The 72,089-nt window shown below is 35.9% G+C and overlaps 1 protein-coding gene across 1 annotated transcript; it reads right to left on the bottom strand.

Annotated features, from left to right (window-relative positions):
- Positions 1–23,965: 23,965 nt before the first annotated feature.
- Positions 23,966–42,012, bottom strand: LOC149263208 (bifunctional levopimaradiene synthase, chloroplastic-like). The gene is made up of 17 exons (XM_089386896.1): positions 41,836–42,012; positions 41,619–41,651; positions 41,151–41,233; positions 40,859–41,057; positions 35,402–35,512; positions 35,093–35,276; positions 34,776–34,993; positions 33,913–34,033; positions 33,562–33,677; positions 33,224–33,453; positions 32,866–32,978; positions 32,536–32,634; positions 32,230–32,448; positions 31,214–31,276; positions 25,490–25,628; positions 25,154–25,402; positions 23,966–24,235 (listed from the first exon to the last, which is right to left on the bottom strand). The coding sequence occupies exons 1-17, from the start codon at positions 41,987–41,989 to the stop codon at positions 23,966–23,968; spliced, it is 2,601 nt and encodes an 866-aa protein (XP_089243022.1). The 5' UTR covers positions 41,990–42,012.
- Between the last annotated feature and the right edge of the window lie 30,077 nt (positions 42,013–72,089).

Genomic DNA, 72,089 nt, shown 5'->3' with positions numbered 1-72,089 from the left:
CAATTGTCTCGGATTCCTGTCGGCAAAGGACGCACCAGGTAGGACCATGGAATGAAAGCCTATTTAAATTTTCCCACATAGGGGATTTATATCGGAGGATAGTCCACATGAAAAGCCTAGTATGCAACGAGGCCTTCAGCTTCCACAATACACTCCACCACCAGTCAATAGTAGGGGGCTTATGAGCATCATAAATGATAGTATACCCATCATTTGGAGTATAAGTACCATGCTTGGCATGAACCCATATGAGTTCATCCTCCCCATCAGTAATCCTAACATGTGATTCAGTAAGAGAATTAATGTAGTTGAGCCAATCTAGATGCCCGATGTCAGGAATGTGTAATTTTAAAGCCAATTTCCAATCCTGTGAAAAAATGTTAGTGTTCTTTGGATCTATTATTTGAGAAAGATATGATATACTAGCATTAGATAAGAAATGTATGAGATCAAGTGGAAGCCTATATGCATTACCGTAGTTGGACCATGGATCCATACCAATGCGAACTATAGAGCCAGACCTTATTCTCCATGTTAGACCATCACGGATGAACTATATGGAATTTTAAACAGCTTGCCAAATGGATGAGATACTTGAGCGATTCCAAGAAGGGAATCTGATTCATTCAAGGATGTGAAGGGGCCAAATATATTTATGATAAACCACCTCTGTCCATAAAATTTTAACAGTGAGTACTTTCCAACCCATCTTGGTAGCAAGGGCTTTAGAGAAAGAGTCGAGATTCTTCAGACCCCAACCTCCCCATTTCTTGGGTAATGCAATCAGATCCCATCTAACCCACGCATAGATGTGGCCTTCCTATTTCCCTTTCCATAGAAATTTGCAACACATCTGTTGAATTCTCAACAAAATACCCTTAGGTATCCAAGCCATGGACATCCAATACACCGAAGTGGCTTCCAATACTGATTTGATTAGGAAAAGATGCCTTGCCTTGGAAAGATATATGTGATGCCAAATGTCCAATCTCCTTTCAATCTTAGCCATAGACTAGGTCCAATCAACAATTTTATAATGGAGTGGTTTGAGTCGAAAACCAAGATACTTGAGTACATTGTCAAAAGGTAGAAGTGTATAGGGAAATCTCTCATGAGTATAATGAATCTCATGAGGCAAACATTTAGCAGATGAAATAGTAGATTTCCTATGATTACACTCCATACCAGTGGCTTGGTTGAATAATTGCAATATAGTAAGAAATGTTAATGAATCACGAATACCCCCATTAAGAAAAATTAATACATCGTCGATGAATAGGAGATGTGTAATAATGCAATTATTGGTGATCTTAATCCCTTGCAGACAACCAAGCCTTCATTCTTCAGATATGAGTCGGCTCAGACCTTCCATAACAAGAAGAAAAAGTAGGGGGGATAGGGGAAAACCCTATCTGAGGCCACGCTCAGCATGAAAGAAAGGAGAGGCTGGTCCATTTATAAGAACATTGTATGAAACGTTGGTAATGCAACACATAATCCAGTTGATGAAGTTGAGGGCGAATCCCAGATGAGTAAGGAGCATTCTCAGATATAACCAACTGGTACGATCAAAGGCCTTAGATAAGTCAATCTTGAGGATCATTCCTTTTAGTCTCTTAATCTTGATGGAGTGTAGGACCTCCTGTGAAGTGCCAATAACATCATGAATTTGACGGTGATTTAGAAAGGCAAACTGTTCAGATGAAATATGAGCAGATAGAATAGGATTGAGGTGATTAGCATTGATCTTGGCAATAATATTGTCAATGCAGTTACAGAGGGAGATGGATTGGAAGTCAATGAAGGTCTAAGGGGAGTCAGTTTTAGGTATAAGAGCAATGAAAGTCGAGTTGAATGCATCATACATTCGACCACTGATTCGACATTCCTTAATAACCTGTAACAGATCTTTCCCAAGTAATTCAAAAAATTCCAAGTAGAATTCTACTGGCCAACCATCTGGCCCAGGAATCTTATCCTTTTTAAACCATTTTAAAGTGCCCTCCAGCTCCCCCATAGAAACAGGTTTGTTGAGATCCTCAACTGTGTCATGATCAATGAAATGAGGAAAGAGACCAACCACCCTAATAATTTCAACAAGAGAGACTTCCTATGGGGCCTTGTAAAGCTAACTGAAATGTGATGAGTTGAGTGATGCAAGTTGATTGAAGGTTTGAACTCTCTGCCCTTCCTCATTAGTCATCTGCCATATGGTGTTAATCGCATGACGCTCATTAGAAAATTGATGATAGAACTTCGTATTAGCATCCCCTGCTTGTAACCAATTGGCTCGACTCCAGAGACACCATGTTTCTTCTCTGTCATTTATAATCCTATTCCTTTCAGCCTCGAGCTCATTGAGATCGGATATAGCTTCAATATATGAGTATCCTCTCCCATCATCGTCTTCTAGACTAGAAAGCTCAAGTTCAATGTTGAGTAAATTAAGGTTGTCCTTCTTTCTCTTGTCTTTGGGCCAATCAATGGTTGATCTCTTAAGTCTAAGAAGGTTGTTGGAAAATCCTTCAGAGATAGATCGACCTGAATCAGAGGGGTGAGCCTTCCAAAATTCCGAGACCAATTTGATGTAGTCCAAGTCTTTTAACCTAGTAGCATTAAACTTAAAGGGGGCTTTAGGCTTGCAAGCATGACCAACGATCTCAAGATAAATGTGGGAGTGGTCAGATAGACCACCCAATCCCACCCATTGTCTATAGATAGAAAGACACCCAATAAGTGGTTATTTGATGAGAAAATGATCCAGTCTTTGAGCCAGCATGGCCTCTCCAGTCCTTTTGTTCCTCCAAGTAGGCTGAGGTCAAGCCATAGGGATGCCTATGAGTCGATGATTTTCTAATAGTTGTTCAATAGAATCTAATAAGGGATCAATATGAGCATTGTGCCCCTAGGACTCAGCGTGGACAATAGAAAAATTGAGTTCACCTCCCAAAATGATATTGTCTTCTTACAGAAGAGATAATTTGAGAAAGTGGTCCCAAAAAGTAGCCCTGTTGTGACAGGGGCCATACAAATTGAACAATCTGAGTTCCTTCCCCAATTCTAATGAGAAAATGTTTGCGCCAATGAAGCCAACACCTCCCCAGATATTTAAAAGCCTGGTAGTTCTAGGATTGTAACCAAAGGCTCACATTTGAAACAAAATTCCTCCCATCCTGCTCATTGGAATTGCTCCTAAAATTATGGGATGGCTTCAAGGACTTCAAGACAGTCAATCTCTCCCTTGTGCACTTGACTGCTCTTTCCCATAACTACTAACAACCAACAACAAAAATTCAGGAAGGAAAATTGGGATTTGTTGACACCGATGCAGGAAACTTAACTGATATGTTACCACGAAAGGAAACAATGACACTGTTATACGATAATCCTGTAATGATTCCCTTCAAGTGAAATCTCGGGTTTAGAAAAGATGGGTGAAAATAAAAACAGTATAATCGCAATCATTCTTTCCTACCTCGATCATACCATCAACTTTAATAATGATTATCGCATTTGGCAATGGTAAATTTAATAAATTTTCATTTCGAGAAAATTTAATAACATGCCACACCAACTAATTTATCAGCGCCATATGTCAAATGATGATAAGCTAAGTGGAAATTTGATTGGCCAATACTCTCATTTTAATTTTTTTAAACCGGTACTAATAAATTAATTATCAACACGCTTGAAACCTTATAAAAAAACTTTAAACCATTTTTTCAATTCATTACCTCTGAACCCTTTATCCTCAAACTAAACTAAAATGTGATAGCATATCAAATACCAATTATAGCATGAAAACCCTTTATCCTCAAACTAAACTAAAATGTGATAGCATATTGAATACCAATTATAATAGGAAATATGTGTTACAGACCATTTAATTCCAAACATAATGTTAATTTAGCAAAAAGTGAGATAAAAATTTGAATTGTATTTTACAAACAAAACACGATACTATTTCCATGTTATTATTGTAATATCCCTCATTATAACTTATAATCCATGGAAAAAAAAATTGGGTATAAACTCCAACTCTAGAAAATTTACACAATATTAAAATTTCACAAGCTTACCATGTATTGGTTGACACCTACTAATCTCAATTTTTCATTTTCACTTATATGCTTTCTTTTATTCACCTAAATATAAACATTTACCAACGGTCTATATGAGATCAACTTTATAACCTTTATTTGAGGGAGGTTTATTCCTCTTGCACGTATGGAATGTGGGTATTAATGCTAACTACTCCGACCATGGCTCAAGTCACTGTGGTATTGCCATTTTCTTAAAATGTTTTTAATTGTTTGCACCTTTAATCTATCTCCCATAGCGAAATGAGGTAACGTTTGTGGATATTTTTGGGAAGTGAATTATTTTTTATTTAATTTTTTTTAATAAATTTATTTTTTCAATTCAAATCATAACCGAATTAGGAACTTAAATTGTTTAATAAAATTTAAAAATATATATTTTTAAAATATATGGCCACAGTTCTAGGAACCTAAAAAAAATTTAAATAACAATAACATGATCTCCAAAAACTGAACTAAAAACACTGACAAACTTTTTCCGGCTAGGTTAAAAGTAATTCCATAATTTTTCAAATGCTCATGCTTTTTAAAACACAGTTTGGTATCCAACCTAAAAACTAGCTTGACAGTATGACTCATACATAGATGCTTGTAGCTAAAAGCAACAACAGGGATCCAAAACCCAAGAAAACTGATGCCAAACCACTAGCGGCAAACTCCCTTGTAAGAGTAGTTTAGAAGTGGTAACTTCATAAATGAAAAAACTCGTGGTGACAATGACCCCCATGAGGAGATGCAAGGAAATAGAAACTTGGGTAAGCCAAAATTTGGTTAAGTATTGGCGTGGCTTGTCTAGGTAGCAGTGAAATAGATAAAGATAATGTAGAGGTTTCTCGAGCTTGAGGAAAATATTGTAATCTTCTCATATTTTCTGACTAATGAAATATGCAGATAACATGGGTTTTTAGTTGTGACTTTCCCTAGGAAATCATTGTGTAATGTGTTAATTGAATTCTTTCTCTTGTATGCTTCGTGATTTTGCGATCGTTTAATTGTTTCCACTGATGAGTAAAGTAGATTCAATTCTATTGTTTTAGTAAATTACAATCAGCAGTTTGAATCTATAAGGAATTTCTACAAAATCGCCTCTATAACATTGTTTCTCTCTGCTCATCAATACGCAGATGCTCTACTAGAATTTCTCCATCTGGTTTGACCTATTCAAAACCAATACTTTGTCATTAGTTTTCATTCTTGGTGAATGAGAAATATGTATAGGTGTACATTCATATGTATATATGTTCCAAATACTAATACTAAACTTGCACATTTTTCCAGTTAATAATATGTCGGGGGTCTTATACATACTTCTTTAATAACGAGATGTGAAACACATTATGTACTCAAATGTGACTAGGTAGAGAAAGTTGATATGCTACAGGTTCAACCCTTACCAATATTTGGAAAGGACCACAATAATGTGGTTCCAATTTTTCATAACCACACAACCGTAAGGTACTCTTCCAAGGCTTAACTCGCACATAAATGAGGTCCCCGACTCGAAAATATTGATAGGTCCTATTTTTATCACATACGTTTTTGGCCTATCTTAAGTAGCCTTTAAATTCTGGTTCACTTTCTTCATAATCTGCTCCATCTCTGCTAACATGTCAGTTCCTAAAATTAGTCTGCCTTTAGGGTTACTCCAACTGGTAGGGGTTCTGCACCTCCTTCCATATAACACTTCAAAGGGACTCATTCTTAATGATTCATGATAATTGTTGTTATATGTGAATTCAACTAGGTGAAGGTACTCTTCCCACTTAGCTGGTTGTTGCATAACATACATCCTTAACATGTTTTCTAGGACCTAGTTCACTCTTTCAGTCTGCCCATCTGTCTGACGATGGTAGGAGGTGCTAAACTGAACTTGGGTGCCTAAACCCACAAAAAGAGCTTTGCAAAACGCTGAGGTGAACTTCACATATCTATCTCAGATTACCACCTTAGGTATGCCATGCATCATGAATATCTCCCTCATAAAAATATTAGTAATTTGTATCGTCTTATATGTGGATTGTACTATAATAAAATGAGTTGTTTTACTTAGCTTTTCCACCACTGCCATAATGGATTCATTATGACTTTTATTTATATGTAAACCTATTATGAAATCTAATGTAACAACATCCCATTTCTAGTCTGGAACACGTAAGGGATGGAGCAGTTTTATTGGGTGTTGGTGTTCAGCTTTAACCTACTGACAATCCAAACACTTTGACAGGTAATATGCAATATCTCTTCTCATTCCAAGCCAAAATAATTTTTCTTCATTGTAGAGAACAATTATTGATACCTGGGATGGGCAGTGTATAAAATTATATAAAATTCATCTAATATTAACTCTTTGACAACCATCTGATTAGGAACATAAAATCTCCCTTTAAAGGTTAATAACTTTTCTTTATTTCTTCATAATTACACTGATTTTCAGATTTGATTGCCAGCTTTTCTTGCTGCCGTAAAAATTCATACTCAGGATCCTTCAAAGAATCCTCTTTAATCTAATTAGAAAAACTACTTTTAGCTTGACTATAAGAGACTTCATATACACAATATATTTTTCTACTTAAAGCATCAACTACTCAGTTCTCTTTCCCTTTTAGATTCTTTATATCAAAGTCGAACTCACTTAAGAAAACAGTGCATCTATCGTGACGTGCATTAAGATTGGGTTGTTTTAAGAAATTGGTTAGGCTACTATGATCTGTCATTAAAATAAATTTATTGCCTAGCATATAGTGTCACCATATTTTTAAGGTGTGAACTACCGCAACCAATTCTATATCGTAGGTGGAATACCTCTACTCACGTTCCTTCAATTTTTGTGATTCATAAGCTACCACCATGCCCTCTTGTATCAAGACCCCACCTATGTCTTCTTGGTATGCATCAGTACAAAATACAAATTCTTTTTTAGGGTTTGCAATTTTTCATACAGGGGCAATAGGTAATAACTTATTCAACTGATCAAATCTATGCTAACAGTCTATTGTCCACTTAAAAAAATTCCCCTTCTTCTGCAAGGAAGTTATGGGGTAGGTTATTCTAGATAATCCTTCAATAAATCAATGATAATACCTTGCCAAATACATAAACGACTAGATATCGACCACATTTTTAGGAACAGGCCACTACATGATGGTCTTTAGTTTTTTAGGATCTAAAGCTATTCCCTCGGATGAGATTATATGTCCTAAATATTGTATCTGGTCCTTATAAAAATCACATTTGTTGTATTTAGAGTCGAGATAATGCTCCCACAAAGTTTGAAGCACTATATCGTCAATAAAAATTAGAACAAATTTATCCAATTAGGGATGGAAAATACCATTCATTAGACTCATAAAGGTTGCGAGTGGTTTGGTAAGCCTAAACGGAATGACCACAAATTTGTAATGGCCATATCAAGTCATGAATGTTTTTTTGTAGATATATTCCTCTTTGATTCTTATATGATGGTATTGTGATCACAAATTGATCTTAGAGAACATGGTGGAACCTTTAACTTGATCAAATAAATCATCGATTCTTGGAAATGGGTATTTATTTTTTATAGTTAATTTATTTAGTTTCCTATAGTAAATGCATAATCGTAAGGTGCCATCCTTATTCGTCACAAACAACACAAGTCCCCCCCCATGGCGACACACTCGAGTAGATGTACCCTTTTTCCAATAATTCTTACAACTGCATTTTAAGTTTTGTTAACTTAGGTAGCTCATGCAATAAGGAGTTCTGGATACTGGGGTTTCTCCCGTAACTAATTCTATCGTAAAATCAATATTTCTCTTAGGTGGCAGCTCCAAAATCTCTTCTGGGAAGACATCCCCAAAATATTAGATGACTAGTATGCTCTCTAAAGTGATTATTTTATCCTTAGTATTAGAGTACCCAAATTGTACAACATAGATATGAAAACCCTTCTGCAAGAATTTTCCTAGCTGGGTAGCTATAATAGGTCGTAGCTTAACATGCCTTTTAATGCCCTGAAGCTCTTGCCTACAACCTTCCTCTATAAGGAAGCTTATTGTATTTTCTTTGCAATTCACTAAGGACCAGTGTCCTTCTAACCAATCCATCCTCATTAGCACATCATAAGATCCTAAAGGCAATACATTCAATTTCACCCGAATTAATTGTTCTGCTAGTTTAATGGAGCAATCCTCCACCTTAGTGGTTACTATTCTTTTGGCTCTAGTGGGCAATTTAACTAACCAGGGATTTTTAAAATTGCTAGTTTGTAACTGGGAGGTCTCAACTACATTTGGATTGATATAGCTCAGATTAGCCCCAGGGTCTATCAGAATAAAAACAATATAGTTAGTTATTTTACCTTCCAGTTCTATCATGGTAGGCTGGTACTTGTCCTGATGATCCTCCAAAGTAGCGTTAATCCTTCGTATATTCTTCGACACATCTCCAATCGTAGAAGCTTCTTGTATGTTTGTCGTTGGTTCTGTTTTGGTGCGATGTTGGTAGTTCTTATAATAGTGGGGTTCTATGCAACCCCAAAACTGTAAGGGAGGTTTATGTGTTTGACTCGATTCCAGTTTTATGGAAAATTCAACTTGCTTATATTCATTCTGTGGCCTAAACCTCTGCTGGTTTCTGTCTACTTTGTTGTCCCTTATGCATATTTTTAGTATTGACAATTTTTTCATTTCTGGCACTATGAAAGTTCTTATGCCCCTTCTTATTCGATCAACTTTTCCCACCTTCCCCCTTCTGCTTCATTTGCTGATAAAAAATTCTGGCTTTACGAATTTCCTCATCCATCATCTTGGGATTGTCGAATTCCATTCTTTCCTTCATAAACACTAGTAAACCACTAATAAAACTCTCAACTTTTGCCTTCTCCTCCCTGATATAGGGAACATACACAATAAGGAGGTAAATTTAGTTACAAACTCATCCATGGTCAGTTGTCCCCACCTTAAATATGAAACTCCTTAGCTTTTTCATCATAGAATTGCTCTGTCAGGTATCTATCTTTAAAATGCTTTTTGAAAGCTATCCTATGTCATTTCTTTCTCATCGATTCCCAGGACCATCTTAATCTCTTCCCACCATAAGGTGGCCTTCCCTTGCAATTTCTAAATGCCTAACCTAGCGTTAAAGTTATCTCCATATTTGTAGATCTAGAAGTATTTATCCATGTTTATTAACCAAGCTTCTGAATTTTTCTCCACCTTCCCATCAAAGGTTAGGGGTTTAATTGTTTTAAATTCCCCTTTAATTTCAACCTTTTTCGTTTTGGTTCCCTTCCCACTGCAAATGTTATCATACCCTTCTTCATTATTATTCTGACGTCCTTCAGATTCATGGTTTTTCTCTCTGTGTCTATGTAATTGTATTATGTTTTTGTTGTTAGGGCTAGGATCAAGATTCCTTCGATTCTAGCTATCTCATAGGCTTTTCAAAATTATTTCTTGTTCCAACCTTAGACTCCCATTATCTGCTCTCAAATTTTCCATCATTGTTTGCAATTGTTGAACAATTTCTAACAACATAACATTAGTATTACAAGATTCCTCTTCCAGCTGAACCCACATTTCTGGGTTTCCCTCAGTCAGAGGTATAGGGCCATCCCTCACAGTCGGTGGTGTATATCTCACGCCTCTCCTCATTTTGTCTCATCTTTGGGTAGCATTACACATTTTTTATTTAGAATTCACCCTAACAGGCCAAAATGTTGAAATCATGGCACTCTGATACCACTTGTAACATCCATCAATACGAAATTAAAAAAAAAAAAAATAATAACAAAATTACTCTTCCTTTAGGTCAAAACCACATTTCAAGTTACATGCTCTTGCACATAGGTGATTTACCTTGCCAATATTTTATGCAATGATTTGTAAATTTATAAAATAAATTGCAAGATGCCTATACATACAACACCTCTGGATTGTTTTCCTTTGTTTCGTTCATATAAGGGATTTTCATTGTTGATTTCATATGTGATGTCGATCAGGTGCAAATTACACATGTTAACTATAATTCACATCAATGATGCTAAGCATGGTCTTGTTAGTAAACTATGGGGATTTGTGGCTTTGATAGTGCTACGGTTTCACATTAATATTAATGTTATGCTTTTGATGCCACCTATCCTCTGATTAAACTCGAATCTCAAGGGTTGACAATTGCTGCTGATCCGACCCTTGATCAGTTAGGGTTTAGGATATGACAGTCTAGTTGTTAATTCCATGCATTTGGGTAACTACCCTATTTTGCTCATTGGTTCCTCCATCATTCTTGTGTTGGTGTTGGGTCGAGAAGGCTCTGCTACCAAAGGGTTTGTTCAAGCTTTCTACCTAGGTATGTGGCTACCCGGGAATCGCCCCGCCACCGCCCGGCCACCCCTAGCACAAACTTTGTTCTCCATACTTTCTCCACTATTTTGAATGGTCCTTCTTTGGATGTAGGGCCAGGCTGAGCGAATAATTTTGCCCATGCTCTATACCCTTCAAGGCACAATGTGACTCTTCATAAATCTCAGGTAGTATATACAAACCCTGGCTTTGTTATTTGTCTTAGCGACCAAACGCTTACTCTGTGTGAAATTTTTTGTTACAAGAGGTTTTGTTCAAGGTGAGGATTTCCTTTTCATTCCTTGGCCGGAGTTTTCAGATTACTCCGGTAGTTTCTAGCCACCTCATGATGTTCAGGAAAATTGTAAGAAATTTTGGGTATTGACTAGCCTTACTCGCCTTCTTTTTTTAATTTCTCATAGGGTACTTGGCTTCGTTTTTCATTTTTTCTACTTGTAGTGTTTTTGTGGTAATATCTTGTTTACATCTATGACCTCATCTTGAGTTTTGTTTTCAGTTCCATAGTACATAATTAATGGTTGTCTTCTCTCTATAGCTTACATTGCTAATGGTTGTTACAGGTATGCGACCTTGTACCTCCTGGGTTGTAAGACAATGGAATGGTTGATGGAGGTTCTTTTCTGATAGCATCTGACCACTGGGGTCCTTCCTACTATGTTTCCTTTTTCGACTGCCTGTCTATATCCTTGAGTTTTCTACGAAGATTTAAGGGTTACAAATAGACTATGAAGTCGAGGGTTATGGTTGTCTGCACAACGTTAGGTTCTGGCTTATTATAAGACCTGTTGAAGTCATGTTAATACAAGTGCTTTAACTCTTTTCAACCCTAATTGGGGTTTACTGTTATCATTAATTTTTTATGAATGGTAATTTGTGATGGGGCTACAACCCACGACTATAGATTTAAATGTTTCTAAGATGTAATGGAACAAATTGTTTTTGGGTTTTTAGATGTTGTAGTCTGCTTCTCGTCTCATTAGTAAATTATGGTGCTCTTCGTCTTATTCTTAAATTATGATATTATTGTGTTAAAATTTCCTTTCGATTAGTATTATGTTCCTATTGAACCTTATATGAAAAGATAATAATTTTTCCTCCTCTAGGGTTGGACATTGGAATGGACTAGGGTTGCATGCTTGTCCATCTCAGCTTGGGTCTAAACTGGTGCCTTACCAAAGTTATGTCACCCTTTTCTATTGTTAAGTGATAACCCCACTAGTGATTAAACCCTGTGTCAAGTGGTAAATTCTTGTTAATATTCAAAATAGAAAACTAGTCTCTTATTTTTTTAGGATTACTTGTAGTCTAAACCTTGAAGAGTAAACCGTTCAGCCGTAATATGTTTCCTTTCTTTGCCATTACATCCAGGTAGGGTCTCTTATTCGAGGGTTATGATCATGTCGGCTTCATGGGGAGAGCAATACCATACCACATGGGTTCATATTGGGGGATATATGTTGAGGAGAAAATGACATAATATATTGAGCATATAATAGTGGGTAAACGGTTTTTATATTGGAAGGTATAAAAAATGGAGCTCAAAGTTAACGAAAAAACATAAAGGGGCATAAAAAATGTTAATGAAAAAATGGATACCTACAATATCTAGTGAAAGTAGGGTTTTTTTAATTGGGAAGATGTATTGGGTTTGTATTGGTAGGAGGTTAAATAATTATATTTTTATAGGTATTTTCCAATATGCAGTCAAATTAAGGGTATTATATAGTACGCCACGAACGCACATGATATGTGAGAGTTTCATTGACTAAATCCCCTGTGGTTATGATCTACCCTGAATAATCTTGTAACCTTCCAGCAATATGCTCCTTCTAGTCACAAGTATCTCAAGGCTCACTATTTTTTCTATACAGGTTCCTATGACCACTTTGTCCAAATTGACAGTTCTTATTTCCTTTAAATAGGAAAGAACCCTAAACAATATACACATATTAATGTTCTTTTCTGGGACACCTTAACACCTTCTATGTTTTCATATTTATGTAACAGATAACTTGTATTATTCTCATTCAACCATTCAAACATACACATTTCTTTTACATTAAATCTTTTGATAACACATAAACCTTAAGTACTTATCTAGTTGTCTATAAAGTCAAGAATTTCACTGAGAGACTGCTCCTCCCAGTTGTGAGAATGGAAATTATGTCTGATTCTCCCCTCGACCTTTCAGTGTCCAGAACAATACTTAGATAGTAGCCCCTCTAAGACCAAGTCCTTGGCATCAAGACCTCCTGTCCAACCAAGAATTTTCTGCTCAAATCAAGGCCTCCACTAGTTCACAACCCAACTCAAGAGTACCTTTAGGAGCATCCTGCTTGATTTTTTTCTTGCTTCTCCTTTCTAATGCCTCCAACCAATTTTCTCCTTGTCTTCCTTGGAATCCTTTTGCCTCTGAGGTGTTTTATCTCCACGAAGAGAGAATAACTAACCATCTAACTGTATCTGACAATCTCATCTTGGGTCGCTTGGCGTGAATTTCAAAGACTTGTTGTTTCCCTTTAACAAAATAAATTAATAAAATATTTATGTAAAACAAATTCTCGTGATGAGTAGGCTTTTCCTCTAAGCCATTATCCACTAATTCTGCATAGTAATTTAGAATATTTACAATACTTGGGGAGTGTTACACATACAATATAACCTCAATTTAAAATTCAAAACCTAAATATATTTTACAATAATATTAAAAATTTTCCACCTTTAAAATTGAAATATATTTTATAATAACATATATAATTTAGCCCCAAAGGTAACTTAGCTCCAGTGGTCTAGAGCCACATGCTAGGGTCTAATATTGTTGCTCATCACATTTTAGAGTCTCTTTGAATCCCTTTGGGTGAGGTCCCATAATCACCTTGACTGTTTACTAGGTTTACCATTAATGAAATGTGAGGGTTTCCCCTCCTTTACATCCAAGTAAAAAAAAAAAGGAATAATTTCTTAAAATTCACTGAAAATTTTCTAAAATATTGAATATATAATTTAACACAAATTTAATGAAAGAAAAAGAAAACTTCAAAAAATGTAAGGCTTTTTAAGTTTCAATATATATTGAATAGTATAATGCCAACCATTTTCAATAATCAACATCAAAATTTGAAAGTTAATAAATATTTTACTAGATTATTGAAAAAAGACACAAAGATAAAAATAAAATAAAATAAAAAAATATTGAACATGTAAATTTTAGCTTTGAATATTTATTAAATATTAGATTTTCTTAAGTCAAAAATTTTAGCTCAAATCATTTAGTGTTTTAAAAGTCAAAAGATCTTAGCTCAAATGATTTGTTGAAGAATTTGAAAAGTTTATATTTTCAAATCAAGCTATATATGTATTTTGGGGACCTATGCTTGAAGATGTACTTATTGATAAGGTTTTTCCAACATCTTTGAAAATGTTTGATTTCCAATGAAGTATACTTGCAATCTAAAGTTGAAAATTCTCCTTATAAAATGGTGGAACAAAATGAGGTAACATTATCTAATTGGTCAATACTTTCATTATATTTTTTCACTATAATCTCTAATGTTTGAATGTACAAAGTTTTAAATGTCATATAAATTAAATATAAACAATGTGTATGGTGTCATATTTCATATTTTTTTTCTACTTCATTTTGTTTTTTTCCCTTAGAGGAAGGTAAACTTTAATTTGTTTTTCTTATAGGAAGGTAAATTTATAAAAAAAATTGACTTTCCATGTGAAAACATTTGTAGTCATTCAATTTGGTATATTAGTGGCCATTTTCATGTAGAAATAAATGAGTGAGTTTTTTATTTCTTAAATTGAAAATATTTTGATGATTTAGGAATGATTTTTTTTAAAAAGAGTGCTTGTCTATAACCTATTTTCTTTTCCGTTTATTAAAATAATACTTTATTTTGAGAATACAAGAAATAACAATATTTATTATTATAAATGATCTATTATTATTAATGTTTTATTTATATTTGTTCTGTTTTTAATTACGTGGTAAGGCGTTCTCTTGTGAAATGAAGTCCCTATCATGCCACGTGTACAATGGTGAGACGTTGATTTCGATGTTAGACGATTGAAATAACGTCTACCATCAGATTAAAATCGGGTATTTTTGTTTTGTTTTTAATTACGCGGTAAGGCGTTCCCTTGTGAAATGAAGTCCCTATCATGCCACGTGTACAATGGTAAGACGTTGATTTCGATGTTAGACGATTGAAATAACGTCTACCATCAGATTAAAATCGGGTATTTTTGGTGATAATTTTTACGCGGTAAGGCGTTCCCTTGTGAAATGAAGTCCCTATCATGCCACGTGTACAATGGTAAGACGTTGATTTCGATGTTAGACGATTGAAATAACGTCTACCATCAGATTAAAATCGGGTATTTTTGGTGATAATTTGGTACAGTGATCAGATTAAAATCTGGTATTCAGTTATAATCTCGTACAAAGATATTCAACGCGCTGCACGAAGACGAAAAGAGTCCAGGACAGCACAATATGTAGGGCAATTTAATAGAATGGCAGAGGCATGCTAGTTGTAGTCCCAACTCCATTTTTGTACTGCGCAAAGCATGGTGAGGGTATTTATATACCGTTGGAAATTGAAATTTTTTTTAGTCCTGTGTTCTGGCAGGTACTAATTTCTCTTTTATTCTGTTTGGTTTTTGTTGTAGTATATCTCTGATTTTTCATATTGGGCATCTGCACAGTATGACACATGGCAAGAGTTCTCTGCGTCACTGGTTTGATTTTCATTGCAACAACGGTTCTGAGATGAAAATTGTACACTGTCTAAATCTCTTAAATACTAATTAACAATTAACCAATTCACATAATAATTACTTTTATGATAATAAAATTCATTCCAGGTTCACAACAAACATCAAATTCTAACTATGAATCAAAATATTTTTGTACAAATTTTTATTTAAAATATACTTAATGTATAAAGAGATTTAGTTATATCAAAAATATTTCATTATAAAAATAGAGATGGTTTGTGTGATTTTTATTTATTTATTTATTTTTATTTTACTTTTTATTTTTTATTAATTAATTAATTAATTTATTTTTTCTTTTCAGTTTAAATTTTACGCTAAAGAATTGCAATTATAATGTTTTAATAAAAAACCGACTAAATTTACATGATCTTAAATTTACCTTGATATTTACCTGCTATTTGTTGTAACATTTTATTTGTCAAAAACTAGTGTTGTATAAATATGACATTTTATTTTCATATTTGGGTTGAAAAGAGAAACATTCATTGTTTTGATATGAAATTTTATAGGGTATTGTTCCCTAACATTTTATTTTCATATCTTGGTTGAAAAGAGAAACATTGAGTTGATTTAACCAATTTTTTTCACAAATTTTCACATAACCTCTTAATTCCAAGAAGATTTAAGCCTTTCACCTATGCTCAATCTCAATGTTGGGTTATCTAGCTGTGTAAAGCTTATAAGAAAATTATTCTACTAATTCAAAGCTTATAAATTATTATCTATTTCAAAATTATAATGAATTTATAGATATATGTATTTCAATTTTAGATTAGAAAAAAATATTTAAATTTTAGTTAACATTGTAGAGTTGATTTAACCATGAATTGTTTTCACAAATTTTCACCTAACCTCTAAATTCCAAGAAGATTTAAGTCTTCCACCTATTCTCAATCTAGCTGTGTAAAGCTTATAAAGGTTTTCTATCTTTCCAAACTGAATAACCCACGAAATTTTCCAAAGAGAACTAATTTAAGAAAACTAATATCAGATATCTCCAACCTGCATTTTGATAGAATACTTCATTGTTGAGTACCAAATGTGTTGTGGGTATTGAGCATGAACACCCCAACACAAGATAGCAAGGAGGCGGCCAAGAAAAGAGAAAGAGAAACATATTCAGGTTTTCAAGAAAAGAGAAACATATTTAGGTTTTCTAAACCCACGAAATTTTCCAAAGAGAACTAATTTAAGAAAACTAATTGCACCTCAAAATTTACATTTTATTTTATTCAACATCACATATAAATATTATAAATACAACCATATAACTTTTATCTTAATTATACAATCAATTTGTTGAGAAAATATCTCTACCAAACACTAAAGTAAAAAAAAATTAATTAAATTAAATCTCTCAAATCTAACTAATTAACAATTAACCAATTCGCATAATAATTACATTTATGATCATAAAATTCATTCCATGTTCACAAGACAAATCTCCATTAAAAATTAAATCTCTAGATACATACCCATAAAATCTTAATTGGGCTCTTTAAATAATTTGGTTGCCAACCCACATTTTTTTCCACCTTTTTTTAATTGATTTCTTGTGGTTCCTAATTAAAAGAGTACAACCATATTTTGCTTTCACCATGTGAAGGAAGACTAGCTTTTTTTCCACCTTTTTTTAATCGATTTCCTGTGGTTCCTAATTAAAAGAGTACAACCAGATTTTGCTTTCACCGTCTGAGTGGAGGAAAACCAACTCGTTAACTAATCTGGGATCTTTTAAAAATATGTTAATGGCTAGATCTTCTTGGCATATTGACAACGATCTTGTGTATATTGTTAATATGATACGAAGATCTTGACATAAGAGATTTTTAAAAGCTCCCATATTAGTTAAGGAACTGGTTTGGTTTTTGTTATACATCATAAAAGATTTGTCAATATGACAGGAAGTCATTAACATTAAGAGATTTTTAAAAGCTTCTAGATTAGTTAAGGAATTGGTTTGGTTTTGTTCTACTTCGCAAGTAAAAACTAAACCTACGGTTAGTTAAGGAAGTAAAAACTAAACTTGGTTGTACGGTTAGTTAAGGAACTGGTTTGGTTTTGTTCTACATCGCTAGTAAAATCTTTGTCAATACGACAGGAAGTTCTTGACATTAAGAGATTTTTAAAACCTTCTAGATTAGTTAAGGAACTGGTTTGGTTTTGGTACGGTTTTTGTTTTGTTCCACTTTGCCAGTAAAAACTAAACCTAGTTGTACATTTTCTATCTTTCCAAACTGAAGAACCTATGAAATTTTCCAAGGAGAATTAATTTAAGAAAACTAATTGTACATCAAAATTTATTTTGTATTTTATTGAACATCACATATAAATATTATAAATACAACCATATAAGTTTTATCTTAATTATACAATCAATTTTTTGAGAAAATATCTCAACCAAACACTAAAGTAAAAGTTATTTTAATTGAGCTAAATCTCTCAAATCTGACTAATTAACAATTAACCAATTCACATAATAATTACATTTATGATAATAAAATTCATTCCATGTTCACAACAAACATCAAATTCTAACTATGAATCAAAATATTTTTGTATAAATTTTTATTTAAAATATACTGAATGTATAAAGAGATTTAGTTATCTGAAAAATATTTCATTATAAAAATAGAGATTGTTTGTGTGAATTTTTTTTTTTTTAATAATGTTTCCTACCTGTTATTTGTTGTAACATTTTATTTGGTTTTGTCAAAAACCAGTGTTGTATAAATATGACATTTTATTTTCATATCTGGGTTGAAAAGAGAAACATTCAATGTTTTCATATGAAATTTTACAAGTTATTGTTCTCTAACATTTTATTTTCATATCTTGGTTGAAAAGAGAAACATTGAGTTGATTTAACCAAATTTTTTCACAAATTTTCACATAATCTCTTAATTCCAAGAAGATTTAAGCCTTTCACCTATGCTCAATCTCAATGTTGGGATATCTAGCTGGGTAAAGCTTATAAGAAAATTATTCTACTAATTCAAAGCTTATAAATTATTATTTATTTCAAAATTATAATAAATTTATAGATAAATGTATTTCAATTTTAGATTGGAAAAAAAATATTTAAATTTTAGTTAACATTGTAGAGTTGATTTAACCATGAATTTTTTTCACAAATTTTCACATAACCTCTAAATTCCAAGAAGATTTAAGCCTTCCACCTATGCTCAATCTAGTTGGGTAAAGCTTATAAAGACCACTGTACACTAGAAATTAGAATCCAATCATGAAATATCAGATATCTCCAACTTACATTTTGAGAAATTAGAATCCAATCATGAAATATCGGATATCTCCAACCTACATTTTGATAAAATACTTCGTTGTTCAGTACCAAATGTGTTGTTGGTATTGAGCATGAACACCAGAAATTAGAATCCAATCATGAAATATCTTATATCTCCAACCTGCATTTTGATAGAATACTTCATTGTTGAGTACCAAATGTGTTGTGGGTATTGAGAATGAACACCCCAACACAAGACAGCAAGGAGGCTGCTAAGAAAATAGAAACATATTTAGGTTTTCAAGAAAAGAGAAACATATTCAGGTTTTCTATCTTTCCAAACTGAACAACCCACTAAATTTTCCAAAGAAAACTAATTGCACATCAAAATTTACATTGTATTTTATTGAACATCACATATAAATATTATAAATACAACCATATAAGTTTTATCTTAATTATACAATCAATTAGATGAGAAAATATCTCTACCAAACACTAAAGTAAAAGTTATTTTAATTAAACTAAATCTCTCAAATCTAACTAATTACCAATTAACCAATTCACATAATAATTACATTTATGATAATAAAATTAATTCCATGTTCACAAGACAAATCTCCATTAAAAATTAAATCTCTAGATACATACCCATAAAATCTTAATTGGGCTCTTCAAATAATTTGCATGCCAGCCCACATTTTTTCCACCTTTTTTTAATCGATTTCCTGTGGTTCCTAATTAAAAGAGTACAACCAGATTTTGCTTTCACCGTCTCAGTGGAGGAAGACCAGCTCTTTAACTAATCTGGGATCTTTTAAAAATATGTTAATGGCTAGATCTTCTTGGCATATTGACAACGATCTCGTGTATATTGTCAATATGATAGGAAGATCTTGACATTAATAGATTTTTAAAAACTCCTAGATTAGTTATATTGTCAATATGATAAGAAGATCTTGACATTAATAGATTTTTAAAAACTCCTAGATTAGTTAAGGAATTGCTTTGGTTTTGTTTTACATCGCCAGTAAAAGCTTTGTCAATATGACAAGAGGTTCTTGACATTAAGAGATTTTTAAAAGCTTTTAGATTAGTTAAGGAACTGGTTTGTTTTGGTTTTGTTCTACTTCGCCAGTAAAAACTAAAATTGGTTGTACGATTAGTTAAGGAATTGGTTTGGTTTTGTTCTACATCGTCAATAAAATCTTTGTCAATATGACAGGAAGTTCTTAACATTAAGAGATTTTTAAAAGATTCTAGATTAGTTAACTAAACTAGCCATAGTCTACAAATAACAAACTTCATACTTCTTACTGTCAAATTTGGATATACTTCACATTTCCTTGACTGTGAAATTTACATAAACACCTAATAAAATATCAAACTTCATTACAGTTTAAGCTCCAAATTCCATAGTAGGCCCAACATGGAATCAACACATCAAGAAAACAACTATCATAACTAGAAAACAATGACACTTTATGCTTGTATATTAAGTAAAGAATCACCATCGTTGACATCGGATATTAACTTGACCATTTGTTTTCCTGAAATGAATGAGATTCATTTTTACATCCCACTTATACTAAAACAATATTTTCTATGAAAGAAATCAAATTCATTTTTATACTAATGATAGAGTGAAGTGAGGTTCAAAGAATTTCCTCATGGAGGATCCCAAACTCCTAAAGGATTTGTGGACTAAAACTTCAAGTGAGTGGCTGAATAATTCTCAACTTTAATCACCTCATCTAATTGTTAATATGTGCCAAAATCAATATCATGCAATAAATATAAGTGATACCAAAACTAATTTTTTCAATTAAATGTGAAGGCCAACAAAAAGACTCCCTTTGTAATAAGAAAATATGTTAATGTGAACTTATAATGTGTTTAGATGACTTAAATTTGCTTATCAACAGAGAGACCTTTAACTAAAAAATGTTTTGTTATTATACAATATACTTGATTGAAAGATATCAGGTAGATCATCTCAAGCACTTACAAACAAAAGAAAAAAAAACTTATAAACTATCAATATTTTGAAATGGTGAATGGTAAATGGTAAATATTAGATCTAATTGAAAGAGATCAGGTAGATCATCTCAAACACTTACAAACAAAAGAAAAAAAACTTATAAACTATCAATATTTTGAAATGGTGAATGTTAAATATTAGATCATACATTCAATATAGATTAGGTAGATCATCTCAAACACTTACAAAAAAAACTTATAAGCTATCAATATTTTGAAATGGTGAATGGTAAATATTAGATCATACCTTCAATATAATTTCCAAATATTTCCTAACCAACTAATGTGGATATGATGTGTTAAATAAGTTTATTAAATACATGATGTCAAGCAAAAAGAATTATTTTTAAGTTCAAAATGTGTAAAAGAAGGTTGAAAATCTCAAACACTTACAAAAAAAAAACTTATAAGTAAAAGAAGGTTGAAAATCTTGCCTAACGAACTAATTTGGATATGATGCGTTAAATAAGTTTATTAAATATTGCGTTAAATAAGTTTATTAAATACGTGATTCTTATTAAATAAGTGCAAAAAGAATGATTTTTAAGTTCAAAATGTGTAAAATAAGGTTGAAAATCTCAAACACTTACCAAAAAAAAACTTATAAACTATCAATATTTTGAAATGGTGAATGGTAAATATTAGATCATACATTCAATATAATTTCCAAAATTTTCCTAACCAACTAATGTGGATATGATGTGTTAAATAAGTTTATTAAATACATGATTCTTATTAAATACGTGCAAAAAGAATGATTTTTAAGTTCAAAATGTGTAAAATATGGTTGAAAAGGTATGCCAAATAGATTGATCCAATTTAAAGATCATGACACCAGTTCAATCCAGTTGTATGATTTATTTTATTTTATATTAATGTAGAGTTTATAATATATTTAAAAAAAAAACAACACAGATAAAGATCATGACACAAGTTCAATCCAGTTGTATGATTTATTTTATTTTATATTAATGTAGAGTTTAGAATATATTAAAAAAAAAAAAAACAACACAGATATGGCTAATGGAAAGTGGAACAACCTAGTCTTCTACCTAATGTAGAAAACCTTTGAAATCTTCCTTACTCTAGAAACACTTATCTTGAAAATGAAACTCCATACATAGTGTAGGTATTTTAGTGCACATAGAACACCATCCTAAAATTCTATACTCTTCATCACAAAAACAAAATTGTGACACCATGCTAGAATTGACATAAAAATGACTCAAAATGTACACACATTATCTTGAATCCCTTCTAACAAAAACTATTATCCATTGCATTGTGAATTAAAGGTGATATGGAGAGAACTTGTGCTATGAAATATTTCATTTAAATCATTTACTTATAACAGTGCTTGAATCTTAATGAAGAACATTTTCATAAATCTTTTGGAGTTAAAATGTTGTGCATTATCTTCATTTTCAAAATATTCTAGAATATTGGCTTGGTTGGAAGCTCCCTAAAAAATAACATATGATCGAAAAAAACACAAATGCTAGTAAATAAACAAAATTGCATAAAAGTTTTACTTATTTCTTCTAAGCTATTATTTTCTATGCTATGGCTTGCGTTTCCTTTGCAACATATGGTGCAATCACTAGTATATATTGTTTGAAATTAATTTTTGTTCTCATAATTATATATAATATATATAAGTAAAGAAATTGACAGTGATAATGGACAGGCATGAAAAACAAATAAATATTTGGAAGTCCAAACCTGCTCCCATGGGACGTGAGAGGGTGGTACGGGAGTCAGTGTAATAATAAAATTTAAATTTGAATAATATATTCCACCATATTAATGACCAATAAACTTTAAATGTAATATTTGATAAATGTTATTAAAATTCAGTATAGATATAAATTATTTTAAATTCATAAATTGTAATGGTTAAGTAAATCGAATAAAAAGAATATTTTCTTTAAATAAATTTTATTTTTACTTTTAAACACATTAAAATTTAATATATTAATATTTAGAAAAATAAAAATTTAAAAATATATTTGAATTTAAAATTTTTATTTTCTCCTTTGGAGTCCATTGTTCCTCGGGGGCACCCATCTTGCTGCTTCATTTGATAATGTGAAGAGAGTTGAGAGAGTGGGCTAGAAGGGGTTTCCATGGACTTTGTTGTATGGCAAGGTTTCGTTGTATGTGTGTTTTTTATTAGGGTTATTTAGGTGGCTAGTTTTTTTTATTTGTTTTTTTTGGTTAGTTTGATTTTTGCTGGGATTTCTGACATGTTATTTTGTTGGGTGTTGTTTGACTCATATTTATATGAAATGGCTATTTATCACAATGTATTTTTGTATGCATTTTTATGAGGTTTTTCTATAGGCCTCGGTGTTTTGTATATTGATTTTTGTATAAGATATTTTATAGTTTAAGATTACATATTCACATATTAGAATATAGTTTTTATTTTTATTAATAGAAATTATGATTTTTTCTTTAAAAAGATTTATTTTGAAAATATTTTTTTATTATTTTAAAAATATAAAAAATTAACAATAATATCACATATAATACTTTCAGTAAATTATATTAAATGTTAAAGTTGTATGATTTTGAACTTGGTTTATATATTTACGCTGTAAATCTTTTATGAAAAGTAATAATTAATATTGTTATTGTTATTTTCTTATTTTTTTAATTATGTTTAAATGCCATCTAAAACATACCATCTCCATTTATCTGGAATCTTTCTTTGCAGTTGTCTATAATGTGACTTTTTGGAAACTTTTTCGGTGGGTTTTTCCGGTCAAAATCTAGCAGCAATTTATTGAAATCGCACGTTTGATAGCTAGTTTCTGCAAAATCAAAGCCTCCCAAGAGTTTTTCAGGGTGCTGAATCCAAATATGCAGTTAAAAAACCATTTTAAATAATACAAATGAAGATTTAACTTCAATTTTTTCCACCAGATTCTATCACCGGAATCTCCAAAAAATCGCATGATAGACAACTCCTTTTAGTTTTGTAGTTTTTTAATATGTAATAATAATCCATTATTTACCTGGAATCTTTCTTTATAATTTAGTTTGTACTTTTTAATATGCAATAATAATCCATCAAAGTCCAAATTTGGAAAGCTGAAAAATTATAAGATTTAACACCCAAAAAAAAAGTGACTTTAGAAATAAATTTTTCCAAATATATTATATATTTTCTAAAGATAGTTAGATGCCATAAAATTCGAAGTGCATCAGTTTGATGACAATGTTTCGATTTAACACCAAAAAAAAGGTGACTTTAGAAATAAATTTTTCCAAATATATTATATATTTTCTAAAGATAGTTAGATGCCATAAAATTCGAAGTGCATCAGTTTGATGACAATGTTTCATTAGGACAGCGGCGAGTAGTAAACCAACCAGACAACTCTGGGGCAAATACCATTGTCTAACAGCTTCTATGTCAAGCTTATATTCCTTCAACTAAAGTATTGAATCTAGGCCACCGGTTGGAAGAGACAGTTTTTGACCTGCTCCTTAATTTCCATATTATTTGGAAGTGTCAAACCGTCTCCATCCATGTAAAACAACTGCGTTACTCTCGCCGAATCAAAAACTAGTCTCCTGCAACTGTCCGGTATTACATCTCTGTTGTTCACAAACTCCTTATTCAATTCATCAAGGGCGTTATCCATAACACTATGCACATGTTTCAGAGCTTCTTCTTCAGATATCTCAGAAGCCAACTCCCCTTGATCTCTCTCAGCCTGCATTTATATTTAACAGTACGGATTTCAGTATAAGAAACATTTAAACATTAGTACGGATTTCAGTATAAGAAACATTTAAACATTAGTCGCAATTAAAGGATATGAATGTTCTTATGTTTAATATATGTTAAATATACATGCATTAAATTACGGATTTCAGTATAAGAAACATTTAAACATTAGTACGGATTTCAGTATAAGAAACATTTAAACATTAGTCGCAATTAAAGGATATGAATGTTCTTATGTTTAATATATGTTAAATATACATGCATTAAATTAATTTAATGAGTAATAAAATCATTTGCAATAAGTTAATTTAATGGTTTCCTTTACTGTTTTTACAATTATATATTAAACACACATTATTTGCAGCAACTACTGTTTTTCATCCCGTCAATTGAAAACGCATTATTTTTATGGGAGGAATAAGATAAAAACAAAAATCAATGATGAGGATTTTATTGTTTATATAGTATGGTGTCTGATATAAATAAAAAGATTTCATTATATTTATTTGCAGTAACTACTGTTTTCATCCCGTCAATTGAAAATGCATTATTTTTATGGGAGGAATAAGATAAAAACCAAAATCAATGATGAGGATTTTATTGTTTATATAGTATGGTGTCTGATATAAATAAAAAGATTTCATTATATTTATTAATGTAGTTGAAATAAGTTTATTTAAATTAATTTCATATTTATATTAATCAGCTTAAAATGTGTATATCAATTACATTAGTAAATGCTCTTGTGTTAATTACAACAGATTTGAGTGAGGTGGATTCATTAATTATAGTTAATCAAAATTAATGAGATTCATCAAGATTAACAAAATAAACCTTAATCAAAATTATATTGTCTATCACATGGTATTTAATATATAAATTGTTGAATATGAAAAATAAATACCTGATAAGTTTTGTTGTCGTTAGCTAGACGCACTGTCAAGCCCAAGAGGTATAGAAATCTGGATTCTTGACCAAATTTAGAGAGTACATCATCTGTAAGAACCTCCCCAGTGAAAAGAGCACTGATAAGAACCACTGTTCCCATCGCTGCTGACACACTAGCATTTTCAATATATTCATCATAGGATGGTACGTATCTAGCTGCAGACCATTCTGCTTCTTTAGTATACGCTGCTAGCAGGACCTCCCACTGCCATATACCATATGAGTGAATCATGAATCTATAATCAATAAAAAAACTACATAACCAGAAAATGATAAGAGACTTAATACATACAACTTTTTGAATGTAGCTTAGCACGTCACACCCTTGCCTCTTGCGTCCTTCTTCAACGATTTCGTTAAACGTATCGTAGAAACCCTTGAAACATGTTTTCATGTCCTGTGGCATTTGATCTACCAGTGATAGATCCCATCTGAAAAGAAAGCCAATGAAGTAAGTATGTACTTAATAATCAAACCAATTGAAATTATGTAAAGCTAGGTATGGGAGGGAATCACACTCTATCATATGGAATTCTTAATCTCCTGTATAATAGAGGGCTCACCTTTCTAAATCATATCTATAAGTTTGATGCATTGTGCATAGATGGCCAATCATGGAAAAGTGCTAGGGACATTCAACTACCTGAGCGGAGGGAATGGGAAGATTATATCACCAACTTGAGAAACAAGGCATCTCAATAAATGATAAGAGGGACCAAATGTCAAGGGGCGGGGAGGCGGTGGGGGAGGGGGGACGCTTGAAAAAGGGGCATCCTTCCGTAAAAGAGATATACAACTACATCCCTAGGGAGGCATTGGGACAGAAGGGGGACTTCTAGATTCAGAAAATTTGGAAAGGGGATAACCCCAACAAAATCAAGTGTTCCAGCTAGGTGGCTATAAAGGGGATATGCCTACTCTGTAAGGTAAGTAGTGAGGATAATGCACATTTATTTCTGGGATGGTTGTTTGGGAAGGGATAATGGACTCCTTTCGCATCATGCAGATGGATCAATTCACTACATTAAGAAGTTGCATATGGAAGTGGATTAAAACTCATGACAATTTTTGTTTTCTCCCTCTATATCTCATATGGATCATTTGGAGGAGCAAGAATGCACTCATATTTGAGAACAAGAATCTGATAGTTAGGGAGGACGTAATAGAAACAGTGACCTATTTCTTGGAGATAGGACCAGCTCAAATTGCAAGCAAGCAAAGAAGAATTATTTGGAAAAACATATGGCATACACTCCCACTGCGATTCTTCAATGGTGCTTGCAGTGGGAGGAAATGTGGATGTGGGGTTTACATAGTCATTGAGCGGGGAAAAAGCTATCATTTTTGGTGGGAAGGAGGACAGGGCACGAACAGTAAGGCAGAGATAGTGGTGCTATGGGGAGTGTTGATAGCAGGGAAATGGTTAGGGGGGAGTGTTGATAGCACGGAAATGGTTGGGATTGGAGAACCTACAGGTCTATAGGGATGCAAAAGGCATTATTTACTCGGCTAAGGGTCTGAATAATTTCAACTCTCTGATCTTGAATAATTGGATGAAGCCCATCAAGACTATGGTGAGCACATACCAACTCATCAACATTGATCACATCTGTTAGAGTCAGTATTTGCATACTGTCACAAGTGATCAAATATGCTCTTATAAAGTGGTCTTAGGGTGTCAAAGTCATTTTTTTTCATTTCAGTGAGTCTTCAAGTAAAAATTTGGTCACTGGATATCAGGTCTAGGATTTGTTTTCACTCCTTCCAAAGTCTTCCAAGTATTGGTTCATGTCACCATTCAGCTGAGTGTACCATCATTCAAACAGTTGTCAGCATTATTTCAGGTTCCAATGGGCCATTTTACACCTTGTTTGTGCTTCAATTGTGCTTAGGTAAGGCTCATTTCCCTCTCCTAGGGTTTTGAAGGTAATTTTTCTTGGATGGTCAAATCATCAACAAAACTTGTATCCTGATGCTCATACACCTTCCCCTATCTTTAATATACCTTCTTAAACACTTCCCATCACTGATATCCCTCAAATTCATCATTTTCCCACAAACCCTAGCCTATTGCTACAATTTGACACTTTTCTACGTTAGGCCTGTGTTTTTCCCTTTTGGACCCCTTCCCCTCACTCAATCCTTGAACTTCCACTTTCCCCTGCTTCCTAACATCCCTCCCTACTTCGCAAAATTTTCTCAATAATTTAGAAGCGCCTCATCCCCTTCATTTCCCTTCATTTCTACAAATCCCCTGTTCCACATATCGAGATAGGTTTTATTCAAATGATGTTTCTGAACAAGAAAAGATGAATTTGACAAAAGTGAGAGAGGTTTTTGTCCATCATAGACCCAAGAGGAAAAAAATCCTTCTTTGTTTATGCAGGTATCATGGTTTTGGAGAAATGTCAAAACTACAGGTGTCATAGGAGAGTTACTGCACTTCTGGAGTGACCTTCGTTAAACCAAGTTTTATCCTAGCTGGAGTGTCCAAATGACTTGATTGATGGGCCAAATGATAACTAGACACAGAGGGCTTCCCAATGAGCTATCATGAGCACAATTTGGAGTTGAGGAAGACCTCCAAAAGTTGACTACAACAGCACTCTGCATTTTGGCAGCCTCATTCTGCACATTTTGACCAGTCTTTGGAGATTGAGCTTTTGACAGGGCAAATGAGCTCCAAATTGAAGTCAAAATGTTATAGAAAGAAGAAAGGGCAAGCTTTCCAACAAACTATCCCATGCCTAATTTTGACACTGGGAAGGAAGTCAAAAGTTGTCTTGAAGTGGCACTGCACGTAGGCGAGTTTTGGCAGTGTAAAAAACAACTGCGCTGCGCATTCAGAAGGGCGTTGTTCGTTCATCCAACAAGGGCCAAAAAGCCTCCAGCTACCTAAAAACATCAAAAATCACCCTCTCTTCCCTCAAGCAAGTTTCCTCACTGTACTTCATCGTTGGTTTTCAATTGAAGTTTTTAAAGGTAATTTACAATGGCAAAAGTGAAACCCTAGATTCTTCCTTAATTATACCCTAGAAACCCTAACCCCCATTATTTCTCCCATCACCTATCACTAAAGCCCTGAACCCCTTCCCTATATCACTCCATAACATTTTATATTCCTTTGTCCTTCATCCCACAAGCTATACTTCAAAAAAGGACCCAAGCCCCTCTCCCTCATTTTCATGATTCATACCCTCCTATTCATTTCCCAGCCCACCATATACCTCACAAGGTCTTCTCCCATTCCCTTATTCCTAATCACTCTTGCTCACTCCCTTCATCCCTTTCTAGGAGTATGAGGAGGAGGAAAAAACTGGCAGTGACAGTTCAACAGAGAGACCTAGGCATCAAAGAAAACCACACAAGGGAGGCAAAATTATCAGGGAAGAACCATCAAACCTCAGAGAGTTTGAGGCCTCTCATTTGACTGTCACTTTTTTCAGGCATCTAGGGTGCTATGAGCTCTGTGAGCAGGTAGAGAGAGTTCAACACCACCCTGAGCTCACTAGGGTTTTTGTAGCCAATCTTCGGGACAACAAGGTGACTCTTGTTGGGGTGACATTTACAGTTTCACCCTCCATTATTGTGGATGCAACCAAGATTCCAAATGTATGGGAGAAGTGGCATAAGGAACAGGACCTGGATGAACACTATTATGAGCCTTACATCAAACCCGGGTACATAAATGAAGCAAAAACGATTTTTCCTTTCAGGTTCCCTGAAGACAAGTATGCCCCCATGATGAAAATCACCATGAAATATTTCACTTGTCAGGGTAGATTTTCCAAATTGTACACCTATCACATCAGGCTTCTCATGCATTTTACTAGGGTGAGGATGTTAAACCTCCCTTATTTCTTGTTCAGGAATATTGAGAAGATGGCCCACTTTGTGCAGAAAAAGCCATACCCTCAGTAGATGAGTAGTCTTTATCATTATTCCCTGATCAAGATGATTGTGCTTCATCATCTTAACCTCCTCAACATCTCCTGGGAGACATTTATTGCTCATGACATCTTCAGGGGTCCTCAAATTCCTCCACCAGTGTCCCAAGAATCAGGAGGACCTTCTAGCAGTGCTCAGGTGAAGACAGATGAGAAGGCCAAAGAGACTAGAGCTACTGAGGTTCCCAGGACCTACATGACATACCAGAGGGGCACAAGAATATTGTTTGTAGTTGATAGGCAAGTGTTTGCTCCACAGGATGTGGAAGGGACCTTGCCTTCTTCATCAACTCATAGGCAAATGCTTGCTCCATAGGATGTGGAAGGGGCTTTGCCTTCTTCATCAACACAGCAAGAATAGGTGCAACATCTGCACAAAGGGAAAGAAAAGATGCCAGAGGAAAGTTTTGATGATGAGGAGGAAGAGAGAGACTTTGATTTGACAGAGCATGATGATCCAGAGCAGCATTATATTCATCATGGCATGGATAATTGACTTAGAGGCTCAGGATGAAGAAATAATAAAGGACATCATCATACAGGAAAAGGAGGCTCAAGTCCAAGCATTGATGGACAATTTGGAGAGAGCCAAGTATGTCATCACATATTTGGAACAAGAGAACAAGAAGTTGAGTGACAAGCAGGTCCTCATGGAGCTGGAACTTCTCAAGATAAAATGACAAGGTGACAAGGGTGAATCAGTTATGCAAAAGGAAGAGGCACTAGTCACTTTGACTCCTATTGAGAAGGAAATTGAGGATGATAGAGAGATTTGGCTTGAAAGAGTCAATTTGCACCTAGAGAAGCTGTTACAAAAGGCCAATAGGGACAACCAGATGATCAGGCACATGGCCTACCACTACAGGACCCGAAACAAAATTTGTAACATGAGGGTCAAACAGATGAAAGCTAGGCTAAGGCGGGCTCTAAAGGGCAAAAAAGAGGAGGATAGGCTTAGGTTGCTTGCTGAAGCTTCCTTGGCTCATAAAGATGCTTGATGATGGTGCTGCTCACCAATTTTGGTTAGGTTTGGAGGAGATTTTGTTTTTTGCAAATTTTGGAAATTGCACACACAGAAAATCTGGCTCAATGGACAGCGCCATCAGCGCTGCGCTTTTCCTAAGGACACCCAATGGAAAAATGGATTGCATTTTTGGATTCAGAGCGATGAGTACATGCACCCTATGGATTTGCTAAGTTTTTGGGGTAGAATTGGTCTACCAAAAATTCAAAAAACACCCTAAAAAAGACCTTTCTGCCACTTTTTGGACACACAGAAGCAGTCTTGGAAGAATCAACTTTTGAGGTGTCAAATAAGCTTCGAGTGAAGAAATTCTAAGTGTTTTGGAAATTAGACTTGAATAGCTTTCCAATGAGCTATCGTGAGCTCAATTTGGATGTCGAGAAGGCCTCCAAAAGGGACCTGAAAGTGGCGCTGCGCATTGGACCAGTGGCGCTGCGCGTAGGGCAAATTTTTCACAGAATGGCTATTTTTCTGTGTTTTGATTGTATTCATGGATTTTCTCTCATGGAGTATGTTTTACTATTGTAAATGATGATTTGGCTTGTAAATATGACAGCTAATTAGTAGTAGAGGGTAGATTCATTAGATTAAAAGTCATCTTAGGGATTCAACCCCTGAGGATGGGAGGAGGTTGAAACAATGCCTATATCTTCTTCTTCTTTCTCATTGTAAAGAGTTGGACTCAATTGGATGCTTATGCCTTGATCATACATCATTTTGTAGCAGTTTAGCAGGAGATTAATAAAAATTGCAACTATTTATTTGGGATCCATGTGGTATGAATTTTGGTTCAGTTTCTTCTCTTGTTATCATATGTTAGAATGTTTTATGTACTTCATTAATCATTTCTTTGCTTCTAAGTGAATGTTTTCAAGTTCATAGGTAGAATTCATAATATCACTTCTCTGCTTTGGGGAAATTTTCACCATTATATGTTTTCTACAGTCTAGGAAGGATCCATGGTAATCACATGCTCTTCCTAGCTCCTCACCAGTCTTAAAACACCTCACCCATCAAGCCCTAGAGTGCTAAGCCTTATACCTACCTTGACCCATTGAACACCCTGCAATTTTGACCTAATTCCCTATCCCTAACTGTGTGGCTCCACCTGATCCATCAGAACCCATTTAAAATCAAATCAAACCTTGTGCTACTATATCTAGCCTAATATCTTTTTCCTGATCCAGTGATCTTGGCTGAGATCCTTATGGAGAGAGCCCTCTCCTAGCCTAGTAGAGCTAGCTACTTGGATAAGCGTGGTTTGTGGTTACCTTGGCATTGGCTTTTTTCAGCCTAGTAGAGCTAGCTACTTGGATAAGCGTGGTTTGTGGTTACCCTAACATTGCCTTCTTTCAGCCCTGAGGTTCAATCCAAGTGATAACAACATATATAGAGAACAGAACTGGACTACAGATTTACTTTCCAAAATGGGCATTGGGAAAGATAAATGATGGAAGTATCAACTTCTCAAAGAGTTAGAAGTCAATGCAGGGGAATGAAGGACAAAAGGGTTTTTTTTATTGTAAGAGGGTGAACACATTCTGAGTTTTCACTTTATCATCAAAGATATTTGGACTAAGTATGTTGGATAGTGAACTAAAGAGGTTATGATTATAGAACTAGAAGTTAAGATTAGCAGGAAAGAGACCTCACTTTCTTTTTGGAGGTAATGTATGCTGAAGAAACACGCTGTAATCAAGAAACATGACATATGTACTATCTGTTTTATTTTTGATATAGAACCTTTTTTTTTATTTAAAAAAAAAAAAAAAGCTACTTAGACTGTAAAGGGGTATCCTTGTGCAATGGATTGCAGGTCTGGAAAATATCTTGGAATCTAACTGTTAGGAGAGATCAGAACTAGATAAATATGTTAGAATCTGACTGTCACCAAAAATCAGAATTAGATATTTTCAAATTTATAAAGATAGATTGGTTTAGTTGCTATGAGTTTTATGGTTTAATTTGGAACAGGAATATGTATGCCTGAAAACTGTTCCAGACTCTTTCGTTAAAAAAAATAGGAATAAAAAAGTTAGTTCGAATCAACGAAAAATTTACCTTTTCACAGATTCTGTAAACAGGTTGAGATTGTCTAATGTTTCATGCCCGTCATAAAGATCATCTAATATGACGGTGAAAATAGCAGTTTTTGTGTAAACGGCTCTGCAGGTAGCAAACTCTGGCTCAAACAAAAAAGACGCTGCTGAGAAATATATTTCAGCCACACGTTCCCGATGAGTGAAGCCGAGCTCTGAGAAACCCGATGAATTCCACCACCTTTGAACAGTGCAAAATATATTGTTAGCTTTCGGTAAGGAAGATAGATTTAATATCAATGAAATGTAAATGTGGAGTAAGCAACACCTCCGAATATCCTGAAGCTCTTGTCTGTGTAAAGCTTGCAGTCGATTGAAATCCAATTTTGCTAATTCCAAATATTTTTCGTTGAAAACATTTGGCATCCTGGAAGAGGGAGTTACAGACGGAAGTAAATATTAATGGAGGTTTTATAGAGAGAAACTATTTTTAGACATTGCTGTTGTTTAATAATTTATTTCTTACCGTTTTTTTCGGTTACATAAAGGAATTGACAAAGTATATTTATATTTTTCCATAATACTAATTGGAAAAACGGAAAAACTCAATCATACGATCTTGAAAGTTAAATTTACAGAGTGGTTTTATGAATATTACATATACAAAATTTTCCCGATCCAGAAATCCTTTGGTCCATAATTTTCAATGTAGCTTCTAGCCTCCAGCCTTGGCATACTTCTATGCCAGGGATATTTGAGTGAATACTCCACCTGGAGAAAAAATTATGAAAGATCGATCGAATATATTAAACTGTAAATTGAAATAATGGTTTTTTAAATCTAATTTAATCAACAAAAAGAGAATTCAACTGTTTGAACTTGCACCTACTGACCAAATCCTTGAAATGTTTCCAAAATCTGGAATGATTAGAATAGCCAACAATATTCTGACCAAATCCTTGAAATATTTCCAAAATCTGGAATGATTAGAATAGCCAACAATATTATGTACCTACCTCTCCCCGAAGATTCTTTTTAATAGCCCATTTGTCAAAGGCATCCACATCCTCCAGAGCATGCTTCAGATACCTTTCCGTACAGAGTTTTGCTTCCTTCATGATCGTTTCTCCCGGAAATGCAACGTGTGAACAACGATTGACATTTAACATGTCTGTAACTGCTCTCTGTGATTGACCCAAGAAGCAAAAGAACTCTCCATTCTCATCTCTAAAAATTTTTAGAACATCTGCCAAAAATGTTGGTTGTAGAGTTCAACAACCTGAATGAATTCAAAAACAAGGCCATTGGCACAATTCCCAGCAAAATATAATAGCTCTCTACACCAACATTTTACCTGAGGATACATTGTATCCATGCAGTCTCAAGATTCGAAGGCCCATGGCTGTATCATCGATATCACGGACAGCATTCTCCCTCCCCCATCCAATGCCTCTAATTTCGTCCCAGTGGCTGCACAACAATTTCAATCCGGATGATGACTCACATTTGCTACTCGAAAACTTCGTGTGAAAATATTTAAATATAATGAGTTAGTACATCACAGAGGCTTTCAACTTTCAGAAAATTTCATATATAATAATAATTACCATGAGCTGATCAACACCTGACTCGTACTTCATGCCCGAAGACATAATACCTGTAAGCATAATCGACTCGTACTTTAGAATGCCCAAAGACATAATACCTGTAAGCATAATCCAACGCGTCCTTGATCTCCTCTTTGAAATGGCGATCAATCCCTAGCCTCTCAACAGTATCAACGGACCACAGACGTTCAAATAGATCAACCGGATACTGACAAGGCACTGCAATAACAAATTTTCCACAAATCAATTCTATGCAATTTTCAATTTGAAACATAATAATTTTTAGAGGTTCATTTTTACAAATTGTTGAGCAATTTCTCATTTTACAACCCAGTATAATATGTAAGGTTGTTAGTCTTTCATCAAAATTGAAATTAAATAACTATAAAAAAACATTTAAATAATAATTGGATCTCTCAACTCATATTAGATCTGTATTTAGAATAGATCTCTCGACTCATATTAGATCCTTATTTAAAATAAATCTATAATGATACATAAAAAAAGACTTCATGAAATTATAACAGTATACCATGGTTGCCAAGTTTGTTCAAGACGGAATTCAAGAATTCCAAGCATTTTTTGTTCAAATTATTTTTTTTAGCAAGAAAAATAGTCTATTTTATATTATGTTAAAACAGTACATAATTATGAAGGACAAATCCTCTTCATAAGCCCTGTGAAATCCACAACATAACTACATAGGATAGAAAATATTCTACATACATACAACTCAACTATAGATTACAATTGTGGAACTAAGATTTCTCTGTCATAACTACAAATATATCGCAGAATTATCAAAGACTCTAAGCTCTAAATATGTCACAGGACATTTACATATTCTGTAATTCAGTTTACAATTGGCATTCCTCATGTGTTTTCTTTACAGTAGCTTAACCAAAATTTGTTGAAAATTTAGAAAAAAACAATTTTTTTTGTTCAAATTATAACAATATACCATGGTTGCCGAATTTGTTCAAGACGAAATTCAAGAATTCCAAGCATTTTTTGTTCCCAGTACGCATGAACACAGCCGCCGTAGATGCCGGCGAGCCCAGAAATGATCCATCCCTGGATTGAAGTTTCATTATTTTCTCCCACTCTACTATTTCTTGCAGTCCTTCCAAAGAATACAGTAACGTCGTTGGAAAGGCATAGAGAAGATTAGTAGGAAGCCTAATCCAAACACCACCAAGGTAAAGTTAATCAGTTAGTTATCACTTTAACTAGAGATCATGGCATGGCAAATTTATCAATGACAGAGGAGATTCTAACCTTTCAAGCTTAGCTTCCCGTTTTTCAATGATTTGCTTGATGAAAGGCAGTTCATAAGGCAGATCCAGACCTAAGGCTTTAGCTTCTTTTAGAATTGCAGGAAATACTATTTCAAATCCACATGGCATGTGCATATCAGCCTCCTCCTCTAATTTTCCAGCTTGTGTCTTGAAAAATTCAATCCCTGAAATATGTACAAGTTAAAAAGTAATTTTCACAGGAGACAATATACCATAATTTTGTCACAGCTGTATGAAGACATAGCAAGGGCAATGCTGATATCAGTCTATCATATATGTACGTACAAACCTTTTTTTACTTGTGACTCTCCAGTGTGCCATATAGTAAGAGTAATAATGGATGCAAGAGTAGCTAGTATTCTGTCATATGCCAAGAAGTAGAATTCTTCACCCCAAGAGCCTGTTGGTTTGACAACGAACTTGGTCAAACAGTTTTTGTAACCAATTTAGTTGTAGTTATGTAACGGGTAGTTTAGTTATGTGTAACGGTAGCTGTTCACATAATAAATTGAATACCATGTAATGAAAACAATGATCGAATAAAACAGATACAAATTCAGTTTCATTTGTTCTTGGTCTTCTCTCTTTTTGTTCTTGCTGTTTCTTTCTTTCTCTGCTCTTAATTCAAGAAGTGGTATCAGAGTCATGATTTATTCCTGAGGACGGCTGAGGCTTGAAGAATACGCTGAGCGTGGACAACCGTGATTTATCCCTGAGGACGAGGACGGCGTTGTGAGGTTGTGAAGAATTGCGGACGCGTTGTGAGGCTGCTACAACCCTGTGGACGGCCAGTATCCCTGAGGACGACAGAGGTTGGATTCCTGAGCGGCAGAATACCTGCGTTGGATCCCTGAGGACGACAGAGCTTTGCTCAGCGTTGAGGCTGCTGGATGTTGACCTGTGGACGGCGTTGCAGCAAGAAGCTTGAAGGGTGGACGGCGTTGCAGTCTTGAATCCGGGTGCGTTGCGGCAAGAAGTTTGAAGGATCTATGGACAGCGTTGCCCTGTGGACGGCCCTGTGGACAGTAGCAGAAGGTGTTCCCTGTGGACGGTAGCAGAAGGGTTGAATCCCTGAGGACGGCCTGTGGACGGATTGTTTTCCTGAATCCGGGTATGCCTGTGGACGGATTGTTTTCCTGAGCTGTGCGTTTTTTTTAAAGCAGAAATTTGTTTTTTAAAAGAAAAAAAAAAGAAGGGTTTTGCAGAATTAATTTAAAAAAAAAAAAGACAGCAGCAGAATTTTTTTGCAGAATTATTTTTTTTAAGAAAAACAACAGCAGATTGAAAAGATTGGTTCAGAAATTAAAAAAAAAAAAAACAGCAGAGATTGAGATTGAAAAGGTTGTTTTTTTTTTCAAATATTGTAGAAGGAAAAAGTTTGCAAGAGATTTGCAAGAATGTTTTGAAACCAGAAAAAACAAAGGAATTGCAACTTGTCTTTCTGTTTGATTTGGGGAAGTCATTTTTTTTCTCTTAGAAAGACTAAGACTGAAACCCTAGGAAGGAGGAAAATGGCCAAGATGTCAAGTGCTAGATTCGAGGTGGAGAAATTCACCGGAAAGAGCAATTTTGCTCTTTGGAAACTGAAGGTCAAGGATCTGCTTGTGCAACAAGGGTTGCACAAGGCATTGGATGGGGTTACTAAGAAACCCACAACCATGACTACTACAGAGTGGGAGGACTTGGATGCCCGAGCTCTCAGTACCATCCGGCTATGTCTAGCGGATGAAGTTCTTTTCAACATCGTTGAAGAGACTACGGCGTCAGGTTTGTGGGAAAAACTTGAAAACCTTTATATGACAAAATCATTAACTAACAGAATTTATCTGAAACGACAATTATACAGTCTTCGAATGAAAGAAGGTTCAAGCGTTGCAGAACATTTGAATGTCTTTAATACACTAATTTGTCAATTAACAGATATGGAAGTAAAAATACAGGAAGAAGATAAAGCCATAACCTTGCTGTGTTCTCTGCCTGAATCATGGGATCACTTCGTAACCTCGATCAGCTTCAGCTCTGCTGATTCTTTGAAGTTTGAATCAGTCGTGGGAGCTCTTCTGTCTGAAGAGGTACGAAGGAAATCCAGCACTGATACAACTGCATCAGAAGCAATGGTTGCTAGAGGACGCTCAAAGGAAAGAGGAGACAAACCAAGGGGAACTTCTAGGTCGAAATCGAAGGGCAAAAAGTGTAAGGCAAAATGTTGGAGCTGCGGTAAAGTTGGACACTTGAGGAAGGACTGTTGGAAACGGAAGGAATCCGAAAACCTGAAGAACGAAGAGAATCAGGCTGATTCAGCTATTGTAGACGAAGTTTTATCTGCTGAAGATTTGTGTACGATAGATGAAACTTCACCTGAATGTAATGTCTCTCATAGTTTTGATAGCTGGCTGTTAGACTCTGGTGCTTCGCATCATATGTGCCCACATAGAAACTGGTTTACTTCGTATGAAAATGTAAACGGTAGTTCTGTGTTTATGGGTAACAATATGTCATGTCAGACTGTTGGGATGGGAGATATCAGGATTAAGATGTATGATAACACAGTTAGGACATTAACTAGTGTTAGACATGTGCCTGATTTGAAGAAAAATTTAATCTCTTTGGGAGTGTTGGATTCAGATGGTTATAAGTTTACAGGTCAGAATGGCGTTTTGAAAGTCTTCAAAGGTGCCCTTGTGGTTATGAAGGCAGAGAAGGTCGGGAATCTTTACAGGTTAAAAGGAAGTACTCAGGTCGGTGAAGCAGCGGTTGCGTCGGAAAAGGAAGAAGCAGGTACTCGTCTGTGGCATCAGCGTTTGGGTCATATGAGCGAGAAAGGTCTTCACATACTGATGAAACGTAAATCTCTTCCCGGTCCGAAATCCTTGAATTTAGATTTCTGTAAACATTGTGTGTATGGGAAACAGTGTAAACAGAGATTTAAAGTTGGCAATCATAATAGTAAAGATGTTTTAGACTACATTCATTCTGATTTGTGGGGGCCTTCCCTTGTTATGTCATATGGAGGTGCATTGTATTTTTTAACGTTCATTGATGATTATTCTCGTAAAGTTTGGGTCTATCTGCTAAAAAGGAAAGCTGATGTATTCAATGTGTTTAAACAATTTAAAGTAATTGTAGAGAAAAGAACAGGCAAATCTATTAAATGTCTAAGAACTGATAATGGTGGTGAGTTCACTTCTGTTGAATTTGAACAATACTGTAAGGATGAGGGCATTGTTAGACACAAAACTGCTGTTTATACTCCTCAGCAAAATGGTGTTGCTGAGCGTATGAATCGGACTCTTATGGAAAGAGCCAGAAGCATGATCAGCAATGCTAACTTGCAAAAGGAGTTGTGGGCGGAAGCAGTATCTACTGCTTGTTATTTAGTTAACAGATCACCCTCAGTAGCAATTGATTGTAAAATTCCTGAAGAAGTCTGGACAGGTCAGTCTTGTGACTATTCTCATTTGAGGATATTTGGCTGTGATGCTTATTCTCTGATTCCGAAAAATCAGCGTTCAAAGTTAGATCCAAAGTCGAAATGTTATGTCTTTGTTGGGTATGACTATGCAGTGAAAGGATATAGGTTGTGGGATCCTATATTGCGGAAGATAGTTATTAGTAGAGATGTAACATTTGATGAGTCCTCTTTGTTAAAATCAAATGTTGAAAGAATTGAACAGGAACAGGTATCGCCGAGTCAACGAGTTCAGTTGGAGGCCAGATCTTTCGGTGGCAGTCGAAAGGAAGGAGAGACTTCTGGAGACAAAGGTGTTGAAGACACAAAGGAAGCCGTTGAAGCTTCTGAACCAGAGCAAGTTTCTGAACCAGTTCAGCAACCAGTCGCTCTGAGAAGGTCTACAAGGGAAAGGAAAACTCCCAAAAGGTATGAAGATTCTGCTGCTTCATCTTTTGCTTTGGTTACTGAAGATGGAGAACCGTCTTGTTATCAGGAAGCGATGGATGATATAGATAGCGAGAAATGGAAAAAGGCTATGGAAGAAGAAATGGACTCCTTAGCCAAGAACAATACCTGGGATCTTGTAGAGCTTCCTGAAGGGAGAAGTGTTGTTGGATGTAAATGGGTCTTCAAGCTGAAACGGAAAGTTGATGGTAGTATTGAAAGATATAAGGCGAGACTGGTAGCAAAAGGGTATTCTCAGGTTGAAGGTATAGACTTTCATGAGATTTTTTCTCCAGTTGTAAAACTTGTTTCTATACGTACTGTGTTGGCACTAACTGCATTGCTTAATCTTGAGTTAGAACAGTTAGATGTTAAAACAGCTTTTCTACATGGTGATTTGAACGAAGAGATATATATGGAACAACCAGAAGGTTTTGTACGAGGTCGCAGCAGAAGATTAGTTTGCAAGCTCAGGAAATCATTGTATGGTCTGAGGCAGTCTCCCAGACAATGGTACAAGAAGTTTGATTCCTTCATGGTGAGCCAGAACTTTATAAGAAGTGAGTATGATCATTGTGTGTACTTCAAAAGTTTCAATGGCATATTCATTATCTTAGCTTTGTATGTTGACGATATGCTTATTGCAAGCAAAAGCATGGAAGAGATCAACAGGTTAAAGGCTCAACTCTCTAGGGCATTTGATATGAAGGATCTTGGAGCAACAAAACATATCTTGGGCATTGAGATACACAGAGACAGGAAAAATGGTAAGCTTTGGTTATCACAGCAGAAGTATGTGGAGAAGGTACTTGAAAAGTTCTCTATGAATAATGTGAAACCTGTTAATGTTCCTTTAGCTTCCCATTTTAAGCTTTCTTCGGTTTTGAGTCCTAGAGCTGATGAAGAAAAGCAGTATATGTCTCATGTACCATATGCAAATGCAGTAGGCAACTTAATGTATGCGATGGTATCTACAAGACCTGACATTTCACATGCAGTTGGAGTTGTCAGCAGGTTCATGGCAAATCCAGGTAAAGAACATTGGCAAGCAGTGAAATGGGTGCTTCGATATCTAAGAGGCACAAGTGATCATTGCATCGTCTTTAATGGTAGTGAAGGATCAGTCTGCGGATATGTAGATGCTGACTATGCTGGTGATTTGGACAAAAGAAGATCTACTACAGGTTACGTCTTTACTCTTGCAGGTGGAGCAATTAGTTGGATGTCAAAGCTTCAAGACACGGTTGCATTGTCCACTACCGAAGCTGAATATATAGCTGCTTCAGATGCCAGTAAAGAAGCAATCTGGTTAAAGGGTTTGCTTGATGAAATCGGAAGGATGCAGGAGAAAGTGAGTGTACTTTGTGACAGTCAAAGTGCTATTCACTTGGCCACAAATCCTGCCTATCACAGCAGAACCAAGCACATTGATGTGAGATATCATTTTCTGAGACATGTGATCGATGGTGGAAAAGTAGCTCTTAAAAAGGTCCACACATGAGAAAATTGTGCAGACATATTCACAAAGCCAGTTACAGTAGAGAAGTTGCGGTGGTGTTTAGCTTCTCTTGGCTTGCAGGAAAGATGATGAATGGGAAAGTTGTTGTCAAGGTGGAGTTTGTTGGTTTGACAACGAACTTGGTCAAACAGTTTTTGTAACCAATTTAGTTGTAGTTATGTAACGGGTAGTTTAGTTATGTGTAACGGTAGCTGTTCACATAATAAATTGAATACCATGTAATGAAAACAATCATCGAATAAAACAGATACAAATTCAGTTTCATTTGTTCTTGGTCTTCTCTCTTTTGTTCTTGCTGTTTCTTTCTTTCTCTGCTCTTAATTCAAGAGAGCCATCTTTCAACTGATTTTGAAGAATCCATTCTAGTGTCTCAGGAAACTGAGGCTTCCCAGAGTCATCAACTGCTGGAATCCTTGCTACCCAAGCAGTGTCATATGCAGAGGGATTAATTTCCCCATAGTCCATAGATCTAAACATATTCTTAATCTCGGATATTAATGTCTCGATACGCTTCTCGTCTGATGGTGCAACCTATAATTATTTCACGTCGTCAATTATAACAATGGCGGCGGAGCTGCTACAGTGATGGGCATTAATCAATCGACAGGCACTGAGATTACTAACCTTGTAAGATGGCATTAGGGATTCGATAACATGGTCCTTCCAAAAACTTGGAGGAAATTCTCGTTTCACCAGTACTGTAGGATCTGAAAAACAATCAGGGAGGAACAAGATTATAAACATTTAAATTGAGAAATTACTTCCCTGCATTTTGTTGTCCAATTTTGGAACTCAACATATCTCTTTTCTTAAAGAGAATCACACTTAGTCATTAGAAACCTCCATAACAAAATACCTAGCTATATGATGGATCTGGAATCATCGATAACAACATGACTATAAGATGAATCCGGAATCATCGATAACAAAAATACCTATATAATGAATCGATAACAAAATACCTATACCGAAAGTAATTTCTCAACATAAATCAAATCGCAGTCTTCTTAAACATTAAATTACTTTCTACCAAATGCATGCTATAGCATGTTTTTCCTGCTATAGACTGGTAAGGTCTAAGAGAGGTTGTACCTTCCCCAACACAAGCAACGATCTTGCTTGAACCTGCATTTCAAGTTACATTAACCAGTTGAGATGAAATTAATGTGAGATAAAATTAACCATAATAATTCTAGTGGATAATGGATAGTCTAGGAAAAATAAATATCATTCTTTATTTAAATGTAGAATGACCAAATAATAAAATGAACTATTTCTCAGAAAGACACGATAGAAATTATATGCTCACCTTTAGGACCCCATCGTCGGTACAAATTTCTCCGTTTGCCACCACTGGTTCCTGCATTAAACGAGCTGTGGAAATGTGGAATGCGTTGTGTGTTACCATGGTGGTGAGCTCCAGTATGAATGTGGGATGACAATAAAGACAAAGGCAATGCCATCTTCCAAAATGAACTCAATCAGCTATATGTCATCTGATGAAAATTTCTTATAAATAGTAGTCGACCTACATACGGTCATCTTCGGGACCTAATAGATTCCGATAATTTGGCTCCAGCAGCGGTTTGAAAGTCTAGTCCATAGATTCCGAAAATTTGTCGGGTGTAGAGATCCTTAAATTTGTCATTTATTAAAAGCAAAACATGAACATTCATTATTAAAAAAATATCCAAATCAATCGCGCAACTTGAACATTCATAATACAACCAAATCAAAACAATCCCGGGCTAAAGTAGAACGAAGCAATTTTTTAGAATTTGTACAACTTAATTTGTTATTTGATGCAGGGCTAATACTTTAACCCAACAATCATGTAAGGTTAACACTAAACCCCGTTATATTTGTATTTGTTATTTGATGCAGGGCTAATACTTTAACCCAACAATCATGTAAGGTTAACACTAAACCCCGTTATATAATCCAGGTTAATGTTCTGATTTTAGGTGATTAATCATTAATATATTACTATGGGTTAAAAAAAAAAAACCCTCTTCAATCTTACTCAAGATTCTCATCAATCAATTCTATAAGGGAGACTTTTCATCTAATTTAATTTTATTAAACGAAATATTCTGCAACCCTTTAGTACATGGCTTGTGGGACCTCTCGGTGTGAATACCCATAATAGAACTTTATACCATAAGTTAAGCGCTGAGCCAACACTTGCAATCTAAAGGTGAAAATTTTCCTTTTTAAAATGGTCGAACAAAATGAGGTAACATTATCTAATTTGTCCATACTTTCATTATATTTTTTCACTATAATCTCTAATGTTTGAATGTACAAATTCATAAATGTCACATAAATTAAATATAAACAATGTGTATGGTCTGGAAATCTTCGGCAAAATCACATAATCAACCTTTTGTCGACGCGTTTCGAACCAACCAGTGTGGTCCTGACGATGAACCACACTGGTTGGTTCGAAACGCGTCGACAAAAGGTTGATTATGTGATTTTGCCGAAGATTTCTAGACAATGTTATAGATCACAGAAGTCTAAATTCCTTAATGTGTATGGTGTCATATTTCATATTTTTTTTTCTTAAAGGAAGGTAAACTTTAATTTGTTTTTATTATAAGAAGGTAAATTTATAAAAAGATTGACTTTCCATGTGAAAACATTTGTAGTCATTCAATTTGGTATATTAGTGGCCATTTTCATGTAGAAATAAATGAGTGAGTTTTTCATTTTTTAAATTGAAAATATTTCGATGATTTAAGAATGATTTTTTTTTTAAAAGTGCTTTTTAAGTTATTAATACCTATTCACTACTATTTTATAATAAAATAATATTTTATTTTGAAAATACAAGAAATAACAATATTTATTATTAATGTTTTATTTATATTTGTTTTCTTTTTAATATATATATATATATATATATATATATATATAAATTAATTATATATAGTATATTTATAAGTAAAGAAATTGACTGTGATAATGGACAGGCATGAAAAACAAATAAATATTTGAATTCCACACCTGCTCGCATGAGACGTAAGAGGGTATATATATAAAATATTATATATAATAATAAAAAATTGAGAGTGATGTGAGAGGGTATATATATAAAATATTTGAAATTCCCAAACCTGCTCCCATGGGACATGAGAGGGTGGTACGGGAGTCAGTGTATAAGGTTTGAGGTCAGTTGGCTATTACAATTTACAAGTTGTGTTGTGCATGCTGAAGCCGACATGTTAGATCCTGGCTGCTGGCAGAACACAGTTAGCTGGGATTTTGCCCCGTCAAATTCCACACCGCACTATAAAGCGTATTTCAACGGGGCAAAACACCGTCCGATGGATATTTTGCACTATATAACTCTTTCTCTTGCTATTATTGTTATTGTACACATCTTCTTTCGTGGAACATCTGCATCAAGTAATTTCATTTACTGTAACATTGTATTATTTTGGCATTCGTCAAATGGCGGGTGGTTAATGGATGGGACATTGGTGGAGACATTCCGGTAAGGGAGATTTTTGTTGGTGTTCTGCATCAATGAGTGTAGCAGGGGAGTTTTGGATAGCAATTTGAAGTTTTAGTCACAAAAACGTGTTTGAATTTTTCAATTTTTTGTTTTTTATTTTTTAAATAGATTTAAATTTTGTTAAAAAAATATTCAAATGAAAAAAAAAAAAAATGCTCGTTGATATAATATACCAGTATATTTTATCATTGATCTTAAAATTATACACTGCAAGTATCCCGGCCTTTTCTTCCTAGTCTTACCCTTTCTTGCTTTCGTTGGTTCCCCTTTATGTCGCTGTTTTTCCTTGGCACTTTGTCTTCTCCTTCCTCCTAGGGTCTCTCATTTTGTCTCTGTATATATATATATATATATATATATATGTTTTTTATATTTTATCATTGATCTTAAAATTATACACTGCAAGTATCCCGGCCTTTTCTTCCTAGTCTTACCCTTTCTTGCTTTCGTTGGTTCCCCTTTATGTCGCTGTTTTTCCTTGGCACTTTGTCTTCTCCTTCCTCCTAGGGTCTCTCATTTTGTCTCTGTATATATATATATATATGTATATGTTTTTTATTATTATTATTATTTATTATTATATATATATATAGATATATTTTTTTTTTATTTTTATTTTTTTTAATATCGCTCACTTGATTTATTTATTAATTTAATTTTCATTATTTTCATTATTATTATTATTTTATTTTATTTTTTATTTTTATTTTTATTTTTATTTATTTATTTATTTTATAATTATTATTATTATTATATATATATATATATATATATATATATATATATATATATTTTGATTGAATTTATTTATTAAAATGAAATAAAATCTTTTTACCTTTTATAACTATCGTAATTAAACTTTATATATTATTATTTTTATGTATATTTCAATTTTATTATTCCAATAATTTTCTAACTAACCTTTGTATATATTTCTTTATATTTATATATATATACGTATAATTTATACTTTAAGTCCCATTTAAATAACAAATTATAATTTTTAATAACTTTCTAACCTTTAACATTTTTTAAATTATTTTATATTGTTATATATTCACATAATTTAACTAATTTCCATTAAATTTTGACTCTGGTCCTAAAGTCAAAATTAGCCGTTAGTCAGGATAGCCTTTGGAGTCTCTGCTCACACTATTTAACATGATGAACCACACTTGTTGGTTCGAAACACGTCGACAAATGGTTCGAAACGCGTCGACAAATGATTTATCTTGTGATTTACGCCGAAGAATTTCTCTTAAACGTGACTAGATATGTTTGGGGCAATCCACATTAGTCTTTTCCTTGTTAATATTATATAACCTAAATTAATATGACAAAATGAGCTCAAAGGAGGCTAGTAACATTAAAGTCTAAATTAATATTATTATGAATCTCTTTTCATAAGAGATTATGGTAGAACAATGGTATGAGAGATATTGTACAACGTCTCTGTCAAACTTCCTTACCATGTTATAAGTATAAATTTGGTGGTCATAGGATGTGCACAAAGGAAAGTCACATAAGTTCCGTAAATGGTGAAAATGCTTCATTTTATGGTTATAAATGTTATGGTAAGTCAAGTCTTTTAAAAGGGAAAAACCATAAGATATATGTATTTCCACCCAATTACATGGCGTTGGAGGCTTAGATTCTAGTGTCCTATTCATCACCCATGCGCTACAACGTTTAAACTGATTCAGTGGACGTGAGGGCCAAAGCCCACAAGGATATGCACCATGATCAATGGCATGATAATAGGAGTTTAATAAACATTATTGGAATTCGACATGTCCCTTTATTTTATTTGATATTACCTTCATCACATTAGGTGCAAAAAGTAACCAGTTGGTGTAGTTAGGGGTGTGTTGCCTGCCCCTCCCACATTTTTCCACTTGCACAAGCTCAGTAGGCTAAATATGAGCTTAGTGTCACTATGATATGACGCAACCTCCAAGTTCCAATTATGGAAGTAGGGCATACAAAACTAAATTAAACTAACATCCCTTAGATATTATAGATCACTTAGGATCCTACCAACCAACCCAGGTGGTCAATCCTTGAGATGGAACTATTTTTCACTAGGTTTACTCCCCAACCACACCCTTTACACACTGTGCATGTGGTTATGAGGCTCCAACAACATCCATAAGCATGCGTACATGTGGTTATGGCCCAAAATTCCCTATTCATTGCATGTGGTCATGAGATCTATGCCACTTTTTTAGGTTAGCCTCCATACCACTGCCCAAAACTTCCTGTAACTTTCTGGAACCGTGGCAATGATGATAAGAATGCTACAAAATCCAAACTTGATTAGGATTTTTACCTAGAATTTCCTAATGAAAGATAAAGATTTCGTCATATAGATAGTAAACATATAAGCTACAAGTCATGGATGCATAACTAATCATAAATTTCTAAACTTGATCTGGAAATTACAAAGAAGGCTTAATGCCCTCTCAACCTAGCTACAACAACACTTGTTATCCCATGCATTCATCAACCATTCAATAAATTATCATATCATGAACAAGAGTTGTAGCTAGAGCACATCATAAAACCAACCATATAACCAACATATAACCAAAATAGAAACTATGACAAATCAACCATAAGATCACCATAATAACTGGTATAAGTGCTCATAGATCACAATATGAAAATAACTCATATTAATATATAAAAATGCCAACCAAGTCAAATACTTCCACATACCACCTGACCGTAAATTGGGCTGAACCAAATCTCTCTTTCAGCCAATCACCCTCATGCCATAATCCAAGAATAAATGTGGGATTATAAGGGTTAAACCAAAATAAAACCATCTAGGGCTTTCGGAGGCCAAACCAACTCAACCCTTAAGAACAATGATCTCACCTATATGGTTCAAAAATTACTAACATAAACCAGATTCATCTCTACCCATGTTGTCTAGGGCTCCAGGAACTAGTTACTCAACCCATAGCCTCCAAGGAACCCAAGCTATTACAGGGCTCCTGAGATCTCCAATCTCAACCCAAAGAATCTAGGGACCCAACTTGTTTTAGGGCTCCAGAGAATTTGTCCCAACCCAAATCCATAGGTAACATAAGAACCAACCAAAAAACCAAATGGGGAACCCACTACATCATGACTATCTAGGAAATGGCAAGGTAAGGTTGAAACCATTGTCAATCCAGGAAAATATCCATGCTAATGAAAACACGTAACTAAGGAAACACATGCATATACAATGCATCCAAAAACTATCAAGGGGATCACACATGCACTCTATTACCTGCAAAATAAGCTTGATGTAGATTCTAATCCAACTATCTCCTTGTGCTTTGTTGCACTTCCTTGCTTTCCATCTACTTTCTTACTAGTCTTCTTCCAAATCCAAGTGAATGCTAAAGTGCTCCAAGAATAGTATAAGTTTGTAAGAGTGCCAAATGCTAGATTGACAAAAGTTGAACCAAAAGCTAGTAATTTTTTCTCTGGTGCCTTTTTATCACTGATGTCTCACTTTTCTTCACTTTCCTCAAATTTTCCTCTAATTTCCCTTGCATGCAAATTTGTGTCGCTTCACCTTCATTCTCTCCTATTTTCATTTATTTTCATAACTAGATTCCAATTATTTCCTCTTTTCCTTTTCTAATTTCCATCGCCATTAATAAACCAAAAGTGATGCCCACTACAATGTTTTCCCACCATTCAACTTGGAATATGTGTCCCATGACCTTGGTCTTATTTTATTTACATGGAAAATCAACCAGGGGTTGTTAAAAACCCCTCCCCCTTGGGTTAACACAATCCTTGGTATTCAATGATGCTTATAACAAGAAAAACATGTTTCCCATGGAGTTTTATAATATAACTCGATGCAAAATTTATATCATACCAACCTATTGAAAACATGAACACCATAATGCTTATTGGAGATTTATAGCACAACTCATCGCATTATTTACAACACACACACACACACACATATAAAAAAAACACATAACCAACACATCTACTCAACCAACAAATAAGGAAGGATACAAAGTCCACATCCGATCAACCATCTCCCATGTAACTTCATCAGACGCAAAGTGCTTCCACTACACTTTAACCTGCTCTATTCCTTGTTTTCAGTGCATGAGTTGTTTCTGCTGCAAAATGCACTAAGGTTCTAGCTAGAAATCTCCCTCTGGTTCCACCTATAATACAAACCAATCAGTCACATGATTGACATCTTGGACATATCTCTTAAGAAATTAAACATAGAAAATATCATGGAATTTCACTGTTGGAGGTAGTGCAAGTCAGTATGGCACTGGTCCAATCAAACCACTCAAGGATCTCAAAAGACCCTCAATAATGAGGTGTCAGCTTGAAACATGATCCAATCCTCAAGGAGCTCCTTTTGAGATTGATGCACAAATACATGTGCTCTCCAACCTCAAACTCCTTAAATGGTCTATTCTGATTTGCATAACACTTCTGCATGTCTTGTAATGCATTTAGATTCCTCTTAATAACCTACATCTCCTGATCCATTTCAGCCAACATATCCAGTCCAATCAACACTCTATTCACTAGATCACTCCAGTTTATGGGAGTATTGCAACTCCACTCGTAAAGAGCCTCAAATGGATTCATCTTCAAGTATTCTTGTTAACCCTCAAGAATATTGTTAGCACTCTTGGTCTGTCCATATGTATGTGGATGATAAGTTGTACTGAAATCTAATTTTTTCCCCAAGCTTACAAACAATGCCTTCCAAAACTTGGAAGTGAACTTGGCATCTCTGTTTGATATGATCTTCTTGGGAACACCATGCAATCTCACTATCTCCCTCATGAAGATCTGAGCTACCTCCCTAACTGAATTAGTAGACTTCAATACATTGAAGTGAGTTGCCTCACTCAACTTGTTAACGATAACCATGATGGGATCATGTTGTCTGGATGTCCTCGACAAATATGTAATGAATTCCATGGAAATGACCTTCCATTTCCATCCTTGAATCATAATTGGATGCAACAAAGTAGTTGGGTGTTTAGACATAGCTTTCACCTGCTGATAGTCCAAACCTCTAGCAACAAACTCATCCACATGTTTATTCAAGTTCGACCAATGATAGAACTTATTGACTACTATCAAAGTCTTCTTATATACCATGTGGCCTGAATACAACTTTAAATGAAACTCCCTCAGGATAAGCTTCTTGACCTCACTGCTATCTGGCACATAAATCTTGTTCTTGAATCTAACCAAGCCATATGATGTGAGGTGATACTCCTCATCTATGTCACCCTATTGCAACATCTGTTTCAAATATTGATACTTCTGATCATGATGCCCTGTATGCAATATTTTCTCTTGTAGATATGTCCCATAAGAACTCATAGCTGAAATATGATTCACCCGCACTCTCCTACTCAAAGCATCTGCAACCTATTCTCCTTTCCCTTGATGTAGCCAATTATCTAAGGGTCGCCAATTATCTAGATTGCCTGGAATTTAGATTGGGTTGGTTAGACAATTACCTCAGTCCACTATGATCACTCATCAAGAAAAACCTCTTTTCAAGAAGATAATGTCTCTACATCTTCAATGCAAGAATAAAAGCTACCAACTCAAGATCATGAGTCACATAGTCTCGAACATGCTCATTCAGCTTCATTGATTCAAAACATACCACCTGTCCTTCCTGCATCAAGACTCCACCAAGTCTAAGAAATAGGAAGTAAAATATATCTACTATGATTGATATAGTCTTCCTCACATAGTTATTTTCAAGTTTTTTGTTGTATAGCTACCATGGTAGGAATCACTAAGAAGCATGATAGGATGCATTATGGAATCATAGAAGCATACGATTGAAAGAAAGAGTTCATGACATTATATTATAGAAGCATGGAAGACAGGTGAAATAGAAGTCTATAGAGGTCACTTAAAGAAATATGTAGCTACTGGTAACCTGATTTGAAGAATAAGTAGTACCTATGAGAAGAACTAAGTCATCTAGTATAAATCTCATCATACATCATTCAAGAGGAAAAATTGTTGGATAAGGATGATTAAGATCCTCCGTTTGAAACTTCATTGGAAGGTTCACCTATTGAAAGAAGAAAATGTCGCACCAAGAATTCCACCTTGTATGGGAGTCATGAATAAAGGTATGATGTCATAAAATCGAAGCATGTCAAGTTGATTGAAGTTCTTTCAATCACAGAAGTTGCTAGAGGAAGTCTAGATGACCTAAAAGGAAGAGATGAGGTAGGTATGCATATATTTAATTGAGTCATGTCATATGGTTGTAGATATCATGAATGAATGCTCTACCTCAAGAGAATAATCAAAATAAAGGATCTCCTCATTTGAAAGGATGCATGAAGGCATGGTTCACACATTGACTAGATGATATCAACATAATACATCCTCATATGAAATATGAGGTGGTTGAAAAAATTGAAGGAACTATGATTGGAAGTTCCGGGAAAGAAATGTGCGAACAAATAAAGGAAGAGATCATGAAAAATGCAACTATGGATAAGGAAATCAACATCCAACGACTATAATATTTGACTATGATATCTCCATGGGAAAGTTATGAGATTCTGATAAAGTATGGAAAGGAAATAGACCCTTGACATTGTATATCTTTTTAGAGATGTGTCAATATGTATGCATGATGTTGATGCAAATAAGGAGATGTCATGATGAAATACCATCACAAAGGTAATTTTTATGTAATGTTCCTTTTCCATTTATGAACAAAATCTAGATGGGTTAATGCATGACTGCCAAGGGAAGAGTTATAGACATCATCTACAATTGATGTTCATGTGGTAGGATGAAAGATACCGAAGGAAACATGACATGAAGAAGGTAGCAAGGCATGAAGGAAGGCTAGATATGGACTAATGGATCACTTTCTAATGAAGAGAAAGATGACATGACTAACATGATTCATGAATGAAAGTGATGGGTGGTTTTTTCCCTACAATAAGTACCAAAAAGATGTAGGATCCATAACATAGAAGAATTTCATGTAATAAAAGGAAGGAGACCTACAAGTAGTTGTTCGTCCCGTGATCTCTACCTTAAAGAGCTACTAGAAGCAATCCCTGGGTCAAGTCCCTGATTAATAGGGACCTTGGGTAGATTCCTTTGATACAAATGGGTGCATTCCTTCAATGGAATGGGCATATCCTCCCTAGTTGGGAGGGAGAGATAGACACATCATTCTTGTCATCACTTGGGAAGTTAAAATGGAGGATTTGGTAAGCATATGAAATCCGATACTCTTTGAGGATGTGTTAGGGAATCCAAGATAAGAGTGGTCGTAGAGGACCGATATTATTTGAGGATTGGGAATCCAAGATAAGAATAGTCTTGGTGGAACATACTATGAGTGAACTCGGGTGGGGTATGTTTTGAGAGAGACAATGATGAGGGTGTCTATAAATCATTGGTCCTACTAGCATTGTGCTCTATTTTTATGGAGAGACAGTGTGGTTAGTCAAGGCCTTGCTATGTGACAAGGTTGGATGATATGATGCTATATGGATGATTTACCAAATCGAATCTTCTTATGAGAATTATTCATATTGATCATTTCTATTCATATTGATAATTTCCAAGTACCTTTTATGGATTATGAATACCTCCTTAGTTAAGATGGAGTGTTGAAATATGCAACTAGGTTCGGTCTTCATAATGACATGCGTAATCATGATTTTATGTAATTAATGTAAAGAAGAAAAATTAAATTGTTTTATGCTTAAGACATGGGTTTCATGCTGAAGAAGTTTTATTTTTATAGATGAGGCTCCCATTGTGAGCTATTAGGATTGGTCATTAAGTCATAAATTCAATTGTATCTTTGTCATGCATTTGGGCATGTTACATATGTATCTGAGTCATTGCAAGAGTCAAAATACCCTCCAATACCAAGTAAAAAGCACTTCTATCAAGTCAGCCTTTAAATGAATCAATAAGCCTACTCCAATATGACATGTCGGTCTATGATCAAATAAAGTCAACCTACAAGCATGTGGGAGAAGTCTACATATAGGGCACTTTGCCTCATTCAATATGGACTATCTCACACACAAGGAGTTGAAGCACAAGGATGAATAAGAAGCCTCTCATTCAAGCGCAGAAGAGAAGATCAAGGTCGAAGAAAGAGTGAAAGAATTGCAGATATTTTTTGGGTCACTTTCTATTCACACGTGTGAGGAGATTAGGGTTTGTATCTTTGCATTAAGATCAAATTACAGTCATCAAAGGAGGGTCAAATCAAGGCAAGAAAGAGATCCATATTGAAGGCCAAATTCAAAAGTAAGGTAGCGCTAATTCAAGAAAACAAGAAGGAGGGCTTAAATATCCCTAATTTAGTCACATGTGGGAAATTAGAGTCAACTATAGGCAACCAAAAATTGCAGAGATAAAGGCCAAGAATTTCAGACTTGAATTGCAGGATCAAGGTTGAAGAAAGAAGGATAAGTTGCTATATCTACAAGCAAGGGTTGATCTTGGAGGTGTTGTTAGTCAAGGGTCTTTGTCATGGAATTCATTAATTGAAGATTCTATAAGAAGAAGAATTTGGTGGGTTTTCCTCTCAATATTGGAGAGGTTCTTACCCTGATTGATAGCGTACATTTGGTGTCATTTATCTTATTGTTATTTATAGTTTGGTAACTGTTTGATGAAGAAGAACACATAATAATAATCAATTAAAGAAGAACCTAATTAAGAAAAGTGAAAAGTCCTCACAACGAGTTATCATTGTTAGAGAAATCATCTCATCTCTCTACCCTAGATTTCTCAACAAATATGAGCTTGCATATCGTCCTGTTTTCCAAATAAATTCTCCAGGCTTGTCCAAACCTCATTCAGAGTGTTGCATGTGTCCACATGGAAACACAATGTTGTAGATATGGAAAACAATAGAAGACCAAAAGCCTTGTCCATCCTATTGAAGTATTTGGATTTTTTGATGGTGGAATTTGGTTCAACTTTCGTACTCATAACTATCTGATACAAGCCTTTGCCTCTAAGGTGAAGAAAAATATTTGGCTTCGAGTGGAATTAATTATACAGACTGAGAATAGTTTAATATGGGATCTCCATTTTCTCACCTTGCAGTTGTAGCAACAATTGCATCAATTCTCTAATATTCTGATCCGCAAATCAAATCTCCCAATAATTTCCAAGTCTTGATCTTCAAACCTGCAAAATATTATTCATGCACCTTCTCCAGACCCCTGTAGATTTGATACCATGTAAAATTATTAGAGAAAATATATGGATCTAGCTAAATAATAATGACACAAACTTGCAATAATTGAAAAATAAAATTGGTGTTGTGGCTCCTAGAGACAACCTCTAGGTTGAAAGGAGACCAGTGCCTAGCACATCTTGTTGAGTTCTTTAAAGATCTGTTGATATTTTCTATTACACTCAATATTTATCATATTTCATATGAAATTGATCCAGAACCTTCCTTAAGAGGAGAAATACAAGATTTTATACCAAATATAACTCACAAAAGCATTAATATCCGGCTGTGGTGGACAACATCATACACACATGTAATTTTATAGGTCATTTGTAGTATATCAGATAGAAGAAATAAAGAGGAGAGAAAACCAACACACTAGGCTTAAACCTAAGGATCATGTTCATTGAAGTTCAACATGAAACGTATGAGAAGGAGGTTTTAATGAAGTATAGAGATACATAGAGCACATTTTAAATATAACAATTCATATCAGTTATAGGCATATTTAATCAACATTAGACCTAGATGAATCCATAATTCCATGAAAAACATATATAGAAACTACTATTACATGTAATCGGAGAAGAAGAGTGAAAACCTATGGAAAAAACACAAGAAGAAATACATACTGCACATTTATATGAGCTAGAATCGCCAAAAACTTTTATTAATCTTCCACAAAGCATACATTTCATGGACAAATTGAAGAGCTTCTGTCTTTGAAAACCAAAAAATTCTGAACCCTTGGTTTGATATCATAAACTATTTATATAGGGCCTCAGTGGGAGATCCCATTACCAAATATTATTTTTTGATTTGGCAATGAATCATCATAACAAAATATCAGCGTGCTCAATGACACAACTATACAAACTGAATTCTAACTAACTAACATAGTTTCTTTTCAAATAAATATTTACATAAAACATGAAATCAAAGTGTCATGATCGACACGATCAACAGCATCCTTAGTCATGATAAGCAGGTTCTGGAGGCAGCGTTAATGGGTTGATGATCTGAAGCACAGGAGGATTGACAAACTACTCACACCTTTTCCATAGTGTTGGAGCAGATAGAGGAGCATGAAAAATCAATGATTTGTGATCTTGAGATTAATGACCCCTATATAGTCCAACATAGGGCAGAACAAGGGCTTTATCAACCCTAACATCTGGAATTCCTTTATTAGATAGTTAATCAGTGTTTTACCTTTAAGGGTGGCAATCTTCTCATGGGAGGAATCTTCCTTACTCATGGCATCCACTAACATCTTGTTGTATTTTTTCCATGGGACTAGCATTCCCACAAGATCACAACAACTAGGAAACCCTTCCCTGACTCTTTCATCAAATGCAACATGGAAATCATCCACATCTTTCTATACCACCCTTAAGCATTCCTCAACTTTGACTTTGGCCTCCTCCTTTTGGACAACTTTAGAGATCTCCATGATAGCAAACACTCTATCCACTACATCTATTGGCCTCAACTCACTGAGTGGCCTTTCATTCAAAAACTAAATGAACTTCTTGGCAATCTAGGAGTTCTTTTCCCCATATTCTTTGGCAGCAAGGTTGAAAAACTCATAATCCTTGATCAAAATTTTATGTTCATCCATCAGAGTTATGTACTCCCATGTTATTTTCATTTCTTCCATGATTTCATCCTAGACAAGTTGCTTGGCCCACAGGAGAGACATGTTTCCTTTTAGCTTGCCTTTTAGCTCAACAATCTCCTAGTTTTCTGCATGTAGGTTCTTACCAATCAGGTCTGCGATGGTTCTGGCTATCTTAAGTAGTTTTTATTTCTGTGCTATGTTTCTCTGGGCAGTGTCCAAATCCTTTTACAATTTCTTAATCTCCCCTTCTGAAAGTTGGAGTTTGGTGAGGGTCTTGATGAGATTCTCTGTGGGGTTTTGGGGATTTTCAGGCACAAGCACTGCACACATGTGTGTATCTATCCTTTGTTGAAGTTTTGTTGCCCACTATTTGAGGGCTACTCTCTCATTATTTATTTCTATCAGTTCTTTGGCCATGATTTCTTTCTCTTATTTCACCTATGCAAGTTCCTTAGATTTCACATGTTCACTACTTGACATATTCAATTTGTGGCTTAGCTCCTATATCTTTGCTTTTGAACTTTGGAGGAGGGCTTCAAATGCATCTTTGTCTTCTGGATTTACCCCCAACTTCACAATCATCTCTTTGAAGCTCTTGTTTTTCATGGGTAGAGCTCTAGAGTTAGCTATCTCCTACTTCAACCTTGTTGTTGCGTTCTCTAGCATCTTCTTAGCCTTGTGGATGGTCATTTCATTTCTATTGAGCTCATTATACAACATTTCCCCCACTTTTCTATGGAAATTAATCTTATCTGGTAGAGGGACACTAGTCAAATCTAATTAAACGTCCAGGACCTTTAAATGAGAGCCCAAAGGCAACAACTATGCTAGTGGGTTTTGCAGGGATAACTTCATTTGGTTTCTCTCTATGTCCATGGTAGCCAAAGGTCTAGTCTAATAGGGGACTAAGTGAGATGCCATTTGTTGCTGCATTTCTTCCCTTACCTTCTTGTTTCTTTCTTCCAAGAGGCCATCTTGGCTTAGTAACAGTTTCACTTCCTTTGGAACTTAAAATAGCTACCTATGAAGAGGATGAGGCAACATTCTATAATGGGCACTTCCTTTGGAACTTAAAATAGCTACCTATGAAGAGTATGAGGCAACATTCTATAATGGGTCTTCCAAGATCACCTAGAAGCTTGTTGATTTTGTCTTGTCTCTACGAACCTGGTCTCAATTTATTCTTCTTCTATCTATTGGGTTTTTGCCTTTTTACTAGGGTGTACATCTTCCATCTCGACATCTTCAATTTCGTCAACGGTCCTTTTTGTGCCTTTTCCTTTGATGCTCGAGTCTCAATTTCCATCTTTGTATTAATAAGATATGAATCAAAGTTAGATTTCCATTCGATCTCAAGACTATACTCATGTTCATAAATCAAAACCTTTATGCTCTATCTTCTCTTGGAAATGAAACCATGAGGATCATAATGGCAGACCTCCCCTAGATCAAAATTCATCTGTTTGAGTAATTCCTCAACTGCCCTGTGGGCCTGCCTAGAATTGACAATAAAAGGTCCCACAGGCTTGCCCAACTTAAACATATATCCCTTCTTAGCAGGGACAAAGTGAACTTGGTCTACATTAAGGCTCTGTAAAGAGGGTTGTAGGGAAACTGTTAGCAATAGGCAGAGATTGTAGGCCAGAGGCCAAGACCATTTGCAGCAAGGATTGTTGCTCATCAGCTGGAAGTGTAGTGTAACAATAAACCAATGTGGTTTCTATGAACTGCTAGGGTTAAAAGGAGCTTGGGTAAACCAGGCCCTTTTGAATTAGCTTTGGGGTCACCTCAAGGATTTTGACTCTCGTTGAGGAGAGAAAACAATTTTTCTCATCTATGTAAGCTGCTACTAACTAGGAGACAAACTCAGGAAAATGTTGTACTGAGGGTGCAATATGGTAGTACAGGCCTGAGTCGACCACTCGAAATAGGTCTTACCCTCTGACGTGGCTACTATACAAGTTGAATCTTAGGTCCACAAGGTGGTAAACACTAGAGGGGTCTACAATTTTCACCTCAGTGTCCATGAGATGTTCAACACTAGAGAAGGGTTTAGCCTCCCGGGTTCCTCCTTCTTCATTTTCCACTAAATAATCAAATTATTTGCAAGTGAAAGGGACTATCCAAATACCTGTTTTCCCTTGAGAAGTTGAAAACAATGTTAGAGGGGGTGTTCTGGATTGGTTGAATGGTTGGACGACATTGCAGAACAAATGGAAGGTGGGAGGAATTTGCACCGAGAAGTAGTTCGAAACTTTCAAAAATTCAAGGTGGGAAGGGTTTTTATATGCGGAGAGGGGCCAATGGTCGACTGACATGGAGGTGAAATTATGGGAGGACACGTGTCATAAGGGGATTGGGTGGTGACAAGCGATAGGTGGATGGGAGCAGGAGTAGGTAGGAGGTGCTACTATTTTGATTTGAATTCCCCTCTTACTTGAATTAGCACGGGTGGACTTACTGTTGTGGTGGGTGGTTCCCACCATCCTCCGACAGGCAGGAGGGTGGGATGCCAGATCCATCAATTATCCCCTGAAATTAATCTGGGCCATTGGATTGGTGAGCTCACCAAGTTGACTTGTCAACTTCGAGGGGTAGAACCTACCTATCACCTGCCTAGGTTACCACCCCAAAATGTTGTCGGGGTCCGGTCGGGCATAGATGGATGGTGATCCACCCATAACTTGCTTGGATTTTAACCAATAGGGCACATATGCTCCAATTTTTAATTTTAGCCGACTGTGCTTACTTGGTGAGGGGTTGATGAGTGCATATTTAAAACTTGGAACTTCTACCATGGCATTAGGGCTTGATAATTGCCCCCATCACTGATTTAGTTGATTTTTTGTTTCAATCGGGGATATTGAATTTGATCTCTCAACTCTCTCTCTCTCTCTTCACAAGTACTAGAGGGAAATAACATTGGCTCCAACCAGGGACAATATATTATATATAATGCATTGAGAACCTACATATTAGTGCCTTACTCTATAGGTATGGAGTCATTTTATTTAAACATCTATAAAATAAAAATAAATAATAAAAACCACAAAAAAGTGTCGATATTTATAATGTCTCACCGGTATTTACAGTGGATGAGATTAGACTTCTTTAGTCCTGGAAGTAAGGCTTGTGAAACTTCCAATTCATTGGCAGCTCAAGCATGTCACCATTTAAATTTTCTAGCAATAAGTTATTATTCCCTTTTTCTTTAGCAATCTTGAAAGGTCCAAACAACGGAGGATGAAACTTGCCATGTTTTCCTTTGTCTTCCCTTCTAACATCCCATCTAAGAACTAAATATCCTAGCTACAGGTACCTATCCTTTACCTTTCTGTCAAACAGGGACTTCATTTTTTCCTGGTAACTGATCAAACTCTCATTTACCTGTTCTTTGCTCTCTTGAAGTTCTACCAACTGATTCATCCTTCCAGTTAGAGCATTTGGCTCCTCCTCAACATCTTGTAAGAATTTAGCTACTGGAATAGCTAACTGGGGAATATTGTAGCCTTCCCATAAACCACCTCAAAAGGGGACTTCCCAGTGGACCTCTTGGTGGTAACCCTGCTGGCACATAGGGAAAATTTTAGCTGTGAATCCCAGTTCTTTTGATTTTGTGATATTTTTTTGTTCAAAATCCTTACTAAGGTTTTGTTTGAAGATTCATCCAATCCATTTCCTTGTGGATAATAGGTGGTATAATGGCCTACTATGATGTTATATTTTTGGCAAAAATCAATAAAATTGGTTGACTTGAACACCTAAGCATTGTAAGTGACAATATTCTTGGGGTAGCCAAACCTAGCAAGGATGTTTTCCCCCATGAACTTAATGATTATAACATCCGTTGCATTTCTGGTCAGGGCCTCTTCTACCCAATTAGTGAAGTAATCAATAGCTGTGAGTATCCACTTGTGATGACCGCTGGAAGGTGGATGTATTTCCCCAATGAAGTCCAACCCCCACAGCATGAAAGGTTCTTTAACAAAAATATGTATTAAAGGAAAAGGTGCTAACTTCTGCTTTTCTGCAAACCTTTGGCACTTCTCACAAGCCTAAACATAGGTATGCACCTCACCAAACAACTTAGGCCAATAAAAGTCTTCCTTGAGGATTTTGTGGGTTGTAGCTCTCCAGCTGTAATGTCCTCCACAAATACAATTATGGAATTCGTCAATCACCTTATGGATTTCTTCTTCAACCAAGCATAGGAATAAAATCCCCACTGGTTCCTTCCAATACAATTAGCCATTTGAGATAACAAATTTGTGGGTTTCCAGCCTTAGAGCCTTGTACTTAATTTTGTCAAAGCTCACTCAGCACCTCAGAAAAAGTAGATAATGGAAAAAACGTTTATACCAGTGGGATACAATGTATTTCATGTGAATTTTCTAGGTTGAGATTTCAATCCCTTACAGTTGCTCCAATTTATCACCTTCCCCAACTTTTCCAACCCGTAATTTTATGCCCAATTCTTGGCAATTTTCTTTAAACATAATTTTAGCTAGCACTTGCCCCTTGATTAGCTTGGTAGGTTTGATATCCATATCATACTCCTGTATTTTAGCAATCCATATGCCTCTTTTTCCCTCACTATACCTTGCACCAAGATATCTTTCACAACTACTATAGGAACATAGGCAGTGATATTTTATTGTTGTACATAGATTCTGAAAGCCTTCGGGGCTTTTACCAAGGCATAGGTCTGTTTCTCCAAAATGTTGTATTTTAGCTTGACATCTCTTAGCACCTGACCAAAAAATCCAATTGGTTTCTCATGCCCTTCATCATTCTTTTGTAGTAAGAGAACAACCACTGTGTGAGGGGAAGCAAAAGAAATAATGAAAAATGGTTTTAAATAATATGGGCTGACTAATACAAGAGCTTCTGCAAAATCCTTTTTGATTCTGGAAAATGATTCCTGAATTTTTGAAGTCCACTTCACTTTTTTATCCTTCTTCAACATCTCTATAACTTCTTTGTCTATCTCAGCATAGTTTGGTATGAACCTCCTTAGAAAGTAGATTCTTCCAAAGAAAACCTGGACTTCTTTCTTATTTCTTGGTAATGGGATGTTTTTGATGGCTTCCACCCTTTTCAGATCAATCTTCACCCCCTCTTTTGCCACAATTTTCCCTAGCAGTTTTCCCTAACATAGAGCGAATTGAGATTTCTTGGGATTTAGAGACAGCCCATACTCTCTACATTTCTCAAAAGTGAGCCTTAGATGTTTTTTCCCCAAGGAAAAATCATAATTTTCATTAATATGTTGAAAATTACATATTGTAGATGCTTTAAGAAGCATATATTGTAAAGTGTGGTGGTCCACCTTCAGATGTTCTTGTACAAAAACTCTGTGGGGTGGTCTATTAATAATTACATAATTACAAGTCAAATATTATATATACATAAAAAAGTTGTACTAGAAGCCAATGTCTCTCAGTAGCTCAAAAAACCATGAAATTAGGGCCTGTTGGCCCCCTATATCCTCTGATCAATGTATGGGCGATGGAAGTACTGATAGAAGTCTCGTCCCCTCTACTCCTGGATCAGCCATAGACCCCTAGGTGGATCACAACCTCCTTGGATAATAGGTCGGAAACCTGACTGCGTTCCATGTAGATGTGATGACAACAGATGGAATCAAAATGTGATTTCAAAAGTAAAACATCAGCCATAATATTCCTGAGTGTGTGCACATGACATATAGATAAGTTGTTGAACCAGTTAATGATGATCTTAGAGTCAATAAAAATTTATATATGCCTACACTCCTTCTCTAATGCAAAATACAAAATATGTCTGAGGGTGATCAACTCTGCATAATTGTTTGTTCTGATGCCCAAATCCATCTGAATTTTGAAAAAATGAATATTGGGTAAATGTAAGAGGACACCTCCACCATAACCATTCTCCTAGGCAGATCTATCAAAATAAGCCCATGGGAAGCTCATCTCAAGGCTTTAGGGATGATAGTTCTCTGAGATGCAGGTCAGTCATCGTATGGGATACTGGTGTATAGAGATATAATATGAGTGGAAGCATGTGCCCAGAGAGGTTCGATACCCTTAAAAATAGATTTGTTTCTAAGCGGCCAAACAGACCAGCAAACCAGAAGAGGAAGTTTCCTAATTTTAGAAGGTTAAGAAGATGTCCACCATCATTTCCAGGCCTCAAGGATGGTGTCCCCCTGCCATATTAAGGTAATAGAGAGTGAGTCAAGAACCTAAGTCCTGTTACACAATATTTTTTCATGACTCCTGCACTTCCCTATGATATACCCTTAAGTGCCCGAAACATGATCATTATTTAGTATACTCATCAATGTATACAACTCAGTTCCCTCCTTTAACTTTTCTTGGAAAATATCTAGAGCTTTCCGTGAAGAAATGGCTCATGAAACCCTAAAATGAGAATCATCGCCCTTATGAAGCTCAAAACCGCAGTGATCGCTTGTTTCACCTTGTTAAGCCAGCGATGGCATCGCTCTGTTCTCTCTCATACTTGCGATGATCTCAAAAAGGAAGTTTTCCCAAAAAGGATGAGAAACTTCATGATCTAGAAGCTTCCATAGTGGCGAGCTGGAGGTGGTTTCGCATAGATGAGGTCGAAAACTCCTAATTTGACCTCTTTGTCTTATCCATGTGACCTACCTCCTTAAGATGTGGGCCTAATCCTATCTTTGAAGGAGGTCTAACACCCTCTCCCAACCTATAAATTCCCACTCTACCATTCTCAAATGGTTGATCTGTGTCCATTTTCACCCCTATGCTGAGCTTGTGCTGAGAGGTTATTCATTAGACTTGGAGAAGGAGTGTTGGAGAGTTTCTTGGCTTGGACTTGGATTACCACTCAAGGAGAGCCTTTCAACATCAAGGCTATGGTTGTAAGCTTCCCCTTTATTCATTAAATAATAATACAACTATTGGTTCATCTTCCCAATATATATATGTTCATGTATGTATCGGTTTGGCATTCCTTGGTCAACTAAATAGGTTATTATTGGATTTTCTATTGGTTTTGGTATGATTTGTCGTCTCTTGGTCACTTGTGCAGGTACATAAGAGTTGGAAGAAGTAAGAACAAGTCCGTGACACAAGTGATTCGAGGATCTCAGCAAAGGAAATCCGATTAGCATCAGAGCAAGGTAGGCCTTCTCTCTTGTTATATTGTTCAATTATAATCTAGGAAGATGTCTAGTTGATTGTCCCTTCAGTTGCTAGACCCACTCATTGGGCTAGAGGGATCATCTCTATCTGTAGAGACGATCAAGGGAAAGCATTGTAGCAGCAAGGACAACTACTACAACCGCAAGGGAAACCTTTGCAACAGTCGCAACAACCTTTATAGTCACAGACACAGTTTGTTCAGTAGTCCTCCCAACCTTTGTCCTCACAAGACCAAGCTTTGCAGCAACAAGGTCAGCCTTGGCAGCAGTAAGCCTTATATGTGTATCAGCAAGGTTAGCCTTTGCAAGGCCAAGGTCAAACTTTGCAAATTCAAGGTCAACTCCTACATCACCAGGGTCAAAATCCTTATGTCTACGGTCAATAGGTTCAATAGCCTTATAACCTGTACGCCGCATACAATTCTCATCAACGACCTATGGCAGGGCAGTATCAAACCTAATCAGGACAGAATTCTCCTTACGGGCAAGGTAACCCTCAGTGGGGACAAAACCAGATTCTGTATGGACAAAATCCTCCACTGTGGGGGAAAAATCCTTACCAACAAGGATGGACTCCGCAGTTTGGGTCTCCTAAAAGACCCTATATGCCTTTTAACACGCAATTGCCTTTCTTGGCTACGTTGGAGCTACCTAATGTTTCAAGGCTCATGAATGATCCCATTCTTCATTCGTCGTATTGGCCTCTAGTTCCAACGAATATTCTGAGTGATTGACCCAAATTTGAGGGAAGTGCAAAGGAGGATCCACAAGCCCACATGATGACATATCACCATTGGTGCTCTTCCAATTCGTATGTCGATGATTATATCCGTCTTCGGCTCTTTCGAAGAACTATCATAGGTGTTTCCGCTAAGTGGTACATCAAATTTCCTTGAGGTACCTACAGTGACTTCAACTCTCTCACTATGGCTTTCCTCACTCATTTTTAGTTGTCGGTTCGCTATGAAACCGGAACCCATTTGCTTACGTCACTTAAGCAAGACACCACGACCCACATCTCTGATCATATCCAGGAATGGAGGCATCGACGTCCCTTGATCAAGTTTGAGATTGCTGATGAGTTGTTAACAGAATGGCTCACAAAATCATTCGTCAGCAAAATTGCTAAGGACATAGCCATGGGTGGATGTGTTACATAAGAGAAAGTTATTTCCCATCCCCAGTATTTATACCTAGTATATTTGCAATCTAGCACATTGTATGAGATGTTACCCGATGCTCTGAGACCATCATCAAATCTAACAGCATCGAAGTCTCCGGATACACCACTTGTTGACAGTGTGATTAGTTCCGTGTCTCAGACTCCCATTAAAGCTTCTTTGAAGTAGAAAATGGTCTCGAACACTGGTTCAATAATCCCTCTTAGAATTAATCCAGTCCTGGTTAAACCTCTGAGGTTCATGCTGTCTAGTCTACCACATCAGGTAAGTCCTCTAAGGGTAAAAAGAAGGGAAAATGGAAGGCCAAATTCGATGCCCCAAAACTGGACCCTCCTAAATCTTCTGCTGATGATGCTTCTCGAGGAAAGTCGAAATATCCTTGTCTCATCTATGAGGAGGATCATTACACTAAATATTGTCCCCGACAATATGAACTTAGTCACTTGCTTAAAGGGATTTTGGTTGTCTTAAAGGAACTCTTTCCATCACAACAAACCCAATTGGTAGACCAGCCTCAGTCTTCTGCTTCCTCAGGTTCCCAAGTGTTCATGATGCAAGGTTCATCACCTATCTCGATCACTACTCGAACTAAGGACTATCAAGCTATGTCTAAGCAGACCATGGAGAAAGAAGCCAATGATATTCCTTCCACTTCTACTCTGTCCTCTTCTAGTCCGCTCCATATCAAGCACCCTAACAGTGAGTCCGTCATCCGGCCACCCCCTAAAGGTGTTCTTTGGAAGTCATCTTTCAATCTGAATTCTAGAGCTGCGCAACATTACAATATTATTGAGGATTTAGCTTAGGCACCTTCGACGATTTCTGCCTTGTAGGTTCTTCAATCCTATCCAACGCAGCGGAAGTCACTGATGTCTGCTATAGGTGTTACCGATCCTTCTGATTCGAGTCTAATTACTTTTGATCTAGAGAATCATGTACCTCGTCTTCCTCATCAGATTGCATTTCTGATACAGGTCCTTATCAAAGGAAAGACAATTCATCGAATGGTTATTGATGAAGGTGCCTCAACCTGCATCATGTCAGTTTCGTGTTGGAAATCCATTGGCTCTCCTTCTCTTAACCAATCACCAAACACCTTGGAAGCATTTGATGGAAGAGGTTCACGACCATACGGTATTCTCACAAACTTACCAATTACATTAGAAGGCAATACTATTGAATTAGAAGTAGAATTTGTAGATGCCAATCTCAACTATAACCTTCTTCTCGGGTGAAGCTAGACTCACACCATGTTTTTTGTGGTGTCTTCTTTGTTCCGCATACTTCATTTTCCTCATGAAGGAAAAATAGTCATAGTTGATCAACTGTCTTTCTTTTCTTCTGGTTCATCGAGTAGTAACGTTCCTTATGTGGGCAATACTAAGATACCCTACGAGAGCGTGGGAGCAGGTCACTTCAAAGACTCTGCTTTAATGGGTACCTTCTCTCTCCCACCTCCAAATGTTCATTCAGTCAATATGATCTCAGACTCTACGGATCCTTGGATTATCCCTATTGACGATCAAATTGACTCTTTTGGTGATGTTATGCCTTTAAGTCCATTGGAGATAAATTATCAAGAATTTATTTTAGCTTCGACGGCCACTTTAGAAAGTGATACTGTCTTCAGTATGAACTTGGACACTTACATGCCATCTCCTTGGCTTGTTTCTTGGGATTCTTTAGATCCCTTGAACGAGACATTCCCCACTGACGAGAGTATTGTGGAGTTCATGTCTCTGGAGGAAGTTCCATGGAACTGTCTACATCATCGTTCTTCCTTTCTCCCTAGCCTCGATGGGATGCCTTCCTGTGTTGAAGAATTTGTTTCTCATTCTCTTACACCTCCACTTCAGACCCCTGTCTGGGTACATGAAGTCTTGTCAGAGGGTAACATGGGAAACATCACTGCTACAATGCCTCTTGAAATTTTCATTAAATCGGGCATTTTCGAGAACATCCATATTTGGGTTACCTATTCTCGAGATGAGATCAAGATTTATACTCAGGTTTTTAAAGAATTCCGAGACATTTTTGCTTGGTCATACGAGGAGATTCCTAGTATTGATCCAGCCATAGTGGTGCATGAGATCCGACTTATCCTGGTACTAAGTTTGTTCGGCAACGGCTTCACCCTATGAACCCTCGATAGCCTGCTTCTATTAAAGCAGAAGTAGAAAATCTTTTGAAAGAAGGTTTCATTTATCCTATTCCATTGACAAATTGGGTATCCAATATCGTCCCTGTTGCCAGAAATTAGGGTATGATACGTGTTTGTGTTGATTACCGTGATATCAATCATGTATGTCCTAAGGATAATTATCCTACTCCCTTTATCGACGAGATCATCGATGAATGTGCAGGGAGTGATATTTTTTATTTCATGGACGGTTTTTCTAGCTATAACCAGATTAACATTTCACTCGCTGATCAGCATAAAACAACCTTATATGTCCTTGGTGTACTTTCACTTACAAAAAGCTTCCTCTTGGTCTGAAGAATTTTGGTGCTACCTTTCAACGACCAATCTCGTATGCATTCCATGACATTCGACGCATTGTTCAGTCATACCTCGACGACTTGCTTGCTCATTCGACTAAACGTCCTGACTATCCGGATCACTTAAGAGCTATCTTTTTATAATGTTGGCATTATAATATCCATCTCAATCCACACAAGTGTGTGTTTTGCATTGAGTTTGGTTGGCTCTTAGGTTTTTTTGTGTCTCATGAAGGTATCAGGATTGATCCTTTGAAATTTGAGGCCATAATCAATCTACCCCCTCCTTCATCACTGCTGCAATTGTAGAGTTTGCAGGGAAAAGCTAATTTTCTCCATCGATTTGTCTCGAATTACGCCGAACTTGCCAAAGGTTATACTCGCTTACTTAAGAAGGGGATCCCTTTTATTTGGGATGAATTTGCCTAAGAATCCTTCGATGCTTTAAAGAAAGCCCTGATTAGTGCTCCTTTACGACATCCCCCCAATTACCGTCGCGATTACTTCCTGTATTTGGCTGCAACTGATACCACTATTGCTATGGTGTTAGTTCAGGATGACGATGATGGCAACGAGCACGTGGTTTATTATCTGAGCCGGAATCTTCTTGATACTGAGTCTCACTATGCTCATGTCGAGAAGCTTTCTTTAGTGGTGGTTCATGTCGTCCAAAGGTTTCGACACTATATCCTTTTACAGAAAACCACCGTGATTTCTGATTGTAACCCCATGACATATATACTAACTCGCTAGTTACTTGGAGGAAAATACTCCAAATGGATTTTCATCCTACAGGAGTTTGATTTGGAATTTACTGCTACCAAATCAAAGAAATCGCTTGTCTTTGCTGAGTTAATATGTGCTCTTCCGTCTACAAGCACCCCAACTGATTTTACTGAGAAGATACCTGATGAAACTTTGTTTCTGATCAACACTCTTGACCCATGGTATGGAGACATTATTGTTTATCTCCAAACCCAAACTTTTTGATCTGAGTTGTCCTGATCTGACCGACGCCGCATCTGGCATCAGTCCCAACCCTATCAGATCATTAGTGATACATTGTATCAAGTCAGTGTGGACTCTGTCCTTCGTAGATGTCTCACCCTTGAAGAGGCTAAGCGGGTCCTAAATGATTGCCACTCTGGTGCCTGTGGTGGTCATATGTCTGGATATGCCACTGCTTAGAAGATCCTTTGCACCGGTTATTTTTGGCCTTCTATCTTCAAAGATTGCATTCTAGCTATCCAAAAATGCCATGAATTCCATATTTTCAACCACAAGTAGCGCGCCCCACCCGCACCCCTACACCCAGTAATTATCGTTGGCCCATTTGCCAAATGGGGCATTGATTTCATGACATGTAACCCTCACTTAGTCGGGGGGCATGGTTATATCATCGTTGCCATCGACTATTTTATGAAATGGGCTGAGGAGATGCCTACATACAATGCTAATGGTATTACTGCGACGCAGTTCCTTTTTAACCACATTATAGCACGTTTCGGTGTCCCTCAAGCTATCGTGATTGACCATGGATCACATTTTCGTCAGCACATGATGGTAGAGCTAACTGCTTAGTTGGGCCTTCGACATGATAGCTCAACTCCATATTATCCACAGGCCAATGGCCAGGTTGAAGCAGCCAATAAGGTTTTGATTATTATGCTTCAAGGTACCATTGGGAAGCACAAAAAATATTGGCATTTAATGTTATTCTCAGCTCTTTGGGATTACCGAACTTCTGCTAAGACGGCCACTGGATTCACTCCATTCCAGCTGGTATACGATTTAGAGGCAACTCTTCCAATCAAATGTGAAATCCCTTTGCTTAAGCTAGATATTGAACTTATTCCGGATACCTCGCCTGAAGAGGAGCAGTTACTATATCTTAAGAGACTCGTTGCATCGCTACGATGGTCATTGAAGCTCAAAAGAAATGGGTCAAAGCTCATTTTGACCAAACCATTTCTCCTCACACTTTCGCTGAAGGCGACTTGGTCCTTCTTTATGATCAAGCCAATGATAAATTGGGGGCAAGTAAGTTCGAACCCATGTGGCATGGGCCCTACATTGTCAAGTGTGTCTTACAGAAAGGTTCCTATGAGCTATGTGATTATGAGGGAAATTCATTATCACGGCCCTGTAATGGGTTGTATCTATAAAATTATTATGCATGAGATTCATGTAATAACTTTTGTACATTAGTGTGTTAATTCATTAGTGTGCATTTTTTATTTTTGGTGTGTTTATTTTCTTTGCAGACATATGTTTTTTTGCTTACCCTGTGTTCCACTCAGTTTCCAGATGTCATCAGGTCATTACGTTGGTTTTGTTGATGGTGCTTGTCATAGCACACAGAACCTATCTTCCATAGCATGGGTACTCTATGACCCTAATGGCGAGCTGATTAACTTACAAGGTATCTGCCTTGGTCAAACAACCAATAATATTGCTGAGTATAGTGCAGTTATTGAACTCTTGTCAGAAGCAGTTGCTCTTGGCATTAGGGATTTAGTTGTCAAATTGGATTCGCAGCTCATTGTGTTACAATTAAAAAATCATTATTCAGTAAGGAATCCACAAATATTGCGTATGTATCTACATTTTAGATTGCTGGAAAGAAATTTTGATTACATTACATATCAACATATTCCACGTAATTTAAATACATTGACTGATGCATTAGCAAATTTTGTTCTTGATAGACATTTGCATCATTTGTAAAACTGAATCATGTTATGAACACATAAGTAGAAATAAAGCATGCATATATACATATACATACATATATATATATATATATATATATATATATATATATATATATATATATATATATATATATATATATATATATATATATATATATATATACATACATACATACATACATACATACATATATATATATATATATATATATATATATATATATATATATATATATATATATATATGTATATATATCGCGTCTGCCAAAGTGTTTACATCAAAATATCAAAAATAAAGTGTTTAGAGACACTTGGCTTTCAAAGCCTACAAAATGTGTAAAAGATTAGATGAACTATCAAACTGCACGGTGCTCATGATAGCATGAGACCGCCTTGATCACTTGGCCTAACAGCCAATCCAGTATCGCAAAGACTCCCATAGTGTGTATCTGCCAACGCAGTGGAACATCATCGACAGTAGCATAATCTGGAACCCCTCGAGTGATTGCCTCCAGATTACGTTCCATCTCAGCTAAGGGGTCAGCCCCTTCCTCGTAGTCCGCACCCACTATCGAATGGGTAGCTGATCATGCTATTAACAACATGTCTAGTGGTTTCTCTAGTCCCATATCTGCACATTTATCATAAGTTGAGTCTTAGTTCACACTTTTATAAAAATCATAAAAACTTGAAAACAATTCAAAAAACAAGTTTTTACCTATGTCGGTCCACTGTTCGCCTAGTGGCAAAGGTAGATCTGGATCCCCTCTAAAATCTATGTTGGCATAAGCATAGTCATCTACCATAAGTAGCTGGCATTCAAGCCAAGTGAATAATTGTGGTGGATAATGCATATGTTGACCTGTGCCTCCTCAATGCATGAGCTAGCTCCATCTCATGAGCCTCAGATTTTGGGGAGCAGGATGTGGTACTTCTTCCCACTAATACTAGAAGAGCGGTATTTTCTCCAAGAAGAAGGTCACCAGTATAGAACTGAACCCGAATTCCTTTAGGTCTCTGTGCTTACGCTTGGTCATTTTGCATTTCATATTTGCCAAAAAGTCTCCACACCAGTTGAAGATGGTGGGGGTAAAACATGCGATAGCATACTAAAATTGAGACTTGGAAGCCTCATGCAAAGATTGCGTGCTGGATACACGTGCCATGGTGAAAAGAATTTTTCTCAGAATGAGGTTATTGGTGATTGTTGCAATCTTCACCTTAAACCTCTATTGGTTATCTTGGCACCAGGACAATATCTATGAATTAGACTCCTGGTACTCTCACCTCCTTGGCGAGATCAAAGGAGTTGAACTACTTCTCCTCGACGAGATAATCCCATGATGAAATAAATGTCCATCTCCTCCAGCTCCAGTTCTTGCCCTTTTTTGATGAAGATCTCTCGATCTACATCCCAAAGGCTGATCAGATAGGGTAGCAACTCCATCTGAGCCCTCAACCCTATGGTTCAGAAGAATTTCAGTAGGCCACAATCCCTCATAGCATTTATACATGCCGAATCTTGAGATGCTTGGAAATCCTCGGCCTCGTGTCCTCTTTCTTTCCACTCTAAGACCATATTTCTCCTGCAAACAAAATTTGAACACTTATTAATGCTTTTTACATGGATAAAAATCATCAAATTTTGCTTTAAAAAGAGTTTTTAACTTTAAAAAATCGCTCTCAGTGCCATCGTGCTTGTTTTTCAAAATAGTGCAATGGCACCATGTGAGCCTTTGGGCTTATGCGTGACCATCGTGAGTCCGATGACCATACCTACGATGGTCGTTGGCGACCTAAAATTTTAAAATCCTCCTTTATAGCCTAAATTTCACCGTTAAAATTGCATAAAAAAGTAATGAAATGCAAGAGCAGGGATGAGGCTCTTACCTGTCGCAGATGGATCATGAAATGGTACCTTGGATCTCCCGCAGCAGCCACTGGAAAATCAAGGAAATTAGGGCACAAAAGCACTTTTAGAGATCAGTTTGGTAAAATGGTAAAAAATGAAATTACTTTTACCTATTTATAAGTTTTGAAAGTCATTTTGTCAAATATTTTTGTAATATTTTAATATTTTCTTGATATCGGTGATGGGTGTGCTTCTTGTGCAGTTACAGGTACCTTCAATATGAACAGTGATAGTTATTGATCGATTATGGGAGTTTTATTTTATCTCTTTTTCGGACTCATTAAATAAACAAAAATGGAACCCCCCTGGAGTCATCTTTCAGCTCTTTTCTGACTCTCAAAAATTGAAAAGATTGTCGAGTACTTGTCGTTTCGAGCTTGTTAAAGTAAATGAATCGACATCACCTCAGAATCTATTTACCCCCTTTTCGGGACGAGACTTACTATTTATGAAAAAGGTACACCTTGATCAACATGGTCAAGAGGTTCCCTCGGATATTGTTTTCTACCTTTTCGAATTCGAGGGACAAATTACGAAAAGGGACATGATGGAGTTTTCTTTTCCATTTCTTTTTCAAACTCTCTAAACATGAAAAAGATACCGAGTTTTTCTTACGTCGGGCTCGTTAAAACTTTGCGACGAATGACTCGTCATCATGATTAGACCGAGCTTCTCCTTCCTAAGGCTCGTAAAACTTAATAGGTTGGATTCATTCAAAGAATAAACTTACATAACAAGCATATTTTATCCCCTTCAATCTTGTGATAAAAAATAATTTGGGTACTCTCTAGAAATAGCAGGGGAAAATGAAGATGAGACATCCTTTGTATAGGCAGCATGTCGCTCTTGAACATGACACTCTTTTGCTCTCATGTCGGGTTTGGGATATCCTCACTCAGTCACTTGTCCTCTCGGGTTTGGGTGATCCATTTTTCCTCTCATTTGACTATTCCACACTGTCATCATGACCTTTAGTCCCATGTTGAGTCAGATGCTTCCACACTCTGGAGTCGTGTCGCGAATATGTTCAAGAGAAGTCCAATCTACAGTTATTTACGCATACATTGTTTGAGTCATTACTACTGTCTTGAATATCATTCCACTTTATTCCTTGTTTCATGTCGATGATGAGGGATTCATCATTGCCCTCCTTCAATAGGTCACTTCCTATCAACTTCAGCTCACTATCCAGGAAGGTGACTTAGGAACTCCCTTTCAGTACCTTAGAGTTGGCATGCCTTAATGGCCAGTTCTTCGCAGCGAATGACAGGTCTTCATTATTGGCTTTCGATCAGGTGATTCCATAAGTGTTCAACCTTAGCTTCATTATCACATTCACATATTGTACTGGTGTACCTTGAGGGCCATTGTCATTATTGGTGGTTTCTCTCATACCTGTTAACGATCCATATAATTGGCCGGTAATCAGGTGGTTTTCTAGCATTTTCAACTTCAACACATTTATTCGCATGCTAGAATTCGTACATTGATCGTGTTGGGATGGGGCGCAAGACCCTGAGTCCTGTCTGTTATGGTTTGGGCTGCATGGAGTTTTATGTTATTCATGATTGTACACATGTTTCTACTATATGGATGGTTGTGACCATACCGTGAGACTTTATATTCATAATGATCTTGTTATCTAGATGGTTGCACCCATACCATAGATCTTTTATCTAGTCTTCATCA

This window comes from Pinus tabuliformis, chromosome 6, assembly GCF_031772625.1.
Source record: "Pinus tabuliformis cultivar Carrire ecotype Pingquan chromosome 6, CPIR1, whole genome shotgun sequence".
NCBI lineage: Eukaryota > Viridiplantae > Streptophyta > Pinopsida > Pinales > Pinaceae > Pinus > Pinus tabuliformis.
The sequence above is the reverse complement of the archived record's forward strand: the minus strand, read 5'-3'. Positions and strand labels throughout refer to the sequence as shown.

Excerpts from the sequence above, each read along its gene's own strand:
- LOC149263208 (XM_089386896.1), bottom strand. The coding sequence starts at position 41,989 with ATGGCATTGCCTTTGTCTTTATTGTCATCCCACATTCATACTGGAGCT. Across the intron at positions 35,513-40,858 it reads TCAAAATCAGTTGAAAGATG|GCTCTTGGGGTGAAGAATTC; the intron begins GCTCTCTTGAAT and ends TCAAACCAACAG. Across the intron at positions 35,277-35,401 it reads AGAGTCACAAGTAAAAAAAG|GGATTGAATTTTTCAAGACA; the intron begins GTTTGTACGTAC and ends TACATATTTCAG.